This window comes from Staurois parvus, unplaced genomic scaffold, assembly GCF_062004578.1.
Source record: "Staurois parvus isolate SC_StPar_1 unplaced genomic scaffold, SC_StPar_1.0 ptg000116l, whole genome shotgun sequence".
In the NCBI taxonomy this organism is placed as follows: Eukaryota; Metazoa; Chordata; class Amphibia; order Anura; family Ranidae; genus Staurois; species Staurois parvus.
This window is the reverse complement of record NW_028317912.1, coordinates 6,225,298-6,297,386: the sequence shown is the minus strand read 5'-3', so window position 1 is coordinate 6,297,386 and position 72,089 is coordinate 6,225,298. Positions and strand designations below refer to the sequence as shown.

Genomic DNA, 72,089 nt, shown 5'->3' with positions numbered 1-72,089 from the left:
GTGACCTTTAAGGCTCTAGGAATACAGAGCATGCCATAAAACGTCTATCCCACAACGTAACAATTCCACATACAATTAATAGAATTCAACAGGAACAGGGCACATTCATTTTAGGTACCGTATTTTTCGCCGTATAAGACGCACCTGACCATAAGACGCACCTAGGTTTTAGAGGCAGAAAACAGGAAAAAAAAATTCTGAACTAATGGACTGCAGACACAGTACAGGAGATGACCAGAGACTGCGGACAGCACAGGGATGACCAGAGACTGCGGACAGCACAGGAATGACCAGAGACTGCGGACAGCACAGGGATGACCAGAGACTGCGGACAGCACAGGGATGACCAGAGACTGCAGACAGCACAGGGATGACCAGAGACTGCGGACAGTACAGATGACTGCTGACCTTTGGGGAGGTGGGGAGCGGGTACCTGAATTTGACAGGTACCCGCTCTTACTTCCGCAGAGTTTTTGTTTGATCTTACCTGTTCCTCGATCCAGCCGCGCGCTGTCTTCCCGGCTTCTGTAATGGCGCTCGGCATGACAGCCGGGTGCCCAGTGCGCATGAGCGAGAAGCACTTGCGCTTTGTGATTGCTCCGGCGGCTTCTGGGATCTGTCATGTGTCCCAGGTACCGCCTTACCATTCACAAAGCGCACCGCTTCTCGCGCATGCGCACTGGGCACCCGGCTGTCATGCCCAGTGCCCACACTACAGAAGCTGGGAAGACAACACGCCGCTGGATAGAGGAACAGGTAAGGTCCCGCTGCAGAGCTGAGCGGCCGGCCCGGTATTCTGACACGGCCGCGGTGGAAATACCAGACCGGCCGCTCCATATTCGCCTTATAAGACGCACTGACATTTCCCCCCCAGTTTTGGGGAAGAAAAAGTGCATCTTATACGGCGAAAAATACGGTATATATTTGAATGGGGAATATCATACTGAACAAATTAAGGTCATAAATGACTATGGTAGCACATAGGGAAGGGGAGAAAGCAGTCTCCTCCCTCCTGGGTGACAAAGGTACGCTGTGCTGTGTTTGGTATCCCTGGGATCTAAATATAATTCTGAATAATAATCTGCCAGTTGCTAGAATACCACCTGCATCTATTGGAAGTTGTTAATATTAGTATGAAACTGTAGTTGGAACTTGGTAATAAATTTGGTGACCTCCTAGCACCCATCCCCTAAACCGGATGATTGGTCAGTTGTTCTCAGGCAACACCTCTTTGATATCATAGAAAAGGGACTGACCAGATCTAGTAGGGGAGCTCTCATTTACCATCAACCAAGAAACACCCAAGAGAGCCACGGCACGTTATTTGCTTGGACAATTGGACTCTGCTAAAACCAAGGACTTTGCAAATATTCTGCTTTCTTACCTCCTTTCCTTTTTCTCTGTTACTTTATTGTTCTCTTTATTTCTTTGTAACATCTTTTTCTGTAAATAATTTAATTGCACCATTTGACTTCTTCATTAATAAACTCTATTTTGAAAAGTGTTAAAATTATCTCTAAGACTTTTAATGCAAACTAAAGAATCCCTGTCTCTTGAAAAGTGCTACTGTATATAATAACCCTCTTAATATACCTGTCTCTGGTGACAGTGTGTGTTACAGACATTTATTGTTCATATTTGTTCTTGCTAACATTGTGAAGGGTTGATAGTCCCAAAGCTATCTGGTGGCAGTTTGGAGTTTGAATGGTTAATTGCATAATTAACTTAACCCAGTGGCCATCGCTCTGAGGCTGCTGGCACCTAGGTTGTGTGGTCCTGCGAGCTGGAAAATCTTTGTGTAGGGTGCAGCTGAGAGTGGCATTGTTACGCAAGTGACAGCGTGGTGTGAGATCGGCTGGTGCTTTGTCACAAGTTGGTGAGAAGGGCAGGGGTCAGGCACCGCTTTCGTCACAATAGTCACTGAATGAGAAGATGATTTTCAGCAACCTAATACATATACAAAATGGGTGAAAAGCCTTGGCGAAACATATTGCACTGTATAAAGTAGTTCAGAAAATCAGTGCTGGCATTGATGAAAAAAGGAAAGATCGCAATAATTATCAGCCAAACATTTTTACTGTTTTTGTGGGTTATGAATTTCAAATAATGCCATGGATTATAAAGTTGTGGGCACCAATGGTATAACAATAGCCATGTTAGCCCATGCTGCTGATATGGGGCCTGGGAGTAAAAGGGGACCTATTAGGGGGGTCCTTAAGTCAAATTCAACATTAAAAATTGGTGTATATGTGAAGATACCACAAACCCAGTACTTTATTATTAAGGATTGCAGAGGTTTCTGTTGACGCCGACTCTGTATCCCCTGTGATGTCTCCAGTTAAAAGAGCTGACATCAGACACACAGGAGGAGATTTAAGCATTATTGTTGCTAGTAACAAATCCCCCTTTGCAGGCTGTGCAGTAAGGAGAAACCGGGTCAGCAGGGGCGTCCTAGGGTTGGTGTCACCCGGTGCGATAACACTTGGTGAGACCCCTCCGACGATCTCCACAGAATGGATCGGATCTGCGGATGGAGCATAATGGTTCGGACTCCAATCCATTATGCTCCCCAATCTGCAGATCCGATCCATCCTGCGGGGATCGTCGGCTTTCTTTACAACTTACCTTTTCGTGGAGCTGGTCTGGTGTCACCCCGTATAGGTTGCATGCCGACGATCCCCTCAGGATGGTTTGGATCTGTGGATTGAGCATAATGGATCGGAGTCCTATCCATTATGCTCCCCAATCCACAGATCCGATCCATCCTGTGGGGATTGTCGACTTGCTTTACAAGTTACCTTTTCGTGGAGCAGGTCCGGTGTCACCCCATGCGGTAGGTGTCACCTGGTGTGGCGCGCAACCCCCGCACCTGTCTCGGGACGCCACTGCGGGTCAGCACTGTAATTAACTCTTTATGTCTAAAGCAAGCATTCCAGAGTGTCTCCTCAGGAAAAAACTGGCAAGATGTGCAGATGAATGACAACCATCCCAATCTATAACTAGCCTTTACAGTAAGGAGCACATGGAAGGTGCTTTGCACATTACAAACAGAAAATTTCCAGCACACTTACCAGCTAGCCTGCAACAAAACCAATTTAGCCCTGTCTAACAGTTTGCACGGAAAGAGAAGCTTTTCTTGCACACACTTGCAAATGTATGTGAAAGCCGCAGTGCCAAACCTCTTCTGAGGTGGTTGCCATTTATCTGCACAATTGAATTTAATGCCGGGACACATTGAATGCTTTCAGCTGCCATTGTGCGCTTGCTGGGTGTCTGATGTGTTCCTGTACCTTTAAGGAGTTGGCTCCTTCCAGGCAAACCTACCCTTCATTTTTTCATTGCTATATTTGTTCCAACTCAGAACCTCAAAATGATGAGTTAAGACCACAGTATACAGAGGAGCCTTGCAAGGCACTGTGGCTTTCACATATACAGTATTTGCAAATGTGTGTAGTGTGATTTAATACCAACAATTATTCCATAATATAGAATATTATAATGGTCATTAGTGTTGCTACTACAAATCTTGTTTTTTAGATTTTTTTTTTACTTACTAGTAGGCCTTCTCTTTCAGCACTTGCTTGTTGTGGTGGTGGAAGGGTTACAAGGGCTTAAAATTTACACTGAGGCCCTGAGATCTGAGATACTGAAAAAGACTAGTGAGCTGCTGCATTCAGGATAGTTGGCTGAAAAATGAAAGTTAAAAGTTAAAGCAGAACTTAACTCCAAAAAAGAAGTTCCACTTTTATGCCTCCTCCTGCCCTCCTCACCTTTCAGACACTTTCCTTTTTTTAGGGGCTGTGGGGACTTTTAACACTTCCCGCTTCAGCTTCCCACCCTCTCTGCATGCAACCTTTTGGAATACGTCACAGGTCCCAAAAGGCTGCAGGACCATTTCTAGGGCATAGCATGGCACAAGCATGTGTAGTGGGGAGCTGCCTGCAAAGCTGCAGAGTCACACCCGGCTTCCCACAGTTAGCATGGAGGTGCCTGGGGCCCAAAGACTGGTGAAGAACCAGCCAGGGTTAATAAGCCAGGGACTTACTTAAAGTCAGCAGCTACAATATTTGTAATTGATGACATTTATTTTTTTTGGTCTGGGACTGAAGGACCTCTTTAATTTTATGTACTGATACCCCTCTTACCTGACAACTTCTGTCCACAGAACTGGTCCCTAGTCCTACTACCTCCCTTCAATATAGACATGCTTTATTTTAAAGTGAAACTAAAGGCTTGTTTTTTTTGTACATACAGTATATATTTAATAAAATACTTACATGCTCTACTCAGTGGTTTTGCACAGAGCAGCTCTGATCCTCCTCTTCCTGGGTTCCCTGTCGGCACTTCTGGCTCTCCCCACCTGAGAAGTGCCACCACAGCAAGCTGTTTGCTATAGGGGCTCTGGTACAAGCTCGCTCCCCAGTCCCACTCTCTGCGTTCATGAGTGTAGCACTACATCCTCAGGGGATGCTGAGTTTTGGGTCCCGTAAGCTTTGCACGGTCAGGCAACATGCATTTTTCCCACATCTTCACATGCACAGAGTTAGTAATTCAGTCTTTGAGCTTGTTTTTAATTGTTTTTTATTAAGGACTGAACAACTTGGATGGGGTCTAGGGGTATATTGGATGCCCAAGGAACTGCAAACTTGAGGACAAATGTCTTAACGTGTACACTGTACAAAAGCTGTGCATCCAAAAATAGCACTGTCTCTGTTAAGGAGCACTGAAGTCCCCTTGGTGTACCTCCTCAGACCCCAAACGAGTCCCCCTCTTGACCCAGCTCCACTGAGGGTATCCCTGGGCAAGATTCCAAGATCTAGCAGCACAGTGGGTAAATGGTTAGTACTTCCGCCTGGCAGTATTAGGGTCGTTGGGGCCAAATCCCAACCATGGCACCACCTGCCTGGAGTTTTCATGTTCTGCCTGTGCCTGCGTGGGTTTCCTCTGGGTATTCCAGTTTCCTGCCACACTCCAAAGACATGCTGGTAGGTTAATTGGCTCCTGTCTCTGCTTGTGCCCACCTATTTCCTCTGGATCCTTAAAGAGCATCTACACACTGAAAAATGCTGCTGACCTTTATTTTCCCAATGCAACGCAGGTGTTCAGTGGTGTATGTGTTATGGTGCATTTTTTAGTGTGTGGAGACACAACATGAGCCCTTTAGAAATTAACTGATGTACCTCTAAAATGCATGCACAAGCTGCCTACTGAGTAACACCACAAAAATGTGGCTAAATGGTTAGAACTTCTGCCTGGCAGTACTAGGGTCATTGGTTCAAATCCAAACCACGGCACCACCTGCCTGGAGTTTGCATGTTCTCCCTGTGCCTGTGTGGGTTTACTCTGGGTACTCCAGTTTCCTGCCACACTCCAAAGACATGCTGGTAGGTTAATTGGCTCCTGTCTAAATTGGCCTTAGTATGTGTAAGTATGAATCTCAGGGATTTTAGATTGTACACTCCTTGAGGGTTAGAGACTGATGTGAGTGTACAATATATATATACATATATATGTAAAGCGCTGCGTACATTGGTGGTGCTATATAAGTACTTGCAATAAATAAATAAACTAGCTAACTAGTTGGGTCTTGCACCTGACCACTCTCTCCCTTTATCTAGCCCAGGGGGTATAAAAGTACTCACACTGTCCTGTCAGTTTGATGAGTTAAAGCTGCTTTCAGGCCTTACCCTGGGCTGGCTGCTTCCCAGCTGACAGGTTGTCCTCCCTCGGAGATGGTGGAGTGGAAATACTTTTGTCCAGCAAAAGGCCTATAGGTAGGCTCCCCTCCCTGGGGCCCCCTCCCAGGATTCACACTCCCACCTTCCTCTCCATCCATCAAACACACTACTGCTGCACAAACTCTGCCACATTTAAGGGTTGTCCATGGTCACTTTGCCTGGCCTTCTGCCAGGGGATTAGCCAAGTTCCCCTAAACATGCAGACCTAGGCCTCCTCCACCCCTCTTCCAGAAAATTCTATAAGTTTCTGGAATGGTGGGAGGGCTCCAGAAGCCCTGACCTGTAATACCTCCCAGCCTGTCCTGAGGTGAACTCACTACCTCACTCCCAGGCTGATTCATCCCAGGCTGCTACCCAGCCTCTGTCTTACAGAAATAACCTAGCTACCTAGAGGGCGCTACATCAGACACAGCAGAGCGGGACTCAGCCGAACCCCCCGCTCCCTCCTCACAAGCTGTGATTGACAATGGCTCCCACTGCTGTGTCTCAGCCAATGAGGATGGAGAGGCCCAGGAAAGCTGAGTCTCCTATGCACATTGCTATACAGAGATCGGGCTCAGGTGAATGTTAGGGGAGCTGGGAGGCTGCTGCACACTGAAGGGTTTTTAGCTTCATGCATACAACACAAGAAGGTAAAAAACCTTAAGCCTTTAGAACAACTTTAAGATCAACAATAGCAGGGAGGCCACCAGGGTGCTGCATCAAAATTCTGCATTGGGGCACCATGATCTGCAGTTACACACCTGATAGATACCATTAAAGTCCCGTTTTTCTAAAACTGATTGAAGTAATATGACATTTAGGTAAATGTGTCATCAAAATATACAGAGAACTTTTGGAGAAAGTGGTGAGCAAAAGTAAAATGTAGTAACTTTTGTGTAACCTTTGAAGAAATCAAATTAACTATTTTAAAAGAGAAGTATGGACTTTGTAAAAAAAAATATACACCCCTCGCATTTTGTAAATATTTTTTATATCTTTTTCATGTGACAACACTGAAGAAGTGACACTTTGCTACAATGTAAGTGTACAGCTTGTATAACAGTGTAAATTTGCCCTCCCCTCAAAATAACTCAGCACATAGCCATTAATGTCTAAACTGCTGGCAACAAAAGTGAGTACACCCCTAAGTGAAAATGTCCAAATTGGGCCCAAAGTGTCAATATTTTGTGTGGCCACCATTATTTCACAGCACTGCCTTAACCCTTTTGGATAAGGAGTTAAGCAGAGCTTCACAGGTTGCCACTGGAGTCCTCTTCCACTCCTCCATGACGACATCACCAAGCTGGTGGATGTTAGAGACCTTGCACTCCTCCACCTTCCATTTGAGGATGCCCCACAGATGCTCAATAGGGTGACGTCCTCCCACTCTACTTGCGCATGCACGCCCTCGGGATGGACACAGTGGATCACCGATCACTGTAAAGAGCAGATAACGTCGGCTCTGTCATGTGATCAGCTGTGTTACACTACGCTAACCTACTCAATGCTAGTCATCGTAATTTTAGTGCTAGATGCCTGTTTGTAATAAGCCTCAACCTAGAACCTGCAAAAAAAAGGAGAAGAAAAAAGGCCGCACACCTAAAAAACTAACCTCAAATAAAATTTATTATGCACCATAAACAGTAATAGGCCATCGGAGACATGATAATCCTGCATGACAGAGGACTCTACCTCCCGAGATATCAAGAGGGAACCATCAGGGATGGACCAAGGATGGAGTTGGTCCACTGGGACTAACCTGACCCAACCCTCCAACACCCAACCCCTGGCCCAAACCACCCCACCAATCCTAACCAACCCCCAAATACCCCCACAAGGAACTCCTCCCCTAGATAGAGGACCCTCACATCCCACCATCCCACTCACAAAGGAGAGAGGAGGAGCTGAGGGAGATAGTACCAGCCCACTGACACCCCCAACCCCCCAAAACCCACTAGATGGAGAGTAAGCCTACTGCACACACCGGGGGTTCCTGGAAGTGCCAACCATATAGATATATTACACAGCTAAACAACAAACATCAATGCATAAACATATAGCATTAGAATATATAGCAATATGCAAAGGCCAGTGTGGACATGGCTGTTGGCCAAAGAGGATCACAAGGTATAAAGTCACTGTACAGGGCAAAAGCCTCAAAGTCCATGCAATACATGGTATAAATAAACTCTTGTGTGACCAGAACCAGATGGATGGAGGCCGTAATGAAGGTAAGGCAATGGAAGGTATTGCATGAGAAAAATGGAGGAAACTGGTGCAGCCTGCTGAAATCAATCAGCTAATAGCCAGAGAAGCAATGACAGCCATGGAGTGAGGATGGTCAGCTTGTAACTGGGAGTTCAGTACTATAGTACACAGTAGCCAGCCTATGTGATAGAGGATATTGTAGGAGTAAATAAGCAACATGAACTCGTATGACCAGTCCAGCCCGTGATCTGTACAACTGATATGATTAAAGTAGCATCACAAATCGCTATAACTCACAGTCTGATAGGACCCCTGGGTCCTGTGATGATAAAGGCTGAAATAACAATGGAACCTCCAAGTCCAGCAAAAAATCTGCCTGCACTCCCGTGGATGGTGGCCAGTCCTCAAGTTCAAGCCTAGCAAACGGCTCAGAATAGATGTATGGCTGTGAAAGGTCTACATATGAACCACAGCATGTGGAGATGGCATGTGGATGTCAGAGAGAGTGGGTAGGCACGTGTCAGCTTACGCATTTTGTCCCGCCCACTTCGGGGACTTCTTCAGAACTATAGCTGTCTGTATCTTTTTTTCTATAAATATAGACATATAACTATTTTTTTCTGGTCTGTTCTGGTCTGGTCTTAACCAAAAGATGACAAGCCTGCCCACCACGACAAGGTAGACTCTTTTAGGGCAGGACCTACACTAAACTACACTACTCTAACCTACTCCATGCTAGTCATCGTATTTTTAGTGTTAGATGCCTGTATGTAATATGCCTCAACCTAGAACCTGCCATCTTCCTTTCCAGACTTGTTTACCAAGATCTACAAAAGAACAACCCTTTTCATTCACAAAACGGAGAACAAATTTAAAATGGCTGTTGCTGGTATTATATGACGGGTGATGCAGTGGTCAGCAATGGTCACCTGTAATGGCACATTTCCCCTTCTTTGATCAATTCTGAGCTCTCTTCCACATACATACATCCACATTAGCCCGCAATAAGGCAGGTGAAGTGTACAAGATGGGAGACTCCCCAAGATGTGTCTATTACCTGATTAGACTTGGAAAGACACTAGGGGTATTGTCCCCAATCTCCCACACATATTCATATCTCTAGCATACTGAAATAGAATAAAACAAAGAGTCCACTTTTTCCTTCACGTTTTAATGTACACACCATTGTGTAATGAACCACACTTCACTCTCTGACCAAGCATCGATGTCTGTACAAAACAGTAATTGAAAATAATTGACCTTCAGTCTGAAAGGTCTAAAGCAGTTTAACCGCTTGCCGACCCCCCGCAGTGTTTTTACTGCGGCAGGGCGGCACCTGTACGCACAGTGCCGTCTTTTAACGTCACTGTGCAAAACAGGTAGGGGTAGCGCGCGAGGCACGTGCCCGCCCTACCCGTCCCACCGATCGTGGCAGCGGGTGTCCATCACCGGCTCCTAATGGGTCATTTCCTGCCGGGTGCCGGCGATTACAAGTAATCACTTACAGATAGCACGGCTGCAGTGTTTACATTGCAGCTCTGCTATCTGTCAGTTCCCAGCACCTCAACCTGAGAGAAGACTTTATCTCTCGGGATCAGCGTGTTCCTGTGAAGTACACACCCCCGCCCCCTAGTAAAACACTCCCCTCACACATTTAACCCTTTCTTTACCTAATAAAAGTTAACCCCTTCCTCCCCAGTGCCATTAGTACAGTGTCAGTGTTTTTTTTTTTTGGTGTCACTGGGGATGTCAGTGACCCTAGTCAGTTCCCCCCCAGTGTCAAAATGTTCGCCGCAGTCCCGCCATAAGTCGCTGATCACTGTCATAAATCGCTGATCACCACAAGTCGCTGATGGCCGCCATTATTAGTATAATAAAAAAAAATCCCAGTATCTTTCCCGCCATTTGTAGACGCTATAATTTTCACGTAAACCAATTAATTTACACGTATTGGGATTTTTTTTAAGCAAAGACATGTCACAGAATACATTTTGGCAGAAATTTATGACTAAATTTTATTTTTACATTTTTTTTACTGGACATGTTTTATAGCAAAAAGTCCAAAATATTGGTTTTTTTTTTGTCAAAATAGTCACCCTTTTTTTTTTTATAGCGCAAAAAATAAAAAACATACAGGGGATAAAATACCACCGATCAATTTGTGGGAAAAAAAAGATGTAAATTTCATTTATATACCGTATTGCATGACCGTGCAATTGTCCGTTAAACCAGCACAGCGCTGTATAGCAAAAAATGGCGTTAATTGCAGTATCTATACCATAGTTTGTAGACGCTATAACTTTCACACAAAGCAATCAATATACACTTATTGGGATTTTTTTACCAAAAACATGAAGCAGAATACATTTTGGCCTAAATTTATAACTAACTTTGAGTTTACTATATATTTTTTATAGCTGAAAGTAAAAAACATTGTTTTTCTTCAAAATTTTTGGTCTATTTTTGTTTATAGCGTGAAAAATAAAAAGCGCACAGGTGATCAAATACCACCAAAAGAAAGCTCTATTTGTGTGGAAAAAAGGACGCAAATTTCGTTTGGGAGCAGCATTGCATGACCACGCAATTATCAGTTGAATTAGTGCAGCGCCGAGTAGCAAAAAGAGGCCTGCTGACCGGAAGGGGGGTAAATCCTCAGGAGGGCAAGTGGTTAATTATAGTGAAGTTTGTTCACAGAGAACTGCCTTTGTCGCCCTCCTCATCCTACCAGTCCCCAGTTTTACTGACATAGAAAAATGCTCACAATAGTGTATTACAATAAATAATTGGATGTTAAATAAAAAAAAGGTTTTTTTAGAATTAAAATTCCAAAACATCTGAACAGAGCCCATGGCAGCAACAGGGGGAATGACAACCCTCAGGGTACTGTGGTCACCCCCTGAAGGAGGACACCCCACCCATATTCCACCTATCAGGCCATGCACAACACCCCAGTTATCCCACCAGACCACACCCAACTGGGAGGAGGTGCAATCAATCCTGAACTTCGTGAACCCTACAGGAAGGCCGAGACTTCCTCAGAGCTATGCGCCACCAACATTCCTGTCCTGCCGCAGTTTCAGAGCTCCCCAAGAATTAGCCTCACTCCATTCCTTCAGATGAAGAGTGTCTACTCTCCGCTTAAAAAAACCTGTGCTAATACACTATTACAAGCATTATTTCTATGTTGGCAACACTGAGGACTGATCAGAGGAGAAGAATGACCAAGGCAGTCCTATGACAGCAGACCAAACAGCATGAGGACCCAAAGAGAAAGCCGCCACCCTACCTGGACACCTGATCAACATCCGTGGATCAGCAGAGAAATCTCCAGAGTCGTGTCGTGGCCAGAGAGTATACCCCTGTAAACATTAGATCAGAGAAATGTTGCCGGCATGAAATGGAAGGAATAAACGTGTAACAATAAAAATGCTGATAACATACAAAGCCACTTTAAAATACTTTGTACAGATTACTGTCTGCATCTTTTTTTCTATATAGACATATAACTATTTTTTTCTGGTCTGTCTATATGAAATCTAGGAGTCTTTTAGTTGAATCCCATGGTCAAAAATGAAACTGCCCAGAGACAATACATTCTTTCTCCAGTTTTGACATTTGTAACCAAAAGATGACAAGCCTGCCCACCACGACAAGGTAGACTCTTTCAGGGCAGGACCTACACTGAACTACACTACGCTAACCTACTCCATGCTAGTCATCGTATTCTTAGTGTTAGATGCCTGATTGTAATAAGCCTCATCCTAGAACCTTCCATCTTCCTCTCCAGACTTGTTTACTAAGATCTACATAAGAACAACCCTTTTCATTCACAAAACAGAGAACAGACTTGACATGGTTGTTGCTGTTCTCTTATGGTGGGTGATGCAGTGGTCAGCAATGATCACCTGTAATGTCTCTATATATCTCCTTTTCTTTGATCAATGTTTCTTCTCTAAAATACAACGTGAAGGAGAAGAACTGAACAAAACACGGACACTTTGGGGTTGATTTACTAAAGTTAAATAGCATGTGCACTTTGCAAGTTCTATTGCTCCAGAGCTTAGTAAATGAAATAAAGCTGCAGCTGGTAAAGAATACCCAATCACATGCATGAACATGAAAAAGAACAACATTTGTTCTCGCACTTAATGGGGTGATGGATGTCAGCAGTGCTTCCCCGTATTTAGTAAGCTGTGGAGCAACTGCAATTGCAAACTGGACAGTCTATTGATGTATAATAGAGTCACCCCTCGGTTTTATTTTGTTGTATTACATTTTATGATGCTACAGATTTCCTTATGAATTCACCGAGACACTTTCACTAATGTGTTGATAATGATTTCGGTGGACTCGTTTGGATTATAATCTGAAGAATCGTGGCCAGAAAGTTCCCCCTTCACATATCGGATACTTAGTTCCAACATCTTCCAGACATCAGCCTTCTGATAAGAAAACAATGTTATAGGGGGACACAGATTTATACATTGATATTACGGGGGGCTCTGGTAATGTTGGTGACAGGCTGTATCATATAGTTATGTATGATATGTACTATTTCTGTAGATGATAAAAGATTAAAAAAAGCCAGAGGGGCCATGATGTCACCATTGTGTGTGAGTGACTGACAGCTGTTCACACTGTGCACTAGAGACACGGAACCAGTATTCCCTCTTCACACTTCTGTCCCACCAGACATGACCCGGGATCCACTAGTCTGTATTAGACTGTCATTAGGATGAATAAACAGAACCAGCACCCCTTATATCAGGTCTCCCCATCACTGCGCCCCATTATATCAGATCTCCCAAATCACTGTGCCCCATTATATCAGGTCTCCCCATCACTGTGCCCCCTTATATCAGGTCTCCTCATCACTACGCCCCATTATATCAGGTCTCCCCATCACTGTGCCCCATTATATCAGGTCTCCCCATCACTGTGCCCCATTATATCAGGTCTCCCCATCACTGTGCCCCCTTATATCAGGTCTCCCCATCACTGTGCCCCCTTATATCAGGTCTCCTCATCACTACGCCCCATTATATCAGGTCTCCCCATCACTACGCCCCATTATATCAGGTCTCCCCATCACTGCGCACCATTATATCAGGTCTCCCCATCACTGCGTCCCATTATATCGGGTCTCCTCATCACTGTGCCCCATTATATCAGGTCTCCCCATCACTGTGCCCTTTATATCAGGTCTCCCCATCACTGTGCCCCTTTATATCAGGTCTCCTCATCACTGTGTCCCATTATATCAGGTCTCTTCATCACTGTGTCCCATTATATCGGGTATCCTCATCACTGTGTCCCATTATATCGGGTCTCCTCATCACTGTGTCCCATTATATCGGGTCTTCTCATCACTGTGTCCCATTATATCGGGTCTCCCCATCACTGTGCCCCATTATATCAGGTCTCCTCATGACTGTGTCCCATTATATCGGGTCTCCTCATCACTGCGCACCATTATATCAGGTCTCCCCATCACTGTGCCCCATTACATCGGGTCTCCTCATCACTGTGTCCCATTATATCAGGTCTCCCCATCACTGTGCCCCTTATATCAGGACTCCCCATCACTGCGCCCCATTATATCAGAAGTCCTCATTAAGGTCCCCCTTACATCAGACATCCTTATCACAGTCCCCCTTACATGCATTGTCCCCATCGGAGTTCCGTCTTTTATCAGGAGTAATCCACAAAGGCCCTCTTTATATCAGATTCTCCAAGTGTCCCCTTAAATCAGTTGTCCTCATCAGAATTCCCATTTCATGGACTGTCCTTAGTGGAGTGCCCCTTTACATGGGCTGTCTCCATCCGAGTGCCCCCTTACAAGGTCTGTTCCTTTTGGAGTGCCCCTTTACATGGACTGTCCCCATCATGGTGGTTCCTTATATCAGGAGTCCTCATCAAAGTTCCTCTTACACCAGATGTCCCTACAGAGTCTCCCTTACATGGATTAACCCCATCAGAGTGCCCTTTTATATCAGAGTTCCCAATACAGTTCCTCCTTACATCAGTTGTCCTCATCAGAGTGCCCCCTTATATGGACTATCCTAATCTCAGTACCCACTCACATGGACTGTTCCCATCAGAGAACCCCTTTACATGGATTGTTCCCATCAGAGTGCCCCCTTACATGAACTGTTCCCATCAGAGAGACCCCTTTAATGGACTGTTCCCATCAGAGTGCCCCTTACGTGGACTGTTCCCATCGGAGTGCCCCCTTACATGACCTGTTCCCATCAGAGTGCCCCCTTACATGGACTATTCCCATCGGAGAGCCCCCTTACATGGACTGTTCCCATCGGAGAGCCCCCTTACATGGACTGTTCCCATCGGAGTGCCCCCTTACATGGACTGTTCCCATCGGAGTGCCCCCTTACATGGACTGTTCCCATCGGAGTGCCCCCTTACATGGACTGTTCCCATCAAAGTGCCCCCTTACATAGACTGTTCCCATCGGAGTGCCCCCTTACATGAACTGTTCCCATCGGAGTGCCCCCTAACATGCAGTGTTCTCATCGGAGTGCCCCCTTACATGCAGTGTTCCCATCGGAGTCACCCCTTACATGGACTGATCCCATCGGAATGCCCCCTTACATGGACTGATACCATCAGAGTGCTCCCTTACATGGACTGATCCCATCGGAGTGCCCCCTTACATGGACTATTCCCATCTGGGTGCCCCCTTACATGGACTGTTCCCATCAGAATGCCCCCTTACAAGGACTGTTCCCATCGGAGTGCCCCCTTACTTGGACTGTTCCCATCGGAGTGCCCCCTTACATGGACTGTTTCCATCGGAGTGCCCCCTTACATGGACTGTTACCATCGGAGAGCCCCCTTACATGCACTGTTCCCATCGGAGAGCCCCCTTACATGGAACGTTCCCATCGGAGTGCCCCCTTACATGGACTGTTCCCATCGGAGTGCCACCTTACATGGACTGTTCCCATCGGAGTGCCCCCTTACATGGACTGTTCCCATTGGAGTGCCCCCTTACATGCAGTGTTCTCATCGGAGTGCCCCCTTACATGGACTGTTCCCATCAAAGTGCCCCCTTACATGGACTGTTCCCATCGGAGTGCCCCCTTACATGCAGTGTTCCCATCGGAGTGCCCCCTTACATGGACTGTTCCCATCGGAGTGCCCCCTTACATGAACTGTTCCCATCGGAGTGCCCCCTAACATGCAGTGTTCTCATCGGAGTGTCCCCTTACATGCAGTGTTCCCATCGGAGTGCCCCCTTACATGGACTGATCCCATCGGAGTGCCCCCTTACATGGACTGTTCCCATCGGAGTGCCCCCTTACATGAACTGATCCCATCGGAGTGCCCCCTTACATGGACTGATCCCATCGGAGTGCCCCCTTACATGGACTGTTCCCATCGGAGTGCCCCCTTACATGGACTGTTCCCATCGGAGTGCCCCCTTACATGGACTGTTCCCATCTGGGTGCCCTCTTACATGGACTGTTCCCATCGGAGTGCCCCCTTACATGGACTGTTCCCATCTGGGTGCCCCCTTACATGGACTGTTCCCATCGGAGTGCCCCCTTACAAAGACTGTTCCCATCGGAGTGCCCCCTTACATGGACTGTTCCCATCGGAGTGCCCCCTTACATGGACTGTTCCCATTGGAGTGCCCCCTTACATGCAGTGTTCCCATCGGAGTGCCCCCTTACATGGACTGATCCCATCGGAGTGCCCCCTTACATGGACTGATCCCATCGGAGTTCCCCCAAACATGTACTGTTCACATCGGAGTGCCCCCTCACATGGACTGTTCCCATCGGAGTGCCCCCTCACATGGACTGATCCCATCAGAGTGCCCCCTCACATGGAATGTTCCCATCGGAGTGCCCCCTCACATGGACTGATCCCATCGGAGTGCCCCCTTTACATGGACTGTTCTCATCGGAGTGCCCCCTTACATGGACTGATCCCATCGGAGTGCCCCCTTACATGAAATGTTCCCATCGGAGTGCCCCCTAACATGCAGTGTTCTCATCGGAGTGCCCCCTTACATGCAGTGTTCCCATCGGAGTCACCCCTTACATGGACTGATCCCATCGGAATGCCCCCTTACATGGACTGATCCCATCAGAGTGCTCCCTTACATGGACTGATCCCATCGGAGTGCCCCCTTACATGGACTATTCCCATCTGGGTGCCCCCTTACATGGACTGTTCCCATCAGAATGCCCCCTTACAAGGACTGTTCCCATCGGAGTGCCCCCTTACTTGGACTGTTCCCATCGGAGTGCCCCCTTACATGGACTGTTCCCATCGGAGAGCCCCCTTACATGCACTGTTCCCATCGGAGAGCCCCCTTACATGGAACGTTCCCATCGGAGTGCCCCCTTACATGGACTGTTCCCATCGGAGTGCCACCTTACATGGACTGTTCCCATTGGAGTGCCCCCTTACATGCAGTGTTCTCATCGGAGTGCCCCTTACATGGACTGTTCCCATTGGAGTGCCCCCTTACATGCAGTGTTCTCATCAAAGTGCCCCCTTACATGGACTGTTCCCATTGGAGTGCCCCCTTACATGCAGTGTTCCCATCGGAGTGCCCCCTTACATGAACTGTTCCCATCGGAGTGCCCCCTAACATGCAGTGTTCTCATCGGAGTGTCCCCTTACATGCAGTGTTCCCATCGGAGTGCCCCCTTACATGGACTGTTCCCATCGGAGTGCCCCCTTACATGAACTGTTCCCATCGGAGTGCCCCCTAACATGCAGTGTTCTCATCGGAGTGTCCCCTTACATGCAGTGTTCCCATCGGAGTGCCCCCTTACATGGACTGATCCCATCGGAGTGCCCCCTTACATGGAACGTTCCCATCGGAGTGCCCCCATACATGGACTGTTCCCATCGGAGTGCCCCCTTACATGGACTGTTCCCATTGGAGTGCCCCCTTACATGCAGTGTTCTCATCGGAGTGCCCCCTTACATGGACTGTTCCCATCAAAGTGCCCCCTTACATGGACTGTTCCCATCGGAGTGCCCCCTTACATGCAGTGTTCCCATCGGAGTGCCCCCTTACATGGACTGTTCCCATCGGAGTGCCCCCTTACATGAACTGTTCCCATCGGAGTGCCCCCTAACATGCAGTGTTCTCATCGGAGTGTCCCCTTACATGCAGTGTTCCCATCGGAGTGCCCCCTTACATGGACTGATCCCATCGGAGTGCCCCCTTACATGGACTGTTCCCATCGGAGTGCCCCCTTACATGAACTGATCCCGTCGGAGTGCCCCCTTACATGGACTGATCCCATCGGAGTGCCCCCTTACATGGACTGTTCCCATCGGAGTGCCCCCTTACATGGACTGTTCCCATCGGAGTGCCCCCTTACATGGTCTGTTCCCATCTGGGTGCCCTCTTACATGGACTGTTCCCATCGGAGTGCCCCCTTACATGGACTGTTCCCATCTGGGTGCCCCCTTACATGGACTGTTCCCATCGGAGTGCCCCCTTACAAGGACTGTTCCCATCGGAGTGCCCCCTTACATGGACTGTTCCCATCGGAGTGCCCCCTTACAAAGACTGTTCCCATCGGAGTGCCCCCTTACATGGACTGTTCCCATTGGAGTGCCCCCTCACATGGACTGATCCCATCGGAGTTCCCCCAAACATGGACTGTTCCCATCGGAGTGCCCCCTCACATGGACTGATCCCATCGGAGTGCCCCTCACATGGACTGTTCCCATCGGAGTGTCCCCTCACATGGACTGATCCCATCGGAGTGCCCCCTCACATGGACTGATCCCATCGGAGTGCCCCCTTTACATGGACTGTTCTCATCGGAGTGCCCCCTTACATGGACTGATCCCATCGGAGTGCCCCCTTACATGAACTGTTCCCATCAGAGTGCCCCCTAACATGCATTGTTCTCATCGGAGTCACCCCTTACATGGACTGATCCCATCGGAATGCCCCCTTACATGGACTGATACCATCAGAGTGCTCCCTTACATGGACTGATCCCATCGGAGTGCCCCCTTACATGGACTATTCCCATCTGGGTGCCCCCTTACATGGACTGTTCCCATCAGAATGCCCCCTTACAAGGACTGTTCCCATCGGAGTGCCCCCTTACTTGGACTGTTCCCATCGGAGTGCCCCCTTACATGGACTGTTCCCATCGGAGTGCCCCCTTACATGCACTGTTCCCATCGGAGAGCCCCCTTACATGGAACGTTCCCATCGGAGTGCCCCCTTACATGGACTGTTCCCATCGGAGTGCCACCTTACATGGACTGTTCCCATCGGAGTGCCCCCTTACATGGACTGTTCCCATTGGAGTGCCCCCTGACATGCAGTGTTCTCATCGGAGTGCCCCCTTACATGGACTGTTCCCATCAAAGTGCCCCCTTACATGGACTGTTCCCATCGGAGTGCCCCCTTACATGCAGTGTTCCCATCGGAGTGCCCCCTTACATGGACTGTTCCCATCGGAGTGCCCCCTTACATGAACTGTTCCCATCGGAGTGCCCCCTAACATGCAGTGTTCTCATCGGAGTGTCCCCTTACATGCAGTGTTCCCATCGGAGTGCCCCCTTACATGGACTGTTCCCATCGGAGTGCCCCCTTACATGAATTGTTCCCATCGGAGTGCCCCCTAACATGCAGTGTTCTCATCGGAGTGTCCCCTTACATGCAGTGTTCCCATCGGAGTGCCCCCTTACATGGACTGATCCCATCGGAGTGCCCCCTTACATGGACTGTTCCCATCGGAGTGCCCCCTTACATGGACTGTTCCCATCAAAGTGCCCCCTTACATGGACTGATCCCATTGGAGTGCCCCCTCACATGGACTGTCCCCATCGGAGTGCCCCCTCACATGGACTGATCCCATCGGAGTGCCCCCTTTACATGGACTGTTCTCATTGGAGTGCCCTATGCATGTATTGTTCTCATCGGAGTGTCCCTTTATGTCACCTGCTCCCTCCCCCCCCCCCCAGTCTGTCCCAGAGATGATTGGACGGTCCTCTCCAGAGTGTCCTTGCTTTCTGAGCAGAGCTTCCTCACAGTCTAGACTCCTCCCCCTTTGGAAACGTCCAAAGGGGGCGGTGCGGTACGATTAGCCAGGAGGCGGGGCTGAGGAGCGCGCGGGTAGGATCGTAGACTACTTAGGTTGCTAGGAGACCGGCGCTGTGCCTTCCAGGAGATGAGTCGAGGGGAGTGGCCTAGCAGCAAAATGGAGCTCCACTCTAGATAGGACATGTGGCCTGCACTCCATCTTTAGTTCAGGTCTCCTTTTTTTTTCTTTTTGTTTATTGAACTTTAATTCAATAAACAACCAACAATCGCAGCTCAATGAAGTGGATGTCACATATTTCCTGTGTAGATTTGTACAGAAACTGAGAAGTCTGGCTGCAGAATGGAACTCCATTTTGGAGGTCACGTTTCCTGTCAAGTGGAGCTCCACTCTGTAGCCTCTGAATATTTGTTAGTTCATTAAAGTTCATTAAAAAAGGGGCGGAGTGGAGGTCATGTGTTTCCTCTCAAATTCTGCAGCCAGCTTGTCTGAATAGAGCCCCGCCTCAGTCTAGACTCCTCCTTCCGATGATGCAGTAAGAAAGGGACGGAGCAACTTTGAGCAGCTAGGAGGCGGAGCTGAGGAGCGTGAAAAAGAAATGTATGTGATCTGTTCTGTAGTGTTTACATCGGTTGCTAGGAGACCGGCGCTGTGCTTGGAGCAGCTGCCTGCAAGGTGCTGATGGTGATGGGATCAGTCCATGTAAGGGGGCACTCCGATGGGAACAGTCCGATGGGATCAGTCCATGTAAGGGGCACTCCGATGGGATCAGTGCATGTAAAGGGGGCACTCCGATGGGAACAGTCCATGTAATGGGGCACTCCGATGGGATCAGTCCATATAAGGGGCACTCCGATGGGAACAGTCCATGTAATGGGACACTCCGATGGGATCAGTCCATGTAAGGGGCACTCCGATGGGAACAGTGCATGTAAGGGGGCACTCCGATGGGAACAGTCCATGTAAGGGGGCACTCCGATGGGATCAGTGCATGTAAGGGGGCACTCCCATGGGAACAGTCCATGTAAGGGGGCACTCCCATGGGAACAGTCCATGTAATGGGACACTCCGATGGGAACAGTCCATGTAATGGGACACTCCGATGGGATCAGTGCATGTAAGGGGGCACTCCGATGGGATCAGTCCATGTAAGGGGGCACTCCGATGGGAACAGTCCATGTAAGGGGGCTCTCCGATGAGAACAGTCCATGCAAAGGAGCAAACCGATGGGAACAATGCATGTAATGGGGCACTCCGATGGGAACAGTCCATGTAAGGGGTAGGGGCGGCTTCATATCGGTCAATCAGATAACAAATGGCTGAGGGTCCGGGCAGTCTGTGTTCTTTATCAGAGGGGTCTCCTCTATGCTGCAGATTCAAAGCAGGGAGCCGGCCTGTGCAGATTGCCAGTGACCTCTGACCCCCCAGGTCCCATTAAGGGAACCTGCCTACAATACAGCCGCCATTACTAGGTGGTCCAGGATGTAATAGAAAGGTCAAATTGTGGAGGATTGTATGAGCACAGCACACATTGTCAGATCAGATTGGTGGAGATCGCTCTTCAATCATTTCTGACTTTCGCCCCACACCATGATGGTCACATGATTGCTTGGGTGGGCGCTAACGATGGCGGATCCTCATACAACTCACTGTTTATGTCTTACAGAGCCCCTCCCCCATACTGGGAATCTGATTGGACGTGAAGTACCGTCAGCCTCATAGTGGAAGAGCCGTGAGCCGCCAACATGGACACCAAATGCGTAAAGGTGGTGGAACGATGTCGGCAAGTGAAGGGCGAGGGGACGGACATGAAGTATCAGATGATGGGTGCAGTGAGCAGCAGGCGCTGTCAGTACTTCATCCAGAAGACAGGTAGGTGGGTGAGGATGGGAGCAAAGGGGTCCTCACTGGGGGAAGGAATGGTGTGTCACCCATATACAGAGAGGGCTCCCCATACCCATGTATGAGCTGGAAGTGGCAGGAGATCAGTGCTGGTAGTATCCATCACAGACAACACTGACCCATCCTCCCATCCACCACATACTGACCCATCCCTGCAATCCCCACATACTGACCCATCCCTGCAATCCCCACATACTGACCCTTCCCTGCAATCCCCACATACTGACCCATCCCTGCAATCCCCACATACTGACCCATCCCTGCAATCCCCACATACTGACCCATCCCTGCAATCCCCACATACTGACCCATCCCTGCAATCCCCACATACTGACCCATCCCTGCGATCCCCACATACTGACCCTTCCCTGCAATCCCTACATACTGACCCATCCCTGCAATCCCCACATACTGACCCATCCCTGCAATCCCCACATACTGACCCATCCCTGCAATCCCCACATACTGACCCATCCCTGCAATCCCCACATACTGACCCTTCCCTGCAATCCCTACATACTGACCCATCCCTGCAATCCCCACATACTGACCCATCCACCACATACTGACCCATCCCTGCAGTCCCCACATACTGACCCATCCCTGCTATCCCCACATACTGACCCATCCCTGCAATCCCCACATACTGACCCATCCCTGCAGTCCCCACATACTGACCCATCCCTGCAGTCCCCACATACTGACCCATCCCTGCAATCCCCACATACTGACCCATCCCTGCAATCTCCACATACTGACCCATCCCTGCAATCCCCACATACTGACCCATCCCTGCAGTCCCCACATACTGACCTATCCCTGCAGTCCCAGCATCGACCCTCCGCACAGTAGTGTATTTTACTTTTTTGCTGCCCTAGGCAAGACTAAAATTGAGCACCCACCATCTACATTTATCTCTCCCCTTGCTGTTTAAGATCCACCTCTTCAGTACAGGAGCCTGATGGAGGGCAGTGTGACATGGCAGGGGGGGGTCGTGGGACAGGAGGGGGTCAGCGTGATGGGGGGCAGCAGGACAGGAAGGGGGCAGCAGGAGAGGAGGGGGGCAGCAGGAAGGGGGAGTAGGCCATCGAGACAGGTAGGAGGGTAGCAGGACAAGAGGGAGGCATTATGACAGGGGGAGGGCAGCATGATGGGGGGTAGCATGATGGGTGGGGAGACAGGTGGGGGCAGAGGGACAGGAGAAGTGCAGTGGGACAGGAGGAGGAGCACAGAGGGACAGGTGGGGGGCATGGGACAGGATCGGGGCAGTGAGACAGGAGGAGCGCAGAGGGACAGGTGGGGGGCAGCGTGACGGGGGGCATGGGACAGGATCGGGACAGGAGGAGGAGTGCAGAGGGACAGGAGGAGCGCAGAAGGACAGGTGAGGGGTAGTGGGACAGGAGGAGCTCAAAAGGAGAGGTGGGGGCCAGCGTGATACGGGGCATGGAACAGGATCGGGGCAGCGGGACAGGAGGAGCGCAGAGGGACAGGTGAGTGGCAGTGGGACAGGAGGAGCACAGAGGGACAGGTGAGGGGCAGCATGACGGGGCATGGGACAGGATCGGGGCAGCGCGACAGGAGGAGCGCAGAGGGACAGGTGAGGGGCAGTGGGAAAGGAGGAGCGCAGAGGGAAAGGTGAGTGGCAGTGGGACAAGAGGAGCTCAGAGGGACAGGTGGGGGGAAGCGTGACAGGGGGAATGGGACAGGATCGGGGCAGCGGGACAGGAGGAGTGCAGAGGGACAGGTGGGGGGCAGCGTGACAGGAGGCATGGGACAGCATCGGGGCAGTGGGACAGGAGGAGCGCAGAGGGACAGGTGAGGGGTAGTGGGACAGGAGGAGCACAGAGGGACAGGTGAGGGGCAGTGGGGACAGATGGGGAGTAGTGGGACAATGTGGGGGGACAGGAGGGGGGAAGTGGAACAGGTGTGGGAAAGGGTGACAGGAGGGGGCAGCGTGACCGGGGGCAGTGTGACGGAGAGGGGGCAGTGGTACGGGGGAGGGAAGTGGGACATGTGGGGGGCTGTGTGTCGGAGGGACAGGGGTGGGGAAGCACCAGTCCTCCAAGCTCTTACCTGTCCAGCAGGGGCTCCTCCAGACAGTGTCAGGATCACTCCAGGAGGGACGCTTGTGTCCCATATCCCTCAGGATCTCCGGCGGCGGCTGCAAAAGAGCGGGGGGCTCCTACACCCTGACCTCGTTCTTTTCTTTTTCCTCCTCCGCTGGCACCTTCTAGCCATCCTGCACGTCCCAGCGCACACTGACAGTGGGCCCCGCCCTCACGCGCTCCGAGCGCACACCAGGGATCCGCCCACCACTCTTCTCTCCTCTGCAGCCAGTCCCTTAGCCCGGGTGACCCTCCTTGTGTGTCGGCTTGGCTGTACACTCATCCATGGCAGCACTGTTGTTGACACACACAGTGTCCCTTCTGCCTGGGGGGCGTGCCGCCCCCTGTAAACTGCCACCCTAGACAAACGCCTTGTTTGCCTCATGGCAGATACACCCCTGCCTCCTCACTACCCCCCAACACTAACACAGTCCCATCCCTGCAACCAAAATCAGAACATTAACCCTCCTGGAGCCTTTGCCAGGAAATTCCCTCGTAGACATTCCTCACCAGAACACGTAACCTGTATGCATAGCCAAAACTTTTTTTTCTGTTCTTGGTTAAGTGGGAAGGATCGGCGCCCCTGTTGTGTTTTATTGTTTTTTTTTCGCACTGGGGAGAGTCTCTATTTTTCTTGATGGCTGTTGTCACTGAAGCAGAACATTATGAGAAATGTAAAATTGTAAAAGCTGTTCCCAGAAAAGGAATAGAGAAGTCCTCCAATGCAGACATTTGTTCTACTCTATCCAAAAGTGAAAACGATTTGGCTATAGATACAGTTAACTCCATTTAATCCCTCATTATATGTCACTTACTGTTACCAGGACATAGAAGGTGAATCTCCCCAGGGGGAACACAGATCGCAATAACAATTTCATAGGGAATCTAACCCATGACTTGCTTCCATTGTGAGGATCTTTTAAGAGATCAATAGGAAGGATTTTCCCAACAAAGCTTGAATGATGATCCACCAGGCCAGAGAAAACCTGGTGTTTGGTGACAGGTGCATCAGTTTGTCCCGAGATTGAACCGATTTGTCCCAGGATGAACTAACAAAAGAAAAGAGAAATCATTTTCCTAATGACACCAGTGTAATGGAAATTATTTTTGACTCCAATTTAAGGCTCGTTCACACTTGACTGTTTTACCAACGCTTGCCAAATGCCCCTATAGCGTTTGGCATGTGTTGGTCCGGCGTTTGCGGAGCGTTTTTTAACGCTTGGAAAATGCCGCATGCGCGGTTTAGCGGAGGTTGCTAGGTGTTTTCCGAGCATTAAAAATGCCCCACAAACGCCTATAATGAAGTTTGAATGGTATTACCGCTCCGCAAACACCCCGCAACCCCACCGCAAACGCCAGTCGAGCGTTTGCGGAGCGGCACCATAGACTAGAATAGGAGGCTTCAACGCCTCCTGACTCGACCAGAGGTGTCTGTTTTGCCTCGATGCTAATGCTCCCATTAGAACAGCACCATGTGCTGCAATGTGCAGAATTGTCCGAGGCGTTTGGGAAGCGGTAAAAACGCTTCCCAAACGCCTCTCTTCCGCCTGCACACAACGCTAGTGTGAACGTAGCCTTACTGGTAATTTTTCCACTGACATCCACGTATGTGAAAAATATTACCAAAGGGATGCTCACATAAGGGGAATTATTTTCCCACTGACACCAATGTAATTATTTTTTTTTTTTGCACACTGTCACTGGTATGTTGGTGGGGAATAGTTTTCCCATTGACACCAGTATAAAGGGCATTATTTTACAATCTTTACCAATTTAAAGTAGCAGTAAACTTGTTATATACACGCACGCACGCACGCACACGTGTTAAAGGGAGTTCTTCGTTGCTGTGCTGTCAGTGTGTGGTGATTTCATGTGGTCTTCCTTCCAATGTGAGGTTTCCCATCCACACCAAATAAACCCCTTCCCACCGTCTGTACACTTATGTAGCAACACACTGACACCAGTGAAACAGGAATTATTTTCCCATCTACAGCAACTTGAGAGCATTATATTCCCAGTGACATCGATGTAAGTCACATGTACAAGCAGGCATTATATTTTAACCGACATCAATGTATGAGGAATTATTTTCCCACTGACATCAATGTTAGGCACATTGGGGAGATCCAGATTGCCTTTAAATCATCTGCACATAATTAAGGAAAGCCTTGCTCGTAAAGTTCCAAAACATGCAACAGACTTGGGTAGTTCCTATTTTGGGAATTTTCAAATGTAAGAATTACTGACAGTTTGTAGATAACGTAACAGGAGGTAATTAAAACCACCTCCAATTTGGTGTACAGAGACAGGCCAGACCATGTTTGCGCTGCAAAGCTGTTGTGGATGTTACGCTTCCTCCTTAGGGCTTGCTGGTTGCTAGAATGCTGGAGGCTGCTGCTATCCTAGCAACCAAGGATGCATCTCTGGCTCCATTCAGCTGACAACCAGGAGATTCTCCAGGTGACAGCTGATTGTAAATGAAGGGGCTAAGAATGCCGGCTGATGTAATAAACTAAATATGGCACTTTTTGAACAATGACATCAGTCAGCACCCCCAGCACCCCAACCCTTTGTTTACATTCAATTGTAGGCTGGGGAACATTCCAATCATCAGCTGAATGGGGCGAGGGATGCGTAATTATTTGCTAAGGCACTGCCTACTGCACGCCTAACAGCATCTTACCAACCAATGGCACTGTGCGGCTCAGGAGCTCAGTATGGACTGAGGACAGGGTGTCCACAGTTTGTACACTGTGGCCTCATTGCTGCACGCCTCACCATGCCTCTATGTGACACATTGTTGTGCCTGTTTCTTACGTTTACAAAAATGGCAACTGTCCCATTTTATAGCTAGTTTTAGAGGATAAGTTCACCTTTAAAAAAATAAATAAATAAATAATACATGCACATCTTTTTGTAGGTAAGAAAATGTGCATTTATTAGAAAGCATCGCTCCTGCAATCAGCAGATCGCAGGTGCTATGCAGGACTTCTGCAGACTTGTCAGTGTATGTGTGCTTTTACTCCGTACGGGCAAGGAGATACACACTGACGGGAAGAGACAATGAACTATCACAGTGCTCAACAGTGCTGTGGTAATTCACTGAGGACTACAAGTCGAGAGTGTAGTTTCCCATTCACAGAATTCTGTGACTGAATGACACTGCCGGGCGGGCGAGCAATAGGTATCCCGTGCCTATTATGTGGTATAGGTATCCTAATTAAGGAAGCTGCTTACACCAAAAAACGTGTATCTCCTCTCAACTGAAGGATCAACAGTTATTAAAGCTAAAATCAGTGCTACCCATAAATCAGCATAATTAACAATGTGTCTCATTAATAAAATCATACAAGTTAGGCCTCGTTCACACTATACGTGCAGAAAAACTGATGGAAAAGATTTCACTCGCAGAGCACAAATTTACATCTGTTTTCATACGCATATCAGTGAGTTTTATACAGGGAATAGGGCACATTGAGAACTATTGTTTTCTTTGTACCCTTGCAGAACGTATGCAGAAAAACTCAGAAAGGTATACAGAAAAAAATGGCACGAACAAGGCCTTAGGTTCTATGACTATTCGTAACAATGTAACATGACAATATAAATACATGCAATAAAGGAAAAAAATAAATTAAGATTAAAATGATAAAAAAACTTAAAAAAATATATATTAATAATATATTTTTTAATTATTATTTTTATTTTCATTTTTAGTAATTTTTTTCTATTTTTTTATTGCATTTATTCACATTGTTGCATTACAGTTTTACAAATAGTCACAGAACTTTATTGTTGCATGATTTTATAAATGAGACACATTGTTAATTATGTTCATTTATGGGTGGTGCTGCACTTGCTTAATTTTGGGGATTTGCTGTTTTTGCCGCCCTTCGTCAGACCCCTGGTCACACTTTTTTCTGATCTGCCTATATGAAATCTTAGGAGTCTTTTAGTTGAATCCCATGGTCAAAAATGAAACTGCCCAGAGACAATACATTCTTTCTCCAGTTTTGACATTTGTAACCAAAAGATGACAAGCCTGCCCACCACGACAAGGTAGACTCTTTCAGGGCAGGACCTACACTAAACTACACTACGCTAACCTACTCCATGCTAGTCATCGTATTTTTACTGTTAGATGCCTGATTGTAATAAGCCTCATCCTAGAACCTTCCATCTTCCTCTCCAGACTTGTTTACTAAGATCTACATAAGAACAACCCTTTTCATTCACAAAACAGAGAACAGATTTGAAATGGTTGTTGCTGTTATCTTATGGTGGGTGATGCAGTGGTCAGCAATGCTCACCTGTAATGTCCCGACACATTTCCCTTCTTTAATCAATGCAGAGCTCTCTTCCACATAGATGCCTTCAGTCTGAAAGGTCTAAAGCGATTTAATTGTAGTGAAGTTTGTTCACAGAGAACTGCCTTTGTCGCCCTTCTCATCCTACCAGTCCTCAGTTTTACTGACATAGACAAATGCTCACAATAGTGTGTTACAATAAATAATTGGATGTTAAATAAAACATTAGGTTTTTTTTAGAATTACAATTCCAAAACATCTGAATAGAGCCCATGGCAGCAACAGGGGGAATGACAACCCTCAGGGTACTGTGGTCACCCCCTGAAAGAGGACACCCCACCCATATTCCACCTATCAGGCCATGCACAACACCCCAGTTATCCCACCAGACCACACCCAACTGGGAGGAGGTGCAATCAATCCTGAACTTCGTGAACCCAACAGGAAGGCCGAGACTTCCTCAGAGCTATGCACCACCGACATTCCTGTCCTGCCACAGTTTCAGAGCTTCCCCGAGAGGTAGCCTCACTCCATTCCTTCAGGCACAGAGTGTCTACACTCCGCCTAAAAAAAAACCTGTGCTAATACACTATTATGAGCATTATTTATTAATTATATTAATAAAAGGTAATTTTATTTTGGTTTATTCACATATATTATGGATTGGCAATATGAGATTATTAGTATACAGTATTTGATTAAGGGTTTTGTATATTAAAATATTTTTTATATACATGTACTTATTTTTTATATACATATAATTCTGTATACTAATTTTTATATTAATTGCATCAGGTTGGTATCACCCGTTTTTTTTGAGGATTAGGGGGTGAGTTTTTTTATTTTTTATCTAGTGTATTTTTATCAAATTTATAATTATTTAGATTATTAAAGGTTTTTTGAGGCTGTCCAATTTATACTGTCCAATAATGATGTTGGGAGCCATTAAGGGATATATACTATATAGTGCCATTAAGAAGTACTGCCCTGTGATCTATAGGGTCTGTGGAAAACAGGCTTCTTTTCACTGCGAGTCCGACGGTAGGGTTGCCTAGTTACCATTCGGACTACACTAGTATGGCAGTGGTTGTGCCGCCCAGCGGTCTGATTGGCAGACCTTCAGCCTATAAAATGGAGTACTGTCTACCAATAACGCAGTCCTGAAAAAGTCAATCGCATTCCTGTTCAAAATGCATGCTATTCTTTGCGGTGCAATTTGCGTCCATACATTTTGTATGGACGCCAATGGCATAGCAAAGTATCGGTAATTGGTAACGGCGAGTACTTGAGCGACAGTATCGATATCACACTTGCATCCCTAGTTAGGATATGACAGTGTTGTATCTGATGAATGTTAGACAATGTGGCCAGTAGATTAGATCCATCAGCATTTAGAGCCCGGAATTCAAATGTTGGAATTGTGTCCCTGGTGGTGGGTGTTTATTGGCTAGAATAGTTTTCTCACACCTTTATTTATAATGCTGACATTTTGACATTTGCTGTGTACAATGGTTGCACCATCTAAATCATTTTATGATCGTTATTTCTAGGTTCTGGGTTGCTTGCAAGATTCCAGACTGGACATCGAGTGGATGAGATATTTTCACAATCTACCTGACTCACTTACCTCACTCCTGATGCTGCTGACAACCGCCAATAATCCAGACGGTACGGCTTTATTCTTTCATGCACAAATCTGAGACCGCAGAACTGAAAGCAAATGCTGCACAAAAAATAGATGACTGGAGTGTTAACTAGTGGATGTGTATTTCTTATTTCTGAAAGATAAAGATCTCATGTAGGGCCAGTTCACACCACAAAACGCACTCTGGATGCATTCCGGATACGTTTTTGCTTACAGTTCACACCACACTCTGTTGCGGTGCAGTTTTGATGCAGTTTGCCATGTTCCAGTATGGTTCTGTTTAGAACAAAATGCAGCATTTTCTCTTTTTTTCCTGCACCAGAAGCTGAAATAGGCTGTGGGATTTGCAGTGTGCATAGAACAGTGCGTATGATCACAACTAGTGCGCATGCTTGTTTCAAAGAAACAGGTGAGGAGGAAAAGCATAGGTGTGGGAGCTCATGAAGGATTGGGGAAAACCTCCTGCGCTCAATCCTACTAAACTAATAATAAGCTGCTACACCTGCACCTTATTACCGAAAGTGAAAAACCAAAATATAACAAACAATAAGTGTAGCGCTCTGGTGAAAACTAACTAAATCTCAACATAAACAACATGTGACATAATGGTGGAACAAACCGTGAATCTTAATGAGAATGAATGCTAAAACAGTGCAACATCACACGATATTGTGCATATGGTGGACATGACTAATATTAAGCCCCCTAATACAGGGATATACCCTATAAAACAAGTGCTCTGTGTCAACACACTTTATTCATACCATAAATAAACCGCTGAAATCAGAAAAAATATATATATATATATACAGCAAGTGAATATAAATGAACACATCACTGAAAGTAATATCTCATAAACAAAACTTGCCACCAGTGTTCACAACAATAAATGCAATCATGCAGGTGAATCTTGTACGTTTGTAGGCTCTGGTGATGACTCCACACACAGCTAGATTGGCTCATCACCTCCTTGCTGCAACCCTAAAAGGGCCTAAATGCCTTATGGATCACTCCTGGATCCCCCTTGGGTTAAAGCGTATCCTCTAGGAATATCCTAAATGGCTGTTATTCAGAAAAATCATCTTCCACATGGTCCACAAAGAGAAAAGCCTCCATAGTGTTTTATCATTTATTAACACAGTAATTAAAATAATATACACAGGACACTCACATGATATATCTTCTTGTATACAGCATTTTGAACCTGATGTATGGGTGTACTTGCATGGGTTCTTTAGGGAGTCCAAAGATGGCGTCCGCGCCAAAAATGACGTCACCTATGCCTTGCATCACCTCTCACGTGACTTCCTCAGGGACCCTGACACCATTATGTCACATGTTGTTTATGTTGAGATTCAGTTAGTTTTCACCAGAGCGCTACACTTATTGATTGTTATAGCTCATGAAGGATGTTACAAGGAAGCAGAAAAACACAGTAAGAAATGATTTTATGAAAAATAGATTATTACATTAACTAGCTGATGTGTATTGGATTTTTTTCTGAATAAGGATATTGTTTAGTGTCACAAAAAAAATCTGGCCTCCTCCTTCCCCTTATAGCCAGCCAATCCTCTCCTTTTTTGTTAGATGTTAAAGAAGTGACACTAAACTTTGGTTTAAAAAATGTGTTGTTAACCCAAAAAGTCGTTTTTACTGCTTCAAATCCCAATTTTTTTTTTTTTTGTGAGTGGGCTGTGCAGTGTATGTAGAGCAGTGTACATGGCCATAACTTATATTCACTGCTCTTTCCAAATAAACAGAAGTGAGGGGGATAGGAGACATTTGGGAGTCAATGGCGGATATCACAATGATACACAGTAAGACACAATTTCTTGAAAAATAATTGTTTTTTTTTTTTTGTTAAATCAAGATATCATTTAGTTTCAGAAAAAAAAATATCTGGCCTCCTCCCCTAATAGCCAGGCTATCACGTTCTTTTCTTGCAAGATGTTAAAGTGACACTCCAGTGTGCATAGAACAGGCGTATGATCACAACTAGTGTGCTCATTTCAAACAAACAAGTGGGGGGAAAGCATAGGTGTGGGAGCTCATGAAGGATGTTACAAGGAAGCAGAAAGACACAGTAATAAATTGTTTAATGAAAAATAGTTTATTACAGGGCCATTAATTAGTGGATGTGTACAATTATAAACAACAAATTCTCACACAGTCACAAATGCTACTAAAAATATTCCCTTCTTGTGTCAAATACAAAACTATATATCAGAAAGCAGCTCACACTAACACATACTCATGATGTGCGTGGATTCTAATACATAAAACACGCAGTGCCGCGCTCTCTTTTAGTATGTGAGAGCAAACAAATTATGTTATAAAACAGTGAACATATGTGAAAAAAGTCTCTAAGTATAAAGTTTTTCTTCAACTTGAAACAAACTTCACAATTTCATATCTTCATGCAATATAAATCCTCCACCACAAATTCCAGATGTGCCCTCACCAGGGGTTTTTGACCTCACATATAGTTTGTTCAAAAAACGCTTGTGTTCCTTGAGGTGGACATAAATGGTCAGATGTATCCTGAAAAAGGTATCTTCCTCCAAAGATTAAAGGGATCGGTGATCTTTCCTCTTCCATTTAGCATACATGTCAAAAAACGAGTAAAACACAATAGTGCGTTATCCTTTAAAACACATTACTTTACTAAAAGCATAAAAAGTGGCCAGTCACATGGTACAGGTGCTAGATCGCACCAGATATATGCGCAATTAAAACCTGTAATACTCTTGTATGAGCAATCAAAGGAAACTCCACTCCTGAAATGTAACAATGTGGTTGTAACGATGAAGTGGGGGGCTTGGTGACGTCATGAAGCTCGCTGTTCATCGTTACAACCACATTGTTACATTTGAGGAGTGGAGTTTCCTTTGATTGCTCATACAAGAGTATTGCAGGTTTTAATTGCGCATATATCTGGTGTGATCTAGTACCTGTATTATGTGACTGGCCACTTTTTATGCTTTTAGTAAAGTAATGTGTTTTAAAGGATAACGCACTATTGTGTTTTACTCGTTTTTTTATCATGTATGCTGAATGGAGGAGGAAAGATTAAAGGGATCGGTGATCTTTGGAGGAAGATTCCATTTTCAGGATACATCTGACCATTTATGTCCACCTCGAGGGACACATGCGTTTTTTGACCAAACTATATGTGAGATCAAAAACCCTGTTGAGGGCACATCTGGCGTTTGTGGTGGAGGATTGATATTGCATGAAGATATGAAATTGTGAAGTTTGTTTCAAGTTGAAGAAAAACATTATACTTGGAGACTTTTATTCACATATGTTCACTGTATTATAACATAATTTGTTTGCTATCACATACTAAAAGCGCGGCACTGTATGTTTTATGAACTAGAGGATGTGTATTGGATTTTTTCTGAATGATAAGGATATTGTTTAGTGTCACGAAAAAATCCGGCCTCCTCCTTCCCCTTACAGCCGACCAATCCTCTCCTTTTTAGTAAGATGTTAAAGAAGTGACACTAAACTCTGGTTTAAAAAATATATCCAATTCAAATATGTGTTTTTTAAGCCAAAAAAAAGTCATTGGTGCTCTCAGACCCTCCAAATCTCCATTTTTACTTTTTTTAATTTGTGATCCAACTTCCTGATATGGGCCCTGGGCGATGGGTGATGGGGCGTGCAGTGTGTATAGAGCAGTGTACATGGCTACAACTAATATTCACTGCTGTTTTCAAACAAAGAGAAGTGGGGAAAAGGAGAGGTTTGGGAGTTAATGTAGGATGTCACAAGGAGTTTTATTTTCAAAAAGAAGTTGGAGGGAAGGTGTGGAATCTCATGGAGGATGTTACAAAGAAGTAGAAAAACACAGTAAGAAATTATTTCCAGAAAAATAGATTACAGGAACAGTAACTAGCGGATGTGTTTGGGTTTTTTTTCTGAATAATAGGGATATTGTTTAGTGTCACAAAAATAAAAAAATCTGGCCTCCTCCACCCCTATAGCCAGCCAATCCTCTCCTTTTTTGTAAGATGTTAACGTTAAGATGTTTTAAAAATGTATACAATAACCCAAAAAAGTGACTTTTTCTGATCCAGATCTCCATTTTTTGTAATCCAACTGCCAGCTGTGGGTGACAGGTGGTGGGTTTTGCAGTTTGTATACATAAAATATAATATTATATATAACATTTTCTTTTTTAAACAGAAATGAGAAGAAAAGGAGAGGTTCAAGGGTTAAAGAGGATGTTACATGAAGTCAGAAACACACCATAATATCTTACATTAACTTACCACTATTTTATCTATGTTAAAAACTAAAATCTATTTTTTTTTTTTTTGTATTTTTTTTTTTTTTTTTTGTAATTTTTTTTTTTTTCCAAACAAAGTGAGAAGAAAAGGACAGATTCAGGAGACAGGGAAGATGTCAGAATCAGAAACACACAGTATAGAGAGAGCTATGGCTAAAAAATGGACTTTTTTTCCCCTTTAAGCCAGTAATTAGGGGGAGGTAAGAGAGATGGGCTGTAAACATAAAAAACCCATAATTGCCTGATGTTACTTACCTCATTCGGCCCTTACCTGATGTTACTTACCTCATTCGGCCCTGGGTCTTTTGGCTCCTTGAGGCTTGCTGTACGCTGCCTTTCTTTTGGGCTCTTTGGCATTCAGGGCATCCAGGAGACCTTCAGCTACCAGCTCTTTGTATTTAGCCCCTTTGCTTGCTCGGGAAGAGCATCGCTGGGTGCTGGTTGTAGGCTCCTGGGATGCCAAGCTGGTGGTGATGTCCCTCCTCTTCACCTTGAGGGCCTTTCCATCTTCAGCCCTCTTCCCAGATGTCTTTGGGAACCTCACTGGATAGTGGAAGATGGGAGCCATGGTGCAGGTAGTAGCCATGTCCAGAAGCTGTCCCAGGGCCTCAGTCTTCTCAGGCTTTCCTCCCTGCAGGTAAGTGACAGCGGCCATGATGTCCTCCTCTCTGTCCTTCCCGGTGCAGTCCGAGGATGCGAATCCCAGAAGCAGAAGAGGGTCCGCTGATCCCCAGTCGAAGTCTTTGGCCATCATAAAAGCAGAAACGCTGAAAACTTGCTGAAATCCACAGAAATCCACAGAAATCCTGGAGCTACAGGTGTCTGTGTCCTCAGCAGTACAGCTATCAGCAGCGATCAACTGTCACTTTTGGTGTGAGGTTGTTTACTCAAATCTCCCCCCCCTCCCCCCCCCCTCCTCAACCGACCTGATGCTTAGAAATTCACCTGTTAGCCCATTTGTTTAACACATAAAACCTTATTTTACCCCAAATACTACCAGAAATATTGTTCTATAGACACACACTTTAATATCACCATACATTTAGACTGGGCACGTTTAACCCTTTTTCTGCCAGAGACGTTTTTAGGGTTTTTTTTACACATATTTTAAAAATGAATTTAAGGTGATTGCTGAAGATTACAGAAAACCCCCAAACATGATATATTTTCTTGCAGCAGAGACCCTGGCAATTCAAATATCAAAAATTATATCAAAAATTAGACAATTTATGTCACATAATATGTGTGCAATGGTTTTTCAAGCTCAAATTTTTAGTAAAAAATGTCACTAGAGTTCATTTTAGGGCACACAAACACAATATATTCCCCAAATGTTTGGTAAAATATAAAAGATGAAGTTGCACCAGGTAAATAGATGCCCAATATGTGAAGCTTTAAAACTGAGCGTGTCCATAATACAGACATGTACTTCAGCACCCTATATTTTCTCCAAGGGGACACATTAAAAGCCCCTCCAGGTCATTAGGTTGGAAGTAACTCTGTATAACAGCCCTAAAATGATTGCTGTCACTCTGGCATGTGCAGCAATGCACAACACGTGTAGCACCAGCAATGTTTTCATATGTGGGTGCCATGACCGGTGTGCTCAGGTTGGTATGTACATAGGGGGGGGGACGACCTTTTGGAGGTTTAAGTGCCTGGGTGTACGTTTATTTGTTGACACTTTTTATTGATATCACAGAGAGGACACCGTCTCCTATGTGATGTAATGCCTTTGTGACAGGTGCTGCTTCTTCACACATCAGGAGTCTATTTCAGCAGCAAGCCGACAGACAACTTGTGATACATTGTTACATACAACACACTCCCAGCTCCTGGTGTGTACCCCCCCCCCCCCCGGCAGTGAGAGGGTTAATGATGCCGTAACAGATGTTGGTGTTTCTGGGGGTTGGAGGGGCATTAGGGGCCTCTTACTATATGGCTGATTCATGATTTGGTTGCCTTGTCTTGGCAGTGTGTATTTCCCTCCTGGGATCCAGTTTGTGTTTTTCTGCTCCTGATAGTTGTCTGTGAGTATGGCTGGGGAAGACAGGAATGGAGGGCACTCACACTCTATTAGTTTCACTGCAGGCAGGTGAGATGTCGGGTCTTTTAGACCCCTGTCACCAGTTACTGTGAGCAGGGAAAGGGCCACGCTCGAAATGCGTTGTCATGGTGACAGTGGAAGCCTCCATCTTGTTTGGTCCAGCTTGCACTCCACCTTGATCCCCGGATCCAGTTAACTTCCTTTGTTGATGTCACTTCTGGTGCACCGCATCCGAGCCCACGCAGGTTACCGAGTGACTCCCAGAATCCTAGTGGACCCATTGATGGTGGATCCTTACTAGCGGAGTCGCTAGTGGTTATAAAACAGTCCTGTTTGCTGACATGGGCTCACCGCTGACACTCCTGAAGCTCTGTGAGCTTCTATCTCCCTGGAAGGCTTTCCTTTAATGTGCAATGTTGCTGTTTTTATTGAAGTTCATCCTCTCTTGTTCTGACTGGTATATTACCATTGATCAAGCAAGAGAGCACGTGTTTTATCTGCCATAAATATGCTTGTGCCTTGTTATAAACGTTTAGTGCCACAGTGACCGAATTGTTGTTCTGATTTTTGATTTGACATGGGGACTCCTTTATACAAGTCACTTTCCTCGAATCGCTTTTGGGACATTTGGTTTCATGTTTGCTTTTTTCACCACTCTTGGTGATTTTCATGCGAAGCAGCTGAGGACTAGCAGCCACTTTAGACAATCATTCTATGTATACCTCACTGCCCAGCCTTAGCGCCTAAACTTCAGGATATATATCCAAATTTATTCTGCAGAAGGGCAATGACCCCAAACATACATCCAATGTCATTATAACCATCTTTACTGTAAAGAAGAACAAGGAGTCCTGGAAGTGATGGTTTGGCCCCCACAGAGCCCTGATCTCAACCTCATCAAGTCTGTTTGGGATTACATGAAGAGTCAGAAGGATAAAGGGCAGCCTACATCCACAGAAGATATGTGGTTAGTTCTCCAATCTGTTTGGAACAACCTACCTGCCGAGTTCCTTCAAAAACTGTACAAGTGTACCTAGAATTGATGCTGTTTTGAAGGCAAAGGATGGTCACACCAAATATTGATTTAATTTGGATTTCTCTTTGGTTCATTTACCTTCCATTTTGTTATTTGATAAAAATAAACTATTAACACTTCTATGCCTGAAAGAATCCATAGTATAAGTAAACCCTCTTCTTGTAAAACAGCCCATTCAGTTTGAAATAGAAATGAAAGGCAAAACATTTATGTATACTGTGGGAACTCGCTTCAACGTGGTAGAGCTTTTAAACGCAAACAGCTACTCGCTTTCTTTTTCAAGGGCCTTTTAGCCCACTTTTTTTTAAATGAAAGTTCAAACATAATGCTTCCCACGCAGGGGTATCCACCAACAAAATCAGCCTCCTGGCTTACACACAGTTCAATGTCAGTCTCCTGTAGACTCTTCCCAAATTATAGCCACTAGCACACAGCTAGTCTGGCTTCCACCTGGCTCCAGGGCAGAGACCTCCCATCTGACTCCTATCTGCTGGGGTGGAGCCCTGCTGACTCCTAGCTGCCGGGGTGGATCCCTGCTGACTCCTAGCTGCCGGGGTGGAGCCCAGAACCCTGGTCCTGACTCTCTCTAAAGGCCTGCACACACCTGTGCAATCAGTCTCCTGGCCTATCCCAAAACCTGGTCCCAGGATTGAAGATTTCATCCCTCCCAGATCTCTTTGAAATCTCCAGGCTCCAGATCCCAAAACAGACCTTACAAACAAAGGAGGAAAGTGAAAAGCCACTTTCCTCCGTATCAAACACTTACCCTGGAGCCCCTCAACCTGCCTAGTTGAGAATCCTGGGTGACAGATCGTCACACTGACACAATACATATAGAAAAAGTGAAAATATATCTTCTGTTCTCAGCTTCATATGGAACTCAGGGAGGAGAAACAGCAGCACACTGGTCTTCCCAGTGAAAGACTGTGAAGGAAGCATGTCAGCACAGTTTAATCCATGGAGGAGAACAGGCTGAGTTGTCAGCAGAACCAGAAAACTGGCCACACTGTGCTCTCATGCCTGGTGTGGTCAGTTTTTAATAGGAAAGCACAGGAACTGGCAGGAACACCAACAATTTCACACAAAGCAAGCAATTCAAGGAGAACAGGATACTTTTTTTTTTTTGGTACAAGCACGTGGTACAACAGTTGTATGTCAGGAGTATGCAATGTTGGGCTTACATATTTAATTTACAGCATTTTTTACACCGGCCTAAAATGTTTGCACAGCAGTGTGTGTAAATAAGTGTATGTGTACGTGTGTGTGTTTATAAAAATATATTTTAAAAAATTGTACTATCCCCGAAATAAAATTTGCAACAATGTTTTTAATGGTAGTTGGATGTTTTGGATATGTTCTATTGGTGTAAGACTTGTGAATGTTACCCCTCCCTATCCTAAAACAGGACATTCAGAATAAAGGCAGTCGCTTACTTTGGAATTGAATGCATGAATGGATTTCCTTCTCTGAAAACTTTCAGCCAGAGTCTGGAGTGGTTGGGACATTGATATAGATGTAAAGCTGGGTTGGGTGAAGATCTGCTGACTATTTGTGCCTCTAATGATTTTCTCCTTGTTTTTTTTTTCACTTTTTTGATCATTCATTTTATCTTGGAGATCCACATCTGTAATAACACATTCACCTGCTATTTATCTTGTTTTTCTAGCTCACCACTTTAGCACCTAAACAGAGAAAGGGAAATCAACATGGGGGATGAAAGTGAATGGTTGAAACGTCCTGTTGGCCAGAAGAGTGAGCACAAGGTAAATTGTGATTTCTGATGTTTAAATATGATCCACGTCATCATGCATGCCTAAAGGAGAACTTGAACTCCCTTACCCACTTCCAGTCCGGACACTTTTTTACCCTCGTCCTGTCCAGGCCAATTTTCAGCTTTCAGTGCTATCACAGTTTGAATGACAATTGCGCAGTCATGCAACACTGTACCCATATGAATTTTTTAGCATTTTTTTTTAGACAGATAAAGCTTTATTTTGGTGGTATTTATTCACCACTGGGATTTTTATTTTTTTTGCTATGTAAATGAAAAAGTCCAAAAATTTAGAAAAAAAGTGTTTTTCTTATAAAAGTTTGGAAATAAATAGTATTTCAGTATAAATCTTGGCCAAAATGTATTCTGTTATCTTTTTAGTAAAATAAAATAACCCAAATTAGTTTATAACCAAAAATTATAAGTTTTAAACATTTTTTTTTTTTTACATATTGTCACCCTAGCAGTACAGTGTCACCATGGTGACACTGTACTACATGTGAGGGGTGATGAAGATTTTTTTTTTTTTTTTACACTGATTGCTTTTACACCCGTAAAGACTGTAAAAGCAATGATTTCTCCTTCTCACTAGCTGCATTCTTGCAGCCATTGAGAACTACTGTGTGAGCTGTGATTGGTCACAGCTTGTCACAGGGTACAAGGCTGTTGTGAATAGCCTTGTACCATGTGATCTCTGTGATCATTAACAGATTTCACAGGTAGTAAGCAATGTCAAAAGTGACATCTTGCTTACTACTCTGCATGTGATCACTGATTGGCCAATCAGTGATCACATGATCGGGACGTCACACAGAGGTCCTGTCCGACGATCGGTGTTTCACTGTGTCCGGAGGCGGATTGCGGTGCTGCGTGCTCCCAGGGAGCGCGCACAAGCAGGGTGCAGGAAGGCTGTTTATAAATGGCCACCCGACCCTGCACTGCCACTGTCCGGCCGTTTATATACAACAGCCGGATGGGAGGTGGTTAATGGCACTTTTTGGTTAATGGCTGGGAGGTGGCACAGCTTCACTATCATGAGCCCACTAAAGTTGGTTGTCACAGTGGATACATGATTGGGAACCCATCCCACAGGCTGCTTGTCAAAAGCTGTGACTGAGAGCTGTCTTTGACGGCTCAGTTAATGTGCAGTGAGCTTGCTAATTGCTGTTGTGGGTGTATATGTGCCGACGCGGGGTGCTGAGGCCTACTTTTTCTTGCTATTGCAGATATGGGCTACATGGTTGGCAAAAGGTTACGTGAAGGGAGGATGATTTATGGTACATGCTCAGTTTTGCTACCAATGTGAACCTCCTTCAGCCCTACTTCGGGATCTTCACTGTGTAGCCCTACCTGGCACCGCAGAGCCTTTGCCTCAGTTTTTACTTGACTAGAAGGATAAAATGTGTCTGACGGAAATCCAATACATCTCACCATCCAAATACTACCGTTCCTACAGTAAAGCATGGAGGTGGTAATATCCTGTTCTGGGGGGCTTCTGTGCAGCAGGGATTGGAGCACTTGTCAGGATAGAAGGAAAGATGGATGGGGTGAAAAACCATCAAATTCTTGAGGAAAATGTGCTGCCTTCTGCCAGAAAGTTGTCAGTGAGAAGGTTTACCTTCCAACATGATAATGACCCAAAGCACACAGCAAAAATGGCCATACAGTGGTTGGAGGAGAAAAAGGTGAACGTCCTTGCATGGCCTAGTCAGAGCCCAGACTTAAACCCCTTTGAAACTCTGTGGAATGATTTAAGACTGCAGTCCACAAACAGTCACAATCAAATTAAAGTGAACTTGAGCAGTTCTGCAAAGAAGAGCGGGCAAATATTGCCAAGTCTAGATGTGCAAAGTTAGTGGAGACCTATCCCAACAGACTAATGGCTTTAATTACCCGCTTGCCTGCCGCCCCATAGCAGATATACTTCTCAGGGCAGCTTTGCAAAATCATGTAAATATATGTGATTTTGTAGTTCCAGGTAGGGGGTTTTCGTGTGCGGTGCCCTACCCGTTCTGCTATTTGCTCCTGAGGATGTCAATCATCAGGTCCTGGCTGGTGATTTTTGGCCAGGACTAGGTGATCATCTGCAAAGCTGAGAGGGGAGAGACCTGTGTGTAAACAACACAGATCTCTCTCCTGTCAGCATTGACATGCTGCACAGCAGAGATCTAGAAAGCAGCAGCTTTGCTTAGTAAAACACAACACAGTACACAAAAAAATCACCCCCTAACCCACAGTTAACCCTTTGATCGCCCCAGATGTTAACCCCTTCCTGCCCAGTGTCATTAGTACAGTGTCAGTGCTTTTGATTAGCCCTGATCACTGTATTAGTGTCACTGGTCAGTGGCAGTTAGTCTCCCCCAGTGTTAGATTGCCCACTGCAGTCCCACAGTTCCGCTATAAGTCGCTGATCACCGCCATTACTAGTATATATATAAAAAAAATTCATTATACGTATGTGCCGCCATTTTGTAGATGCTATAACTTTCACGTAAACCAATTAATATACACTTATTGGGATTTTTTTTTAGCAAGACATTTAGCAGAATACATTTTTGCCTAAATTTATGATGAAATGTATTTATTTTTTTGTAATTAATATGTTTTATAGCAAAAAGTCAAAAATATTGTTGTTTTGCTTTTTCAAAATTGTCGGTATTTTGTTTTCTTTATAGCATAAAATATAAAAACCACAGAGGTGATCAAATACCTATTTGTGGGGAAACAAAATGACATAAATTTCATTTATGTTCAGCGTTGCATGACTGCACAATTACTTATAAATGGGGTATGTAACGCTAGATAACAGATGACAGGCACAGTGGCTGTTACAGTATGAAGTAACCATACAGTAGTTCATATACTGATTCATATATCACTGTCAGAAGCACAACGGAGATGATCCAATGCTACTCCAGATCACATTAGGTGAGATAAAGGAAAATAGTGAGATTGTGCGCTTACCACAAGTGCACATAATATGCGCATTGTATGCAATTCAACAGCAACCGGGCATCATGGTCTGGTCAATAGCCTGGGCACCCTCTGGTCATATCCGAACATCTGGGTCACAGGTACAACGCTATCCAGGCCCTCTCAGGCTTTCAAATCCAAGAACGCCACCTTGCATAAGCATGGAGTAGCATTGGATCATCTCCGTTGTGCTTCTGACAGTGATATATGAATCAGTATATGAACTACTGTATGGTTACTTCATACTGTAACATCCACTGTGCCTGTCATCTGTTATCTAGCGCTACATACCCCATTTATAAGTCTTTATTCCAAGGTTTTGAGGTTTACCCTGTATGTTAGCTGCTCACCTGACCTGTTTGCGCTCACTTACCTACCCTTTATATTTATGACTGCACAATTGCCAGTTAAAATAACACGGCGCTGTATCGTAAAAAATGGCCTGCTTAGGAAGGGGGGTAAATCTTCCGGAAGGCAAGTGGTTAAAGCAAAGATTGATTTAACAAAACACTGACACAAGCGGGTGATCCTTTTTCCAACTCGGTGATTCTGTTTTTGACTTTGTCAATTCTTTTTCTGACCTGTTGGTGTTCTATCTTTCACTTGGATGTTGTAACAAAAAATCTTTTTACTTTCTATGCCTCGATCACATGGGTGTGCTGCAGTGTATACCTGTGAGAGGGCCATGTAGGACCACAGGGGGATGCCCAGGTGTTCAGGTGGGTGCCATGCAGATGCGGGGGTGCAGTCCGAAATGCAGAAGTGTGCGTTTGGGGCTGTACACCCACACAGCTGTCAGAATGAGAGCAGTGGCTGTGTCCATGCAGCTCTGTGTCCCAATTGACATGAATGGGACTGCCGGCATGGAGATGCATGAACACCTGTGGCTAAAAGCGGCAGTACGCCTGTGTGAACGAAGTCTAAAGCTTTATTTATTATTATCGATCCTATTTATTCACATGTGTTATTGAAAGATCGGTCCATCCATAAAGTTTGGGTTTATACTAAAGAGAGATCACCTGGCGGTTCTGTGTATCTCTTAAAGTATACCTACAGGCAAAACTTTGTAGTTTTGAATTGAGTGGAGAGGGTTTAGAACACCTGTCAGGTTTTTATTGCTCTCTGTGTCCCCCATGGGCAGACTGACCATTTGGAAACTCGGGCACTGCCAGAGGGCCCGGGGTCAGTAGGGGGCCCCCTGAGATGCCTCTGGTACCTTTTTCATAGGCTTTTTTGAGTTTGGGCAAGGACACAGGGGCCCCATGATCCCCTATTGCCCGGGGACACCATGAGTTGTCAGTCCACCCCTGGTGTCCCCTTTAGGGAGATTTACCCTCTCTATTTGCCCGGTTTACTATTATCACCGAAAGTAAAAGAAAATCACAAATTTAGTTTTGTGACCAGAACAGGAATAGAGAGGAAATCTTCCAAGGGGGCACTAGTTTTGATGACAGCCAGGGATTCCTTCACTTTGGATGGGTTTCCTTTCACTTCCTTTTTTGGCCATGGGATAGGAAATGAAAGGAAATCTCCCCAATGGGACACAGATGACCAAAATAAAACTGACAAGTGTTAAACCCTCCTTTACCCTATTGGAAATTAAAAAAAAAAAGCTTTGCCTTTATTTCTACTTTAAGGGCTCTAAAGATGAGACCTCTGAAGTCCTGGGTCTATACCCCTGCAGTGCCCATTATGAGGGGTCTCCACTTTTCTATTTTATACTATGGGAAATGTAACAGAAGGAGCAGGAACACCCATAAAATAAATATACGAGGCCAGGGGCTGATTCATGCAACAAGGCTCAACCCACAACAACAATATCACCCTTGGGTGGACTGACCTTATGGGTTATGGCATCTTCAGTCATTTCTACAGGCTTTACTCATCTGTTTATGTCTCCTATATACTTAAAATTGGTCTAAAATGTGTAATTTACTTATCTGCAGCATGTTCTACATTTGCAGTCAAATTTGTGAAACCCCCACTATATGTTTACTATGGGTTCCCAATTACAAAGCAAATCTAAAACTCTTGTTTAAAAAAAAAAGATCTTACTATTTAGATGTTTGGTCTTTGGGCAGACTGCAAGCTATTCTGAACAATTTTAGCCCTTTCACTGCCAGAACCGTTTTTGCATATTTTTGCACACGTTTACAAAATCATTTTAGGCCTGAAGATTACACAAAACCCCCAAACATTATACATTTTTTGAAAGCAGACACCCTAAAGAATGAAATAGGGGTAGTTCCAATTTGTTATGTCGCACAATATTACCACAAAGGTCTAGGAAATGCAAAATTTCATGAAGAAACTCACTAAACTGAATTTTAAGGCAAACAAATGCAACAAATTACAAACAAATTTTTTTGTAAAATATAAAAGACGAGTGTGCGCTGAGTATATAGATACCTAGCATGTCAAACATTAAATTTACATGTACCTGTGAAATGGCGACAAACGTCAGTACCTTATATTTTCTATAGGCGACACTTCAAAAGCCTCTACAGGTCATCAGTTTAGTGTTACAGAGGGGGCACTCCGATGGGATCAGTCCATGTAAGGGGGCATTCCGAAGGGATCAATCCATGTGAGGGGGCACTCCGATGGGATCAGTCCATGTGAGAGGACACTCCGATGGGATCAGTCCATGTGAGAGGACACTCCGATGGGATCAGTCCATGTGAGGGGACACTCCGATGGGATCAGTCCATGTGAGGGGACACTCCGATGGGATCAGTCCATGTGAGGGGGCACTCCGATGGGATCAGTCCATGTGGGAGGAAACTCCGATGGGATCAGTCCATGTGAGGGGGCACTCCGATGGGATCAGTCCATGTGAGAGTACATTCCGATGGGATCAGTCCATGTAAGGGGGCACTCTGATGGGATCAGTCCATGTAAGGGGACACTCTGATGGGATCAGTCCATGTAAGGGGACACTCTGATGGGATCAGTCCATGTAAGGGGACACTCTGATGGGATCAGTCCATGTAAGGGGACACTCCGATGGGATCAGTCCATGTAAGGGGACACTCCGATGGGATCAGTCCATGTAAGGGGGCACTCCGAAGGGATCAGTCCATGTAAGGGGACACTCCGATGGGAACAGTCCATGTAAGGGGGCACTCCGATGGGATCAGTCCATGTGAGGGGACACTCCGATGGGATCAGTCCATGTGAGGGGACACTCTGATGAGATCAGTCCATGTAAGGGGGCACTCTGATGGGATCAGTCCATGTAACGGGACATTCCGATGGGATCAGTCCATGTTAGGGGGCACTCCGATGGGATCAGTCCATGTGAGGGGACACTCCGATGGGATCAGTCCATGTGAGAGGACACTCCGATGGGATCGGTCCATGTGAGGGGGCACTCCGATGGGATCAGTCCATGTGAGGGGACACGCCGATGGGATCGGTCCATGTGAGGGGACACTCCGATGGGATCAGTCCATGTAAGGGGACACTCCGATGGGATCGGTCCATGTGAGGGGACACTCTGATGGGATCAGTCCATGTGAGGGGGCACTCCGATGGGATCGGTCCATGTGAGGGGACACTCCGATGGGATCAGTCCATGTGAGGGGGCACTCTGATGGGATCAGTCCATGTGAGGGGACACTCCGATGGGATCAGTCCATGTGAGGGGACACTCTGATGGGATCAGTCCATGTGAGAGGACATTCCGATGGGATCAGTCTATGTAAGGGGACACTCTGATGGGATCAGTCCATGTGTCAGGGATCACCACGGCGCTGGTCCCGGCGCAGGCGCATTGCGCCACCTTGTGCAGGGACGTGGGCACTAGGTCCAGGCCGGCCGCGGCGTCCGAACTCGCACATGCGCACTAGGAGCCGCGGGCGCGCGCCTGGCACCAATGACAGTGCAGGGCGCGATATTTAAACGACCCTGAACTGTCATTGAGTGCCTTCTGGTCTTACCTGCATTCCTGAACCTGTGAACTTGTATCCTGTAAGTTGCTGACCCGGATTGTACCTGACCACGCTGTATTCTCCTACTCTTACCCTTGGCTTGCCTGACCTCTCTCCTGGATGCCCCCTATTGCATCTGATCTTCTGTTACTGACCTGGCGTGTGACCCGACTATTTTCTGCTTTGTACCGCACCGTCCCCACGGCTACTGACCCGGCTTGTCTGACCTCGCACCTGATCAGCCATCCATCCATCCATCCCGTCGGGGTTGCCCGACCTCTTCATATCAGGCTCTCCCCTGTGGGAGCCCCTGGCGAACACCCCTACCACTGACAGGTATACTCAGTAGTCACGACCTGGTCTCAGGGTGCTCCAAGTCCATCCCCACCATCAGGGGCCCTGGTGAACAAGTACTCTGGGGCTTAGATTCCGTGCTCTGGGGATGCCTTATCAGTGGAGTGCTAGTGGTGCCGCCAGGCGGTCCCTTACAGTACCAGAGGGCCATGACTGAGCCTAGGAGAGGGGGACGAGTGGAAGACAGTGTTCCGTACTCGTTTTGGGCACTTTGAATATCTGGTCATGCCATTTTGGCTGTGCAATGCCCCAGCCACGTTCCAGCATTTTGTGAGCTATCTATTCAGGGACTACCTTGATGTTTTTGTAATCGTCTACTTGGATGACATACTGATCTTTTCACCCTCACTTAAGGCTCACAGGATTCATGTGGCAAAGGTTTTAGGGCGGTTGCGCCTGCATGGGCTATATGCCAAAGCTGACAAGTGAAGCTTTGAGCAGCCCAGTATTACTTTTTTGGGTCTGATTATCTCCACCACGGGGGTCGCGATGGACCCTCAGAAGGTCTCAGCAATTCTGGATTGGCCAGTTCCCACAGATAAAAAGGGCATCCAACGTTTTATTGGGTTTTCGAACTTTTGCAGAAAGTTTATTAGGAACTTCTCAGGTCTGGTCTCCCCCATAACTCAGTTGACCAAACAAGGAACCCGCTTCAGATGGACACCAGAGGCCCAGGAAGCCTTTGAGGCCCTGAATAAATTGTTCACCACAGCACCCATTCTCGGCCATCCAGACGCATCCCTGCCTTACATACTGGAAGTAGATGCGTCTGAGAATGCGGTAGGATCCATCCTGTCCCAGCGAAAAGGCACCAAGGAACTCCTACACCCTGTAGCATTCTTTTCAAGGAAGCTTACTCCGGCCGAGAAGAACTATGATATTGGCGATCGAGAACTGTTGGCCATTAAAACGGCATTAGAGGAATGGAGGTACCTGCTGGAAGGAGCCACGCATCCAATCTTGATCTTCACCGATCATAAAAACCTAGAGTATCTGAGAACGGCCAAACGGTTACGCCCGTGACAGGCGAGATGGGCACTCTTTTTCTCCAGGTTCTCCTTTCATATAACATACAGACCTGGTTCCAAGAACACGAAGCCCGACGCACTGTCACGCATGTTTGAGGAGCCCAAGGAAGAACCAGTACCCGATACCATTCTGTCTTCAGGGAACTTCTTGGCCCTCCAAACAGAGCTTCGGTCGAAACTCCTGGACGCATCCACGGCAATGTCAGCCCCATCTGGGGTGTCCCTGCAGAACAAGGGAGGACTCCTATGGAAGGAGGGGTTGATCGCGGTACCTGAAGAAGTCCGAACTTTAGTCTTGGTACATTGTTATAATCACCCGATGGCAAGACACTTTGTCCTAACAAAAACCCTGGATCTTCTCCAACGCTCATTTTGGTGGCCGAGCATGGCTAAGGACTGCAAACATTACGTTAAATCCTGCGCCGTCTGTCAAAGAAACAAACCTTCAAGAAACAAGGCTTGGGGACTGCTGCACCCACTGCCGATACCTGAACGACCATGGCAAAGGATCGCAATGGACTTTATAGTCGAGCTCCCTCCGTCCCAGGGCCACACCGCGATCCTTGTGGTCATCGATCGACTATCTAAGATGGCCCACTTCTTACCCTTGAAGAATACTCCGTCGGCATCCGAGACTGCACGAATCTTCATTCAGGAAATAGTAAGATTACACGGAGTTCCAGAAGACATCGTCTCGGATCGAGGAGTCCAATTCACTTCTCAATTTTGGAGGGCTGTATGCAAGGCATTGGATATCAAACTGTCCCTCTCCTCCACGTTCCACCCACAGACCAATGGGCAAACAGAGAGGACTAACCAGACCCTGGAGCAATACCTGCGATGCTACACGTCCTTCCTACAGGATAATTGGCTGACGCTCTTACCCTTGGCAGAATTTGCCTACAACAATTGAAATCATTCAGCAACGGGGCAATCCCCGTTTTTTTTCAAACTATGGATTTCACCCTGTTTTCCTTCCTGATCTGGTCCCCGAGTGTCCAGTTCCGGCCACACAAGACGCGCTTACTTTTTTCTCCACCAACAACAAATTACTTCAGGAGGCCATCTCTCGGGCCCAGGAGGATAACAAGAAGGTTTTTGATAAGAAGCGAAGGGGGGACCTGGTGCTGCAACCTTGGGATAAGGTCTGGTTGGCGACAACAAATTTGAAAATGTTGTGTCCTTCAAGGAAATTGGGACCGAAGTTTGTAGGCCCTTTCTGTGTGAAGCGAATGATTAACAAAGTGGCATACGAGCTCATCCTCCCTGAGACGTTCAAGATCCACCCAGTATTCCACGTGTCCCTGCTGAAACCAGTGGTCCCAGATCCCTTTCCAGATCGAGAGTCCAGACCTCTGGAGGCCATAACTGTTGAAGAGCAAGAAGAATTTGAGGTAGAAGCAATCCTGAAGTGCCGAAGGAGGGGGGGTCAGACCCAGTTCCTAATTAATTGGAAGGGCTATGGTCCGGAGGACAATTCCTGGGAACCGGCCCAAAATGTTCATGCACCTAGGCTTGTCCGGGGGTTTCTTCGTGATCACCCGTGGTGGAGAGATCGGGTGGGCATCCGGAGGTTGCCCGTAGGGGGGGGCAATGTCAGGGATCACCACGGCGCTGGTCCCGGCGCAGGCACAGTGCGCCGCCTTGTGCAGGGACGCAGGCACTAGGTCCAGGCCGGCCGCGGCGTCCGAACTCGCGCATGCGCACTAGGAGCCGCGGGCGCGCGCCTGGCACCAATGACAGCGCAGGGCACGATATTTAAACGGCCTTGAACTGTCATTGAGTGCCTTCTGGTCTTACCTGCATTCCTGAACCTGTGAACCTGTCTCCTGTAAGTTGCTGACCCGGATTGTACCTGACCATGCTGTATTCTCCTGCTCTGACCCTTGGCTTGCCTGACCTCTCTCCCAGATGCCCCCTATTGGATCTGATCTTCTGTTACTGACCTGGCGTGTGACCCGACTATTCTCTGCCCGCTGCTTTCTACCGCACCGTCCCCACGGCTACCGACCCGGCTTGTCTGACCTCGCACCTGCTCAGCCATCCATCCATCCAGTAGAGGTCGCCCGACCTCCTCTTATCAGGCTCTCCCCTGGGGGAGCCCCTTGCGAACACCCTTACCACTGACAGGTATACTCAGTAGTCACGACCTGGTGACAGGGTGCTCCAAGTCCATCCCCACCATCAGGGGCCCTGGTGAACAAGTACTCTGGGGCTTAGATTCCGTGCTCTGGGGACGCCTGATCAGTGGAGTGCTAGTGGTGCCGCCAGGCGGTCCCTTACACCATGTAAGGGGACACTCTGATGGGATCAGTCCATGTAACGGGACATTCCAATGGAATCAGTCCATGTGAGGGGGCACTCCGATGGGATCAGTCCGTGTGAGGGGCCACTCCGATGGGATCAGTCCATGTGAGAGGACACTCTGATGGGATCAGTCCATGTAAGGGGGCACTCTCATGGGATCAATCCATGTAAGGGGGCACTCCGATGAGAACAGTCCATGCAGAGGGGCAAACCGATAGGAACAATGCATGTAAGGGGGCGCTCTGATGGGATCAATCCATGTAAGGGGGCACTCCAAACTACAAAACAATAATAAGCTAATGCAGTTTGATACCACAACAAAAACAACTTACAGGAATCAAAACGATGAATGCGACTCTTTGGTGGTCAAGGCCACCCCTAAGGACCTCTATATCTAGTACAGTACCCACCACTGGCCTACATTTTTCTTCTGTTTGTAGACAGAAATAGAGACAATCACTTTGTTGTACACATAAGAGATATTCTTGTTTAAGTAGCCATCCACAATGGTCAAGGTCAACATAAAGAAATTGACAATACAATTCACACCATGTCCAGAGATGAATCACACAGGAATGCGTGTTGCTTTCCTGTGCGATTCACATACGGTTGTTCAGTGTAGTGCAATTTCATGCCCATTCATTCCCGCACTGTAACCTGATCACGTTACAAAAGTACCATGCAATCCAATGTGGGAAAAGCACTTCGTTTGGTGGTGTGAACCAGCACTAAATGTACATAGAAAAGGAAACTAGAACAGTCATTCTGGACTAATGAGCATTTTTGAGCCTGGGTTCACATACATGCGGTGCGGTATATTGCATGTGATTCACACAGGAACCGCACCGCATTCCTGTGCAAATCACATACGATTTGTGTGCGGTGCGATTGGAGCCATACATTTTGTATGGCTGTAATCGCACCACACCAGAAAGGTGCAGGACCCTTTTTCTGGATCCACAATAGAATCAGATCACATGAGTATTCACACCTATGCGATCCGATTCTGCACATTGCACCGCATTTTTCAGACCGCTTCCGGGCTGTTGTTAACATACACACATGCAGCTGTTCGCATGAACAGGGTGCGTTTCTGAAGCGGTGCGGAATTCTCACAGAAAACGCAGCAAATTCTGCACTGCATCAGTGTGAGCCAGGGTTCAGTGTCATTATTCACTGAGAAGGGAATCTGAATGTGACGTAAACAGCGGAGAATTTTCTGATTCAGTTTTTATTTTACTTTAAAGAATTTCCTTTCAGTGCTGCAACTTGTACTCCGCCTCTTAGAAGGCGGAGGGGAGAACTGGAATCCAATGTGTACTGAACTATATATGACAACGTAGCCTTGTCTACAGGTCCATGTGTCAGTGGTCAGTGCAGCAAGATGCTCCCACACAGCTCAGTGCGCAATGTATTGCTGCTTGTGGTTACCTGTCTTATCTATGGAGTGTTGTGCTCAAAGGAAACTCACATTGACTGTAAGTATCACATTGCTGTCTTTATCATTCCTGATGGAAGCGTAAAGAAAAGAACAACTCTTTTTTCTTTATTTGAGTTTTCTAGGAATCACATTGTAAGGGACAATGTGAAAAGAGCAGTGACTTTTACTCGATTTTCTAAAATTTAGTGAGGTGAAATCAACATTTGTTGTCCACTATAGCCATGAACAACTTTTTAAGGAATAAGATGGATAATTTGTCTTGAACAAACAAATTTCCACTTATGTGTAGTTTACATTTGATAAATGACATTCATTCCTAAATCAAATGATAAAGTTGTAGTAAACTCCGCTTGGTCAATTGTACCTACAGGTATGCTTATAATAGATCTTACCTGTAGGCAGGGGCGGACTGACAACTCATGGGGCCCCCGGGCAATAGGGGATCATGGGGCCCCTGTGTGCTTGCCCAAACTCAAAAAAGCCTATGAAAGAAGGAACCAGGGGCATCTCATGGGGCCCCCTACTGACCCCGGACCCTCAGGCAGTGCCCGAGTTTCCAAATGGTCAGTCCTCCCCTGCCTGTAGGCACAATGAATTTCTCCTAAACATGCACTATTAACCACTTCCCGTCCAGCCGTTTATATACATGGGCCGGACGGGAGCAGTGTAGGGGTGAGTTGCCGTTCATAAACGCCGCCCGCCATTTTAGCCTGTGCACGCTCCCCAGGAGCGCCTGGCACCACGATACGGTGCCCGCTCTATCCGGATCGCACTGATCGCTGTACAGGACCTCTGTGTGAGGTCCAGATCATGTGATCACTGATTGGCCAATCGGCGATCACATGAATAGTAGTTAGCAAGATGTCACTTCTGACATCATTGCTTACTACGTGTGAAATATGTCAATGATCTTGGAGGTCACATGGTACAAGGCTATTCCGAACAGCCTTGTACCCTGTGACAAGCTGTGACCAATCACAGCTCACACAGTATTTCTCAATGGCTGCAACTAATTTGGGTTATTTTGTTTTTTACTAAAAAGATAACTGAATAAATTTTGGCCAAGATTTATGAAGAAAGATTATTTATTTGCAAAATTTCATAAGAAAAACACTTTTTTTCATTTATATAGCAAAAAAAAAAAAAAAATCCCAGTGGTGAATATATACCATCAAAATACAGTTTTATCTGTCTCAAAACAATACTAAAAAATTCATATGGGTACAGTGTTGCTCGACCGCGCAATTGTCATTCAAAGTGTGACAGCACTGAAAGCTGACAATTGGCCTGGACAGGAAGGAAGTGAAAGTGTCCGGACTTGACGTGGTTAAGGAGATATTCACAATTTCTGCAGCTAATGACGTCACCAGCGCATGAGCTCTGAACTGAGGGCACACTGAATGTACTGTCAATCCAGGGTGCTGTGCCGCGATGGTGACTCCTACGTGCTTTAACTAGAGCTCTGCTGAAGTCACAAGACTATTTAAATTAAGTGTATTTAAATATTTAACTTAAGCTTAAGTGTTTGCATTACCTCCCATCACTTTACACTAAAATGGACTTTAATGATGAACTAAAATGATACTTTTTAAAATACCGTAAAATGAATGACTGTAAAACTGACCATCACTCATGCAGTCTTGGTCTATTTCTTTTAATCACCCAAAGGACTCTCCATGGGTTTTCAGGAAAACTGAAAAAAAAACCAATTTGTTTAGAAGCTATTTAAATTATAACTAAAAAAGTATTTAAAACCCCCTTTTTTCCCGTTATAGTGGTTAGGGATTAGAACACCTGTCAGGTTTTTACTGATATCTGTGCCTACATTAAGAGGGTTTACCCTTTCTATTTATCCTCATGTTTATGGTTATCACTGAAAGGGAAAGAGTTGTCCCCAGAACATAGTAGAGGGGCATATTTTAAAGGGGAAGCCAGTTCTGGTGGCAACCAGGGAATCCCTTAATTTTGGAGATATTTCTTTTCATTCCTGTTTTGGCTATGGGACAGGGAGTGAAGGGAAATCTCCCCAATTGGACAATGATGGCAAAACAATCTGAAAGGGATTATAACCCTCCCTTACCCTATCCAAAATGTATAAAAACAAATGTTTTGCCTTAATAACTTAGAGCCCCTCCCCCCGAAATGTAAGGTTTGTAGTATTGTGTTAATTGCGCTTGGAAACACAATCACTGGATATTTGTATCTTTGTTTTTATTTGTGCAGGTAGAAGCACCCTGTGGTTCCGGTGACGTGGGGTGCAGTTTCAGGATGGGGGGGTTGGAGAATGTGACCATGTGTTATGGTACACCTTAACAGCTTGCCGACCCGCCGCAGTGTTGTTACTGCGGCAGTGCGGCACCTGTGCGCACAGCACCGTCTTTTAACATCGCTGTGCAAAACAGGTATGGGCCGTGCGAGAGGCGTCCGTCATTTCCCGCTGGGTGTCGGCGATTACAAGTAATCACTGACAAATAGCAGAGCTGCAATGTAAACAATGCAGCCATGCTATCTGTCAGTTCAGAGCACCCTAAACCTGAGAGAAGACTTTATTCTCGGGATCAGCGTGTTCCTGTGAAGTACACACCCGGCCCCCTAGTAAAACACTCCCCTCACACAGTTAACCCTTTCTTTACCTAATAAAAGTTAACCCCTTCCTCCCCAGCGCCATTAGTACAGTGTCAGTGTTTTTTTTTTTGCACTGATCACTGTATTGGTGTCACTGATGATGTCAGTGACCCCAAGTCAGTTTCCCCCCCAGTGTCAAAATGTCCGCCGCAGTTCCGCCATAAGTCGCTGATCACTGTCATAAATCGCTGATCACTGTCATAAATCACTGATCACCGCCATAAGTCTCTGATTGCCGCCATTATTAGTATAATAAAAAAAAAAATCCCAGTATCTTTCCTGCCATTTGTAGACGCTATAACTTTCACGTAAACCAATTAATTTACACGTATTGGGATTTTTTTTTTAGCAAAGACATGTCGCAGAATACATTTTGGCAGAAATTTATGACTAAATTTGAGTTTTATATTTTTTTTACTGGACATGTTTTATAGCAAAAAGTCCAAAATATTGTTTTTTTTTCTCAAAATTGTCAGGCTGTTATTTTATAGCGCAAAAAATAAAAAATGCACAGGCAATCAAATACCACCGAAAGAAAGCTCAATTTGTGGGAAAAAAAGGATGTAAATTTAATTTATGTACCGTATTACTATATATTTTTTATAGCTGAAAGTAAAAAATATAGTTTTTCTTCAAAAGTTTTGGTCTTTTTTTGTTTATAGTGTGAAAAATTAAAAGCGCACAAGTGATCGAATACCACCAAAAGAAAGCTCTATTCGTGTGAAAAGAAGGATTTCGTTTGGGTGCAGCATTGCATGACCGCACATTTATCAGTTGGATTAGTGCAGCGCCGAGTAGCAAAAAGAGGCCTGGTCAGGAAGGGGGGTAAATCCTCAGGAGGGCAAGTGGTTAAATATAGTTGGAATATGAAATCTGGTCAGAAAGGTGAACGTAGCCTTTTAGGACTTTATTGAATCCTATTGCTTCCCCTGATGTATGGCATATGTCTGCAGCAGCAGAGGGTTTTACAGTTTCCCAGGTGCTGTAGCATGTATCTTTAACAAGTCGAATTTCAGGTGGAAGCGATCTGGTGGATGTACAGCTGATGGATCACTTTCATGGGCCCCCGTTAATGCACCATCCAATTCCCCTACCACCTCCCACTATGTTTCCCGGGTTCCAGTTTTCCACCTTTGAACCTCAGACTCGCACTGCGTGATCTGCGCTTCATTGGCTTCAGTGAAGGGCAGGGGAGACATCAGGGGTCTAATTGCCAGGTGTCTTTTGCAGGTAACCATCCCTACATATTTTAAGATGATGAGAAAGATGACGGCATTGAGTGGTTATAAGAATGCGTATGAGTAACTGCTTTTGTATTGGTGGAATGGGAATGCTTTGTTAGTCTTTATTTTATGACCTGGCTGTGTTCTTTCTGTTCGCAGAATCGCTCCATAGACCATCGTGTTGATCTGTATTCTCTGCAGCTCTATTGCTGGGATTATTCTGATCTGTGCCAGTAGTAAGTAAGCTTTTATTTTTCATTTATTGCTGTATAAATACTTGCTGTGTGTTGGCTATAGGCAATACATGGTACACAATCCTTCCATGTCCACATCTCCATTATTCACTGGCATCCTCTGTGGGCTGTGGGTTCCGGCACAGTAATAAATGAGACGGATTTTCGGTGAATCTTCAAACAAAATCATTTTTTCTATTGTTTTTGCAAGTGGAAGTGTTAGGACATCTGTTGAGTTTCTATTGACATTTATCAAGGAAATTTCACTTAACCCACATAGGAAATGAGGAGAGTAAAGCAGGGTATATGCGTATTGAAATTCCTCCTGTCCAGCAGGAACTGCCCATATCTCAGTACGTGTGTATCCCTCACTTGTGTGCATGCTGGGATTTGGGAAGTTGGTTTTTGGTTTTTCCCATTCAACCAGCTGGTTGCTTGAAAAAAGACTGTGTATACCCAGCTAACGTTTATACTATATGAAGGGCAAGAAAAAAAATCACAGAGGTTCTAACACTTCCCCTTCTATGAATAAAGTGGTTTTATTTGCTGATGCGTACCTAGAGAGATTCCGTTCACTTCCTGTTCCTTTGAACTTGTAGAGAGGAGGAATCTCCCCTGCAGTGAGCACAGACAGAGAGCCTAACTGCATCCCACCTTCTTTGGAAAAAAGTTTTGGCAGGAATAACACTTTTTCCTAGTTTAAAATAGTTAAATAGTGAAAAAAAGATTCTGGTAAATGCCTTTTAACCACTTCAAGTCCGGACACTTTTACCCCCTTCCTGTCCAGGCCAATTTTCAGCTTTCAGTGCTATCACACTTTGAATGACAATTGCGCGGTCATGCAACACTGTACCCATATGAATTTTTTAGCATTTTTGGAGACAAATAAAACTTTTTATTTTGGTGGTGTTTATTCACCACTGGGATTTTTATTTTTTTTGCTATATATGAAAAAGTCCAAAATTTTGAAAAAATAAATAATCTTTCTCTATAAATCTTGGCCAAAATTTATTCAGTTTTCTTTTTAGTAAAAAAAAAATAACCAAAATTAGTTTATAACCAAAAATTATTATAAATTTTCAAAACTTTTTTTTACATTTTTCTTTTTTTTTTTATATCTTTTAAATTTTTTTTTGTTTTTTTATCAACATACTGTAACCAGAGCAGTAAAAAAAACATCTTCATCACCCTCCCAAGTAGTACAGTGTCACTATGGTACTACTGTACTACTTGTGGGGGGTGGTGAAGATTTTTTTTTTTTACACTGATTGCTTTTTTACCTATAAAGGCTGTAAAAGCAATAATTTCTACTTCTCTCTGGCTGCATTCTTGCAGCCATTGAGAAATACTGTGTGAGCTGTGATCGGTCACAGCTTGTCACATGGTACAAGGCTGTTGTGAATAGCCTTATGCTATGTGACCTCTGTGATCATTAACAGATTTCACACGTAGTAAGCAATGATGTCAGAAGTATACTCAGTGATCACATGATCGGCACCTCACACAGACGTCCCGTACAACTACCGCGGTGCTGTGCGCACACAAGCAGGGAGCGGGGAGGACGTTTATAATCGGCCACCCACCCCTGCACTGCTCCCATCTGGCCGTTTATATACATGGGCCGCACGGGAAGTGATTAATTACCTTCCTTGTTCCTGTCCACCTCCCATATCCACACCAGTGAAAATCCCAGTACTTCCAGGTATAAAAACACATGGCTATACCCCCTGCCTTCCCACAATGCATTATTTGCTATCATGAGCGAGTCACCATTCTCAAATCCTGTTACATGGAGGCAATCCTGGCAGACCTGGATTTGCATAGGGTCTGCAGTGCAAAACACAACGGCAAACTGGATCAGAGAGCCATCCTCTGTGTGACCTCCTGTAGGTGGTGGTAGGAAGGAGGTGCAGAGTGGCCATGGTTCTAGAATGACAGGCAAACTTCCCTGAAGGTGGTGGGTTGGCAGGGAGATACTAGAGAGAATATAGAGGGTGTATGGGGCATGGAGGGAGATGCTAGAGAGTATATAGAGGGTGTAGGTGGCACGAAGGGAGATACTAGAGGGGCTATAATCTGTAGGTGGCAGGCAGGGAGACTCTAAAGGGGCTATAGACTGTATGAAGGTTGCAGGGGAGATGCTAGAGGTACTGCAATGGTAAAATATTTACTGGGTATATCTGTCAAAAGACACAGGTAACGTTTGCCTTTTAACTCTTATTTTATTTGATAAAAAGTGTGATATTTCCAGTAACTGGAGTTGAAAACCCTGTAGTGCAGTCCATGGTTGAAGGTAGAACTGCCTCTTCTGCCTGTCCTTGGATTTTAATTTGAAATACCAGAAGCAAAGCCTCTGGAGGTGTTTTCTACATCCTGGGATGTCTGGGGACATTTGACTTTTATCTAATCCCTCCAATGAATAACACATCTCTGTGTAAAGTTGTATTTCTCTATTTTATTATCTATTATTGCTTACTTTTTAAGGATCCTGTATGTCACCATATTTGTGAATTTTGCTTTTGCCTTTTTTGAGAAGCTCTCATCTCTAACTGTAACATCAAAGGTACGTTACCGCAAAGCAGCCTGGGAGCCACCCTGAAGACTGAAGGAAAGTGTGGAATTTGTGAGTTTTCTTATATTTCTTGCTGACCTTTCTGTACAGGTAATAACCATTACTGTCCGGCTGACCTAGAATTTATACGTATTTTACACCAAAAACAGGCTATTAAGGCCGGTTCTCACATGCCCACATCTGAATCACGCAGGAGCGTGCTGTACTTTCCTTTGCAATTAAACCTAGATGCAAAACACACAGCTTTTGCAATCTGCAGCGGGTGTCAATAGAAATGTAATGACATCCCAAGTGTCGGTCGCAAATGCAGTGCGTTTGCCCGCACCAGATTGCATGGTACTTTTGTACCATGTGATCTGGTTACAGTGGGGCTTATTTATTAAAGCTGGGGAGTGCAAAATCAGGCTGACTTCTGCATAGAAACCAGTCTGCTTCCAGGTTTTTAGTGGGCGCACAGTTGTAGCATGGGTGCTACAAGGTTCAATCTACGTGCATGTGCAGTGTTCTGTCTCATTTTCTAGTTGCAGCAGCTGAGTTCAGGCATTAAAGTACTTCTAAATCCTCAAGGGTTTTTAACTTAATGGATTGTATGCATTAAAGCGGAGTTCCACTCACCCTGTCCAAAAATAAGTCAGCAGCTACAAAGACTATAGCTGCTGACTTTTAAAAAACAGCCATTTACCTGTCCCTCGGTCCCACAGTGTGTCCTCCGCAGCCCATTTCACCAGCCGTCCTGTGTTCCAGGTGCCAGCATCTTCAGTGTGGGCACCCAGCTGTGATAGCCTGCGGTTTCACAGAAGGGTACCCTCTGCACATGCGCGAGTAGCACTGCGCTTCATGAATGGTCCTGTAATCTTCTGGGACCTGTCATGTGTCCCAAAAGACTACAGGGAGGGAGGACACCTTCCGCTTCCGATCGCCTAGAAGTGGGAACTGGTACCTGTGAAATTCGGGTACCGCCCCCCCCCCCCAAAGGTGCCAATCCTTAATGGGGAGCAGGGGAGCAGTCATTTTGGGTGGAGCTCCGCTTTAAGGTAAAAAAACCTTTTGTGTAACAGACTATCACCTTCCCTTATACTTACTTGATCCCCGTCATGATCCAGCATTGTGCATAAGAGCTGCGGCTCTCCTTTCTTTGTCCCTCTTCACTGGGCAGATTGGTAGCAGCTGTGAAAAAGCTGAAGTTAAAGAAAGGATGGCTTCTACAAATGGATAATGATCCTAAACACACCTCGAAATCCACGGGGGATTACATCAAGAGGCGTAAACTGAAGGTTTTGCCATGGCCTTCACAATCTCCTGACCTCAACATAATTGAAAATCTATGGATAGACCTTAAAAGAGCAGTGCGTGACAGACAGCCCAGAAATCTCAAAGAACTGGAAGACTTTTGTAATGAAGAATGGGCAAAGATACCTCAAACAAGAATTGAAAGACTCTTGGCTGGCTACAAAAAGCGTTTACAAGCTGTGATACTTGCCAAAGGGGGCAGTACAAGATATTAACTCTGCAGGGTGCCCAAACTTTTGCAGACGCCATTTTTTTGTTTTCTGTTATTTTGAAAGTGTAAATGATGGAAATAAAATCTAACTTTTGTTGACATATTATAAGAATGTCTAATCTGTAATTTGATGCCTTTTGGAGATTTTTCCATCTTTCCTTGGCTTCTTTATGCACAATAATACAAATTTTTAGCTGGGGTGCCCAAACCTTCGATCCCCACTGTATATAGTGTGTGTGTATATGTATGTGTGATTTTGCATTTCCGGGTAGAGGACGTGCGCCCCTACCCTCGCCACTATTCGCAGCCTCGGCTGTCAATCACCGGGTCCCGATCAGTGATTACTTGCCAGCACCCATTGATTGTCGAGCATTACTGACTGGGGAGAGAACTGTATTGTATGTAAACAATACAGTTCTCTCCCCTGTCAGCTCCTGTACACTGCTTTGTATGGCTCTACATAGCAGAGCAATACAAAGCAGTGTGCTTACAGTGGAAAGCACACACACAGTTTACAGTGAAACAGCACACAGTTAACCCTTTGATTGCCCCAGATGTTAACCCCTTCCTGCCCAGTGTCATTAGGACAGTGTCAGTGCATTTATTAGTACTGATCACTGTATTGGTGTCACTGGGAATGTCCATGACATCACGTCAGTTCCCCCCAGTGTCAGAATGTCTCCCGCAGACCCTCTATAAGTTGCTGATCGCCGCCATCACTAGTAAGAAAAAAACAAATCTCAATGTATATATACCGCCATTTGTAAACGCTATAACTTTTCTGTAAACCAATTAATTTGCACTTATTGGAATTTATTTTAGCAACGACATTTTGGCCTAAACTTATGATGAAATTTGATTTTTTTTTCAAACATTTTTTTACTAGACATGTTTCATAGCAAAAAGTTTTTTTCCTCCAAATTGTCTGTGTTTTTTTTTTTTCTTTTTTTTATAGCGCAAAAAATAAAAAACGCACAGGCGATCAAATACCACCGAAAGAAAGCTCTATTAATGGGGGAAAATGTAATTTGGGTGCAGCGTTGCATGACTGCGCAATTGTCAGTTACAGTAACCCAAAAAATAGCCTGGTCAGGAAGGGGGGTAAATCCTCTGGAGGGCAAGTGGTTATGGTTTGTGTGCAGAGAGGTAATGGACATACAAACTGCAGCAACATTTCATTTTTTTTATCTTGAAAGTTTTTTTTTTTTCTGTTTTGTTTTTTTGTCCTCCAGACAAACTGCTAAAGATGATTTGTATCTGTCGGGTGCAGAAGTTTATGCAGCCCTGCCAGACAGTGGAGTTAGGTTGTGTTGACATTCATGTACTACAACATAGCCATACAGCTTTGTCACCTCTCCACTGCAAGCCTGTGATTGGACAGAGGAAGGGCAACGGTAGGCCGATGAGTTCATCTCTTTGTTCTCGCCTTCTGTCAGCAAGATCCTTTGTCGGCACACTCCTGATTGGCCACTAATGCTACCCCTCACTTTCCCAGCCTGTGATCTACTGTACAGGGGTTTGCAGGAGGATGGTGCCAAGTAAAATGCCAGTACTTTTACTAGTATTTATAACATATTTTAATTACTTTTGATTATAACATAACTGCATTATTTGGTGTTTTTATATCTGCGTTCAAGTTTCTAGAAGAGAGATTGGAAACCTGTGAATCATAAGTTGTCCACAGATGGATCGAAGTTCAGCATGGACCAGCAGAATTTTGATCCATCTACTGTATGGGCTGGCTGGTGGTATAGAAGTCGTCACTCGATTGACTTCTGTACCACCAGCCTGTTGTGTTTTATTTGCTCGATCAGTGACACGGGCAACACTGATCATTGTATTCTGACAGTGGGAAAGTCTCCCCACTGTCAGAATAAAACTGGCTTCATGAGAGCGAATCCCCCATCAACACAAACTGTATTAACAGGGGAATCCAGTTATTTTTTTCGTTCAGCCTGCTAGTTGATTGAAAAAAAAAGCATAATTTACGGCCATGCATAATTACCACTGCAGCGCTGTCTCCATGCTCCATAAAGAATATTTTCAGATGAATGGTGCTGACCAATCGGATGCTGTCTAGCCCCTACTGTCATCGCTGCAAGGAGAGGAGAGGAACTCACAGAGATTTCAAATCTTCAGACCTGTGAAGCTGCTTTCTCTCCTCTCTATGCAGGGATGTCAGTATGGGCTAGACGCCATCTGATTGGTCAGCATCGTTCAGGTAACGGTGCTGACCAATCAAAATCTCTCTAGCCCGAATTGTCATACCTGCAAGGAGAGGAGAGAAAGCAGCTTCACAGGTCTGAAGATTTGAAATCTCCGCGGCTTCCTCTCCTCTCCTACCATCTGCCACCATAGTATACATCCCCACACGCCCACTCTCCCATTCTCCACTGTGGGAAATCTCCCCGCTCCAGTGTGAACTCAGGATACGACTGCCTGGGTTCACACATGAGCAGTGGGGAAACCACATGCGATTTGGACAGGAATCGCATTCCTGTTCAAATTGCATGCTATTCTTTGCAGTGCAATTTGCGTCCTTACATTTTGTATGGACGCCAGTGGCATAGCAAAGTATCGGTAGCGAATCGAACCTGGCGAAGATGAGCGAATCGAACCTGGCGAAGTGGAATTTGTTTCGAATATTAGGAAAAATTCGATTCGCGCCGAATCCGAATATTAGCAAACTTCGGATGCACGAATCGAATTTTCCCCGATCGGCCGATTTTCATCCCTTCTACAGCCGGCAAAAAGTGTCCCTGCAGAGAGCTCCGCTATTTCTGACAGTTCTCTGACAGTTCCTTCACATTTACAGCGGTTGAAACATTGTATCTATTTGTTTCAATTTAGGATACAGATGTTTTTATTCGGAAACAAATAGATACAATGTTTCAACCGCTGTAAATGTGAAGGAACTGTCAGAGAACTGTCAGAAATAGCGGAGCTCTCTGCAGATACACTTTTTGCTGGACTGGAATTCTTCTTATTTTCATCCTACTTCTTCTTCTTCTTCTTCTTCTTCATCCTCATCCTCTTCTTCTTCTTCTTCTTCTTCATCCTCATCCTCTTCTTCTTCTTCATCCTCATCCTCTTCTTCTTCATCCTCATCCTCTTCTTCATCCTCATTCTCTTCTTCTTCATCCTCATCCTCTTCTTCATCCTCATCCTCTTCTTCTTCTTCTTCTTCTTCTTCTTCTTCGTCCTCATCCTCCTCTTCTTCATCATCCTCATCCTCCTCTTCTTCTTCTTCTTCTTCTTCCTCACCATCATCCTCTTCTTCTTCTTCTTCCTCACCATCATCCTCTTCTTCTTCTTCTTCATCCTCATCCTCCTCTTCTTCATCATCCTCATCCTCCTCTTCTTCTTCTTCTTCTTCTTCCTCACCATCATCCTCTTCTTCTTCTTCTTCCTCACCATCATCCTCTTCTTCTTCTTCATCCTCATCCTCTTCTTCATCCTCATTCTCTTCTTCTTCATCCTCATCCTCTTCTTCATCCTCATCCTCTTCTTCTTCTTCATCCTCTTCTTCTTCTTCTTCTTCATCCTCATCCTCCTCTTCTTCTTCTTCTTCTTCATCATCCTCATCCTCCTCTTCTTCCTCACCATCATCCTCTTCTTCTTCTTCTTCTTCCTCACCATCATCCTCTTCTTCTTCTTCTTCATCCTCATCCTCTTCTTCATCCTCATCTTCTTCTTCTTTTTCTCATTCTTCTTCATACTCATCCTCATCTTCTTCTTCTTCATCCTCATCCTCTTCTTCTTCTTCTTCTTCTTCATCATCCTCATCTTCTTCTTCTTCTTCTTCTTCATCCTCATCCTCTTCTTCTTCTTCATCCTCATCCTCTTCTTCTTCTTCCTCATCCTCTTCTTCTTTTTCTTCTTCATCCTCATCCTCTTCTTCTTCTTCATCCTCATCTTCTTCTTCTTCATCCTCTTCTTCTTCTTCTTCTTCATCCTCATCCTCTTCTTCATCCTCATCCTCTTCCTCATCATCATCCTCTTCTTCTTCTTCCTCATCCTCATCCTCTTCTTCTTCATCCTCATCCTCTTCGTCTTCATCCTCATCCTCCTCTTCTTCTTCATCATCATCCTCATCCTCTTCTTCTTCATCATCCTCATCCTCACCATCATCCTCTTCTTCTTCTTCATCATCCTCATCCTCTTCTTCATCCTCATCCTCTTCTTCTTCTTCTTCTTCTTCTTCCTCATCCTCTTCTTCTTCCTCATCCTCTTCTTCTTCATCCTCATCCTCTTCTTCTTCTTCATCCTCTTCTTCTTCTTCATCCTCATCCTCTTCTTTTTCATCCTCATCCTCTTCTTCTTCATCATCCTCATCCTCTTCTTCATCCTCATCCTCTTCTTCTTCTTCTTCATCCTCTTCTTCTTCATCCTCATCCTCTTCTTCTTCTTCATCCTCTTCTTCTTCATCCTCTTCTTCTTCTTCCTCATCCTCTTCTTCTTCTTCATACTCATCCTCCTCTTCTTCTTCTTCATCCTCATCCTCTTCTTCATCCTCATCCTCTTCTTCTTCTTCTTCCTCTTCCTCATCCTCTTCTTTTTCATCCTCTTCTTCCTCTTCTTCTTCTTCATCCTCTTCTTCATCCTCTTCCTCTTCTTCTTTTTGTCTTCCTCTTGCAGGTCGCTGCTCATGCGCAGATTTTTTATCGGCAAAAAATCGTCCGATTTACCCACTATTGCCGCGGGTGCTGTATGGCCTCCCATTGCTGCTGCCTCCACCGCCACACTGTGGCTCCACACTCTGGTTTTGGCCCCGTGACTGCCCAAATGAGTGAAGTGTGCGGTGATTCTAAGATCGACGGCACTCATCTGCATGTCATACTGACTGTCAGTATTATTTCTCTTCCCCAGCAGACTCCAAGGGCATTTAAATTAAAGGTACAGTGTTCTGCACTAATATAAAGGCTCTCTGAAGCCTAGAAACACCCTTTTATAAGTTAAATTCGCAGCGAATAAATTCGCATCGAATCAAATTTATTCCACAAATTCGGCGAATCAGCCGAATCAAATTTTTGAATAATTCGCTCATCTCTAATTAGATCCATCAGAATTTAGAGCCCGGAATTCAAATGTTGGAATTGTGTCCCTGGTGGTGGGTGTTTATTGGCTAGAATAGTTTTCTCACACCTTTATTTATAATGCTGACATATTGACATTTGCTGTGTACAATGGTTGCACCATCTAAATCATTTTATGATCGTTATTTCTAGGTTCTGGGTTGCTTGCAAGATTCCAGACTGGACATCGAGTGGATGAGATAATGAGATAATCCAGACGGTACGGCTTTATTCTTTCATGCACAAATCTGAGACCGCAGAACTGAAAGCAAATGCTGCACAAAAAATAGATGACTGGAGTGTTAACTAGTGGATGTGTATTTCTTATTTCTGAAAGATAAAGATCTCGTGTAGGGCCAGTTCACACCACAAAACGCACTCTCCATGCATTCCCCATACGTTTTTGCTTACAGTTCACACCACACTCTGTTGTGGTGCAGTTTTGATGCAGTTTGCCATGTTCCAGTATGGTTCTGTGTAGAACAAAATGCAGCATTTTCTCTTTTTTTCCTGCACCAGAAGCTGAAATAGGCTGTGGGATTTGCAGTGTGCATAGAACAGTGCGTATGATCACAACTAGTGCGCATGCTTGTTTCAAACAAACAAGTGGTGGGGGGGGGGGCATAGGTATGGGAGCTCATGGAGGATGTAACAAGGAAGCAGAAAAACACAGTAAGAAATTATTTCATAAAAAATAGATTATTACAGGGCTATGAACTAGAGGATGTGTTTTGGATTTTTTCTGAATAATAAGGATATTGTTTGTTTAGTGTCACAAAATAAAACCCGTCCTCCTCCTTCCCTTTATAGCCGGCCAATCCTCTCCTTTTTTGTTAGATGTTAAAAATGTGATACTAAGCTCTGGTGTAAAAAAATGTGTTTTTACTGCTTCAAATCTCCATTTGTTTTTTGTGATTGGGCCGTGGGCTGTGTAGTGTGTGTAGAGCAGCGTACATGGCCATAACTAATATTCACTGCTATTTTCACATGAATAGAAGTCTGGGGGATAGGAGACATTCAGGAGTTAATGGCGGATGTCACAAGAAGGCAGATACACAGTAAGAAGCAATTTAATGGAAAATAGATTATGGGAGCATTAACTAGTGGATGTTTAATCTATAAATATTTTTTTTTTGGTGCAAAATAAAGGTATCATTTAGTGTCACAAAAAAAACAGGCTCCTCCCCTCCTTATAGCCAGCCAATCACGCTCCTTCCTTGCGAGATGTTAAAGTGACACTCCTGAGATGGGCTATGGGATTTGCAGTGTGCATAGAACAATACACATGATCGCAACTAGTGTGCATGCTTGTTTCAAAGAAACAGGTGAGGAGGTAAAGCATAGGTGTGGGAGCTCATGAAGGATTGGGGAAAACCTCCTGCGCTCAATCCTACTAAACTAAAAATAAGCTGCTACACCTGCACCTTATTACCGAAAGTGAAAAACCAAAATATAACAAACAATAAGTGTAGCGCTCTGGTGAAAACTAACTAAATCTCAACATAAACAACATGTGACATAATGGTGGAACAAACCGTGAATCTTAATGAGAATGAATGCTAAAACAGTGCAACATCACACGATATTGTGCATATGGTGGAAATGTCTAATATTAAGCCCCCTAATACAGGGATATACCCTATAAAACAAGTGCTCTGTGTATTGTTGTGGACACTGGTGGCACGTTTTGTTTATATTACTTTCAGTGATGTGTTCATTTATATTCACTTGCTGTATATATATATATATTTTCTGATTACAGCAGTTTATTTATGGTATGAATAGAGTGTGTTGACACTGAGCACTTGTTTTATAGGGTATATCCCCTGTATTAGGGGGCTTAATATTAGTCATTTCCACCATATGCACAATATCGTGTGATGTTGCACTGTTTTAGCATTCATTCTCATTAAGATTCACTGTTTGTTCCACCATTATGTCACATGTTGTTTATGTTGAGATTTAGTTAGTTTTCACCAGAGCGCTACACTTATTGATTGTTATAGCTCATGAAGGATGTTACAAGGAAGCAGAAAAACACAGTAAGAAATGATTTTATGAAAAATAGATTATTACATTAACTAGCTGATGTGTATTGGATTTTTTTCTGAATAAGGGTATTGTTTAGTGTCACAAAAAAAATCTGGCCTCCTCCTTCCCCTTATAGCCAGCCAATCCTCTCCTTTTTTGTTAGATGTTAAAGAAGTGACACTAAACTTTGGTTTAAAAAATGTGTTGTTAACCCAAAAAGTTGTTTTTACTGCTTCAAATCCCAATTTTTGTTTTTTTTGTGAGTGGGAAGTGCAGTGTATGTAGAGCAGTGTACATGGCCATAACTAATATTCATTGCTCTTTCCAAATAAACAGACGTGAGGGGGATAGGAGACATTTGGGAGTTAATGGCGGATATCACAATGATACACAGTAAGACACAATTTCTTGAAAAATAGATTGTTTTTTTTGTTAAATCAAGATATCATTTAGTTTCCCAAAAACAAAATCTGGCCTCCTCCCCTAATAGCCAGGCTATCACATTCTTTTCTTGCAAGATGTTAAAGTGGCACTCCAGTGTGCATAGAACAGGCGTATGATCACAACTAGTGTGCTCATTTCAAACAAACAAGTGGGGGGGAAGCATAGGTGTGGGAGCTCATGAAGGATGTTACAAGGAAGCAGAAAAACACAGTAATAAATTGTTTAATGAAAAATAGTTTATTACAGGGCCATTAATTAGTGGATGTGTACAATTATAAACAACAAATTCTCACACAGTCACAAATGCTACTAAAAATATTCCCTTCTTGTGTCAAATACAAAACTATATATCAGAAAGCAGCTCACACTAACACATACTCATGATGTGCGTGGATTCTAATACATAAAACACACAGTGCCGCGCTCTCTTTTAGTATGTGAGAGCAAACAAATTATGTTATAAAACACTGAACATATGTGAAAAAAAGTCTCTAAGTATAATGTTTTTCTTCAACTTGAAACAAACTTCACAATTTCATATCTTCATGCAATATAAATCCTCCACCACAAACGCCAGATGTGCCCTCACCAGGGGTTTTTGACCTCACATATAGTTTATTCAAAAAATGCTTGTGTTCCTTGAGGTGGACATAAATGGTCAGATGTATCCTGAAAATGGAATCTTCCTCCAAAGATTAACTACTTCAGCCCCAGCCACTGCATTAGTACGTTTGCAGGGCAGCACGGCTGGGCAAAACCACGTTTTAAAACGCGGTTTTGCAAAACAGGTAGGGGGCGTGCGCGAGGCATGCGCCCACCCTGCCTGTCCCACGGGTGTCAGCAGCGGGTCTCCGCCGCCGGGTCACGGCCGGTCATTACTGGCCGTTTCCCCGCGATTAGCGGTGATCGCTGACAGAGAGCAGGGCTGCATTGTTTATACACAGCCCTGCTATCTGTCAGTTGCCTGTCAGCTCCTGACAAGCTAAAGAGGGAGAGAAGAGTTTCTCTCTCCCGATCAGCCTGTCCCCGTCCAGCACACACCCCCGCCCCCTAGCAAAACACTCTCCTCACACAGTTAACCCTAAAAAATGTTAACCCCTTCCTCCCCAGTGCCATTAGTACAGTGTCAGTGGGTTTTTTTTTGCACAGGCGATCAAATACCACCGAAAGAAAGCTAAATTTGTGGGGAAAAAAGGATGTAAATTTAATTTGGGTGCAGTGTTGCATGACCGCGCAATTGTCCGTTAAAGTAACGCAGCGCCGTAACACAAACCTCTTGTGTAACCGCTCCTGACCACCTTATAGTAGAAATACTGCTACAGGGCGGCATGGGTACGCAAAACCACATATATATATATATACGTGATTCGCGCTCCCGTGGTTTTCACACCCCTCCCAGATAGCGTCAGATTGCCCGTCAGTACACCAGTCATCACATTTAACCCCTTGATTGCCATGAGCACGCTCATGTGCAATAAACCTCCATTGCTAGTATAGTGTCTGAACGGGTCTATATCTTTGACCAGGTCAGCACTATACCAGCGTTTACAAAAACGCAGCGTTAACGGGATCAGCCCCGGCACCTGCCAACACCTGCGTTTAGCCCCTACGCTTACCCCCCCTTCTCCCCCAGCAAGTGCAGTGTCAGTAGGTCACTGTCACTTGATACATTGCACACAAAACCGCAGTGTTCGCAGAATCAGGCCTGATCTCTGTTAGCACTTGCCGGTAAATTTTGATGACTCTCATATGCAGCAGAGTGCCAGTACTAGTGCCGCTCTACCTTTTGGTGAACTGTCGAGTACCAGCGATCTAGTACATCCTGGTCTTTCACATATCTCCTTGATTTTTGGAGCTGTTTTTCACGGAATATCTTTATGCGTTGATTGTGGATCAAAGCAGTTTATATGCACAACAATTTATTGCCGCCAACCCAAATTCAAACCTTGCCAGACCATTCGCATGGAAACTCATTACGGTTTTCAAATTTAAATTTTTTTTGGGCCTAACCCTCAACCTGGGCATTACTAAAAGAAATGAATTGCAGTTGTATTGGTCCGCAGACCCGATTCATCATATACTGTGTTCTCTGCTGCCATGGCCAGGCATAGATATGAGAGTATAATGTGTTTTATGCATTTCAGCGACAATACACTCTGTCATCCTCGGGGTAACCCTGAATTTGACCGGCTCCACAAAATTCAGCCCCTCGCAAATCACCTTAACCTAAAATTTGCAGATGTCTATACTCCCCAGCAAAACATCTGCGTTGAGGAGTCCCCAATTAATTTTTCTGGCCGCCTTGCATTCAAACAATTTCTTCCCTGCAAGCGTGCCAGATATGGGGTCAAGATGTAGAAGACCTGTGAGAGGACAACAGGCTATACTTATAAGTTTTGGATTTACGAGGGAAAAGATAGTCATGTGGAGCCCCCTGGATGCCCAGACTACATGGGGAGCAGTGGCAAGATAGTTTGGGACTTGGTGTCATCCTTTTTCCATATGGGGTACCACTTATACGTGGACAATTTTTATTCAAGTGTGCCACTATTTAGACATTTATTCAATCTTGGAATTGGCACTTGTGGCAAAGTGTGACCTAATGTGTGCCCACCATTAGAAGTGGGTGGATGAGGGCGGTATATTCTAATGGTGGGCATACCGCACACTTTTTCTGGCAGAGATTTCTTCTTATTTTTTCATTCAGTCCACAGGCTGCGTACAAAAAAAAAGAACATAGTATATATACCCAACAAGGACCAGCGATGTACTGGAGCAGCGAAGTACTGATACATCACTGGATTTGAATGGTTATACCAGGATGATGCCTACAGCTGCAGGCATCATCCTGGTATTGTTTTTTTCAGCCAGTGATTGGCTTTCATGTAAAAGCAATCCTAGTGGCTAATTAGCTGCAAGATTGCTTTTACAAGCAGTGGGAGATGATGCCGCCCCCCTCCCCCGCTGCCTTCCACGGACTTCTCAGGCAGTCCCGTGCCATCAGGGGAACCTGAGAATGCAGTCGGTGTTTCTGCCAGCTGACCATAGAGCTGATTGGAGACCAGAATGGTGCCAATCATCTCTATAGTCTAAGAATGCGGAAGCTACAAGCATTTCATCACTTCAGTTTCGCAGGATATAAACAGCGCCATTTGTAAATTGGGAAAACATCTGATCACACCGATTTTGGTTTGATTAGATAATGTAAGGGCAGAGGAGATATCTAGAGTCTGATAGACCCCAGATTTCTCAAAAAAGAATATGACAATGTTCATTGAAGTTATAGGGGATATTTGCATTCCCTGTTATAGCATTAAAAGTGATAAAAAAAAAAAAAATGAAAGGTACAATGTAAAAATAATAAAAAAAAAACTGTTCCCATGTTGGACTGTTCCCATCGGAGTGTCCCCTTACATGGACTGATCCCATCGGAGTGCCCCCTTTACATGGACTGTTCCCATCGGAGTGCCCACTTTACATGGACTGTTCCCATCGGAGTGTCCCCTTACATGGACTGATCCCATCGGAGTGCCCCCTCTACATGGACTGTTCCCATCGGAGTGCCCCCTTACATGCTCTGCTCCCATCGGTTTGCTCCTCTGCATGCACTGTTCTCATCGGAGTGTCCCCTTAAATGCACAGATACCATCGGAGTGCCCCTTACATGGACTGTTCCCATCTAACTGCCCCTTACATAGACTGTTCCCATCAGAGTGCCCCCTTACATGGACTGTTCCCATCGGAGTGCCCCCTTACATGGACTGTTCCCATCGGAGTGCCCCCTTACATGGACTGTTCCCATCGGAGTGCCCCCTTACATGGACTGTTCCCATCGGAGTGCCCCCTTACATGGACTGTTCCCATCGGAGTGCCCCCTTACATGGACTGTTCCCATCGGAGTGCCCCCTTACATGCACTGATCCCATCGGAGTGCCCCCTTACATGCACTGATCCCATCGGAGTGCCCTTTTACATGGACTGTTCCCATCGGAGTGCCCACTTACATGCACTGATCCCATCGGAGTGCCCCCTTACATGCACTGATCCCATCGGAGTGCCCCCTTACATGCACTGATCCCATCGGAGTGCCCCCTTACATGCACTGTTCCTATCGTAGTGCCCCCTTACATGGACTGATCCCATCGCAGTGCCCCTTTACATGCAGTGTTCCCATCGCAGTGCCCCTTTACATGCAGTGTTCCCATCGGAGTGCCCCCCTTACATGGACTGTTCCGATCGGAGTGCCCCCTTACATGCAATGATCCCATCGGAGTGCCCCTTTACATGGACTGTTCATATTGGAGTGCACCATTACATGGACTGTTCCCATCGGAGTGCCCTCTTACATGCACTGATCCCATCGGAGTGCCACCTTACATGCACTGATCCCATCGGAGTGCCCCCTTACATGCATTGATCCCATCGGAGTGCCCCTTTACATGCACTGATCCCATCGGAGTGCCCCCTTACATGCACTGATCCCATCGGAGTGCCCCCTTACATGCACTGTTCCTATCGTAGTGCCCCCTTACATGGACTGATCCCATCGCAGTGCCCCTTTACATGCAGTGTTCCCATCGCAGTGCCCCTTTACATGCAGTGTTCCCATCGGAGTGCCCCCCTTACATGGACTGTTCCGATCGGAGTGCCCCCTTACATGCAATGATCCCATCGGAGTGCCCCTTTACATGGACTGTTCATATTGGAGTGCACCCTTACATGGACTGTTCCCATCGGAGTGCCCTCTTACATGCACTGATCCCATCGGAGTGCCACCTTACATGCACTGATCCCATCGGAGTGCCCCCTTACATGCATTGATCCCATCGGAGTGCCCCTTTACATGCACTGATCCCATCGGAGTGCCCCCTTACATGGACTGATCCCATCGGAGTCCCCCTTTACATGGACTGTTCCCATCAGAGTGCCCCCTTACATGCATTGATCCCATCGGAGTGCCCGCTTTACATTGACTGTTCCCATCGGAGTGCCCCTTTACATAAACTGTTCCCATCAGAGTGCCCCCTTACATGGACTGTTCCCATCGGAGTGCCCCCTTACATGGACTGTTCCCATCGGAGTGCCCCCTTACATGGACTGTTCCCATCGGAGTGACCCCTTACATGGACTGTTACCATCGGAGTGCCCCCTTAAATGCACTGATCCCATCGGAGTGCCCCTTTACATGGACTGTTCCCATCGGAGTGCCCCCTTAAATGCACTGATCCCATCGGAGTGCCCCTTTACATGGACTGTTCACATCGGAGTGTCCCTTTACATGGACTGTTCCCATCGGAGTGCCCCCTTACATGGACTGATCCCATCGGAGTGCCCCCCTTACATGTACTGTTCCCATCGGAGTGCCCCTTTACATGCACTGATCCCATCGGAGTGCCTCTTTACATAGACTGTTCCCATCGGAGTGCCCCCTTTACATGGACTGATCCCATCGGAGTGTCCCCTTACATGGACTGATCCCATCGGAGTGCCCCCTTACATGCACTGATCCCATCGGAGTGCCCCCTTACATGCACTGATCCCATCGGAGTGCCCACTTACATGCACTGATCCCATCGGATTGCCCCTTTACATGCAGTGTTCCAATCAGAGTGCCCCTTTACATGCAGTGTTCCCATCGGAGTGCCCCTTTACATGGACTGATGCCATCAGAGTGCCCCCTTACATGGACTGTTCCCATCGGATTGCCCCTTTACATGCAGTGTTCCCATCGGAGTGCCCCCTTTACATGGACTGATCCCATCGGAGTGCCCCCTTACATGCACTGATCCCATCGGAGTGCCCCCTTACATGAACTGTTCCCATCGGAGTGCCCCGTTTACATGGACTGTTCCCATCGGAGTGCCCCCTTAAATGCACTCATACCGTCGGAGTGCCCCCTTACATGGACTGTTCCCATCGGAGTGCCCCCTTACATGCATTGTTCCCATCAGTTTGCTCCTCTGCATGGACTATTCTCATCGGAGTGCCCCCTTACATGCACTGATCCCATCGGAGTGTCTCTTTACATGGACTGTTCCCATCGGAGTGCCCCCTTACATGGACTGTTCCCATCGGAGTGCCCCCTTACATGGACTGTTCCCATCGGAGTGCCCCCTTACATGGACTGTTCCCATCGGAGTGACCCCTTACATGGACTGTTCCCATCGGAGTGACCCCTTACATGGACTGTTCCCATCGGAGTGACCCCTTACATGGACTGTTCCCATCGGAGTGCCCCCTTAAATGCACTGATCCCATCGG

General features: G+C 45.6%; 1 long non-coding RNA gene across 1 annotated transcript; it reads left to right on the top strand.

The window, feature by feature from the left end:
- Positions 1–19,532: 19,532 nt before the first annotated feature.
- On the top strand, positions 19,533–55,098 carry LOC149467312 (uncharacterized). The gene is made up of 5 exons (XR_016311969.1): positions 19,533–19,582; positions 20,649–20,854; positions 28,847–28,964; positions 37,985–38,081; positions 54,132–55,098. It is a non-coding gene; the product is annotated as an uncharacterized LOC149467312 (long non-coding RNA).
- Positions 55,099–72,089: the final 16,991 nt, after the last annotated feature.